Below are 62,559 nucleotides of genomic sequence, written 5' to 3'. Positions count from 1 at the left end.
AAAGTACGAGGGATGTCCCACACAGTCAACCAGTGGATGATGGATGTCCCACACACAGTCAACCAGAGGATGAGGGATGTCCCATACAAGAGTCAACCAGAGGATGAGGGATGTCCCACACAAGAGTCAACCAGAGGATGAGGGATGTCCCACACAAGAGTCAACCAGAGGATGAGGGATGTCCCACACAAGAGTCAACCAGAGGATGAGGGATGTCCCACACAAGAGTCAACCAGAGGACGAGGGATGTCCCACACAAGAGTCAACCAGAGGATGAGGGATGTCCCACACAAGAGTCAACCAGAGGATGAGGGATGTCCCACACACAGTCAGCCAATGGATGAGGGATGTCCCACACAAGAGACAACCAGAGGACGAGGGATGTCCCACACACAGTCAGCCAATGGATGAGGGATGTCCCACACAAGAGACAACCAGAGGACGAGGGATGTCCCACACACAGTCAGCCAATGGATGAGGGATGTCCCACACAAGAGTCAACCAAAGTACGAGGGATGTCCCACACAGTCAACCAGTGGATGATGGATGTCCCACACACAGTCAACCAGAGGATGAGGGATGTCCCATACAAGAGTCAACCAGAGGATGAGGGATGTCCCACACAAGAGTCAACCAGAGGATGAGGGATGTCCCACACAAGAGTCAACCAGAGGATGAGGGATGTCCCACACAAGAGTCAACCAGAGGATGAGGGATGTCCCACACAAGAGTCAACCAAAGGACGAGGGATGTCCCACACAGATTCAACCAGAGGACGAGGAAGGTCCCACATAGTCAACCAGAAGACGAGGGATGTCCCACACAAGAGTCAACCAAAGGACGAGGGATGTCCCACACACAGTCAACCAGAGAACGAGGATGTCCCACACACAGTCAACCAGAGGATGAGGGATATCCCACACAAGAGTCAATCAGAGGGCGAGGGAAAGAGTCAACCAGAGGACGAGGGATATCCCACACAAGAGTCAACCAGAGGACGAGGGATATCCCACACAAGAGTCAACCAGAGGACGAGGGATATCCCACACAAGAGTCAACCAGAAGACGAGGGATGTCCCACACAAGAGTCAACCAGAGGATGAGGGATGTCCCATACAAGAGTCAACCAGAGGACGAGGGATGTCTCACACAAGAGTCAAGCAAAGGGCGAGGGACCCAGGTCCTTTTAAAACCCAACCCTGCCAGCATTTAAGCCCACCACGTGTGCACGGGAGGTAAAGAGCACGTGGTGCACGGTGTCGAAACGTGAGATAATACTGGGGATTGATAATGTAGGGGAAAAAAGGATAAATTATCGATCGCGTGAACCTGATTCAAACTAAAACACTGTGTTGTGATTGACGTAAACATAGGTATATTTAAAGCCTACCGATGTATATTTAAAAAGCCTACCGATTCATTTGATTGATTTATCCAATTTATGGCTTTGCTCTGAATTTTTTTTTAAAGATTATGTTGCCAAAGACTGATTTCATGTGGAGTTTGTTCGTCATATGATTCCATTGACATTCTAAAGTATATATTTAAAGACCAATGAGAGTATGAAAAGTTGGTATTTTCGTGTCTTTGGTAGTCAAATTATTTTTTTTTAGTGTTTATGAACAGACTGATGGATAGTATTCCAATATAACTACACATATATTTGTCAAAATAGCTATTATTGAACTATTGAAATGAATTTGGGGACTTGCACCATGTTTTGTTGATGCTTGTTTACATAGCAGTTGTAAGACGAAATTCCCGCCATGAGCAGTGGAATGGAGCCTGCGCGCGTCGCCCTCCCTCACAGCCAATGAGGAGAAGAGAAGGTAGGTGACGTATGGCTCACCCAACCAATAGCAGAGTTTTGAATATATGACGTCACAATCAACCAACCAATGAAAAAGAGCGGACCAGCTATATAGAAGTTACATCTCGTGAACTCAGTCCTTTCCGTCGTGGCCAGTCGACGCAGGCCTGTTGCTAAGGTAAGGGTATGTGAACGTTACCCTTTTTGGAGAGAAATTCTGCCGAAATTTCCAGTGAATATCCTGAATTGTTGTGCTAAAATGTTTCCCAGAGGTGGCTGTATGTTGAAAAGGCGGTTGTATTGGTTCTCGAGTGATAAAAAGAGTGGAAAAATCGAGTTGGCGAGGTGCCGGCTGTCAGGAGCACGCATGGCAGCCGTAGCACATGTTGACGGGTCATGTTTGATGAACTAGTGTCAAACTGACCCCATGCATGAGCTGTATTGCACTAACACGGTAAACTGTATGGCAAGAGCGAGGAGCCACGAAGGTTTTTTTGAAATAGTCGCCCTTAGGATATGATAGGTAGAGGGAATGGGTGCGGCTGGCCAGGAATTGCCGCACACGAGGCGCCGCCATTACATCAAATGGGTCAGCCCGGCTTTTTGAAGTTTCGTCTTTTCCAGCGTTCCATTGTACAAGTAGTCTAACTTGGGTATGTTAAATCGAATGGAGTTGGTAGGTTTTGTAATATGGTTTAGGAACGGATTGGCTGGTAGTCGTACTTTCGCAAATTTGACGAACAATATGGGATAATGGAAATGGGGGTGACGGGTGTTATATAATGGATAGTATAGGGAATTAATAGTCTAGGTATTAAGAACTAGGATGTAGGTCCACCATTTATATGTAGCCATAATTTGTGGGAACATATTGGGTATCTTAGATTTTAACTTTGGATATGTTAGGTTGGTAAGCCTGTTTTGCTGCAGCAGCAGCAGCAGTCACGCGAGATGCTGAAAAGATGGTATAGTCTTTCATGTTTTAATGTTCCTTTATTTTTCTCTCAGAAAAGGAGGTTTAGGGAAGTTTGACGTGGTATGGGGATGGTAGGCGAGATGAGTCATGGTAAAGCAGGTGGTCGCCGCCATTTTGTGAAGTTCTGGGACCCCACGCGTTTTACCGTATGGACTGGTTGGGAAGCCACGTTACCTTTATGTATCTTATGTGAAAAGGTTTGTGAATGTGAAGAAATGGTCAGGTGAATATAAGCTGGTAGTCTGGACGGTGGTTGAATTAATATTGTAGGTTAAATCTTCCCTTGTGCATGAATGGTAGATATAACAGCGATTCTTTATTATACTGTCTTGGAACCGGTTTATTCCTTTTGGGTTTGGTACAGGGAAAATGAACATTATGAAACCATTTAGGCCATTTGGGTGATATAGATGATTACTAAGGAACTTTTCTTCAAGATGTAAGACTTGTGGGGAGTATTTATGAAAACAAGTATTACTTAGTCGTTAGTCCAATGTTGTCACTTTAGTCTTTTAAGTTGGTTTTTGAAGGTGTATAACGTGCTGTGAGCGGGTATCTTTCATGCCTTTAAATGTACTTGTTTTCAAGTGATTATCATTTTAATGTAGCCACTTAGTTTTGTATGACCTTGAGCGGACTCGTTTGTGCAGATAACTATTATCTAAACCTTTAATTTTTTGATATATGTAGATATGGCATAGTTTTTGGAGCATTATAAAATCCAGATGGTAGTTGTGAATTTAATATAAAGCCACTTTAAATAATCCTATTGACGTTGGTAATTATGTACGTTTTGATAGAATCTGTATAGTTTTTGTTTGCTAGCCACTTTAAGTAATCTATTGACGTAGTTAATTATGTACGTTGATAGAATCTATAATTTTTGTGCATTCTACCTAATTACACATGACTTGTGTACTGCATTTGGTTTATTTTTGCTTTTAGAAGTGTCTTGAGCTATGTTTCGAACATTTAATTACAATATCGGCAGGTGCATTGAATTGGTAGTAGTATGAAGACCTTGTCTTTCTATACCAGAACTAGTAGTACAAGCGTGTGGTTTTGTCAGACAATTGCCAGTAAGGTAGTCAGTTGCTCCGAACATAATAAACATTTTAACCTGGGGTCTTTCTCCACAGAACGAGTTCCCGGTGTAACACACGAAAATGGGCAAGGAGAAGATTCATATTTCCATCGTGGTGGTGGGCCACGTAGACTCTGGCAAATCCACCACCACGGGTCACCTCATCTACAAGTGCGGTGGTATTGACAAGCGTACCATTGAGAAGTTCGAGAAAGAGTCCACGGAAATGGGCAAGGGTTCCTTCAAGTACGCCTGGGTGTTGGACAAGCTGAAGGCTGAAAGGGAGCGTGGTATTACTATCGACATCGCCCTCTGGAAGTTCGAGACCAACAAGTTCTATATCACCATCATTGATGCCCCCGGCCATCGTGATTTCATCAAGAACATGATCACGGGAACGTCCCAGGCCGACTGTGCTGTCTTGATTGTGGCCGCCGGTACGGGAGAGTTCGAAGCTGGTATCTCTAAGAACGGACAGACCCGTGAGCACGTTCTCTTGTGCTTCACACTGGGTGTCAAACAGCTCATTATCGCCGTTAACAAGATGGACAGTACAGAGCCCAAGTACTCGAAGGATCGTTTCGAAGAAATCAAAAAGGAATTGGTCGCTTACGTTAAGAAGGTTGGCTACAACCCTGTTACAGTGCCTATCATCCCAATCTCTGGCTTCAATGGTGACAACATGATTGAAAAGTCTGAAAACATGTCTTGGTGGAGCCAGGAATCAATCGACTTCAAGAACAGGTCCTACAAGTATTCTACGTTGTTTGATGCTTTGGATAACATCGACCCCCCAGCCCGACCTGTAGACAAACCTCTGCGTCTTCCTTTGCAGGTGAGTTATGAGCGTGGTTGGGGTTTAATTCAGATTTTTTGGGTAATATTGACCCAAATTGTGGAGCGTGTAATGTTAGAGACTGTTGGGATTAAAGTACTGTTTAGTTTTGTTCAGGTTTGGTAATTTGGAAACCAGAATACTTGTAAGTCACTTCATATGTCGGTGTATCTCTTAAAAGCTTTTGAATTAAAATGTATTGTGGACCGTCCAGTATAAAGTAACTGATAATGCAAGAGTTGTAAATGTATATAGTTAATATATTTCTAAAGTAAATGTAGATTTTGCTGTATTTTTGTGGATGCATGACACGTCCAGTCACATGAATGGGGAGGGGGTGATAGTCGTTAGAAGGTAGTAGATAGAAAAGAAAGTTTAAGTAGCATGGTAAGCATTAAAAGCCCAAATGCAAATGATTTGGTTCTGGTATGTATTGGAGTTTCATGTGAAGCTGAGGCAAATGATTACCTGAAATAGGGAAGGGTGGGTGTGAACTTGAGGTTTAGTATGTAACCAGAGCTTTTAATATATGTAGAAGCAGAATGTAGGTAGGATTGCTGTGCTATTTACTGTGGCATGAAAATGGATTTTGGAAATGCTGGTAAATTTGTGGTATAGATTTGTTTTGGGCTGCACATAAATGTAGGGGTCCTATTATTTCTAAGTTGATTTTTTTAGTTTTTAATTCAAGATTAGGTGAGCATGAATTTGAAAAATTTATAGACGAACAGGACAGTTTGAGGAAAGGGGCTCAGTACTGTTAAAGTAGGTAATCTTTTTTAAATCTTAGGTAATTTCTAATTCCATGATCCTAGTTGCTTTCATACCTAAGGTAATGCGACAAACTAACTGGCCTCGGTTTCTTACATCCTTTCTCTAACTTTCATTTACAGTGCATCTGAACCAGGTCACCCCTTCACAAGCAAGCTCCACATACTTTGCTTAGGCTTTCATTCAATATTTAAAGAAATGGTTGTTAAGTTTTTCATTTGAATATTCTCAACACTAATTCTGTTCAACATTGTTGGGAGTTTTATATGCAGCAAGTCAAAGCAATCTTTGCCTATACTGTTACCTTTTTCTATATACTTCTGGGTGTTGGTCCTTTGTCTCCACATGAACATAACCATCTCTGGGTTGCTCTAGGTCCCATTGTTCCATCTAAGTTTTAAAATTTTGTAGTGCCAGTAGTAGAAACTCGTTTACTAATCTATAGTATTTGGTAATATTGCCCTAAAATCATGCTTTGCCATTTTTTCACACATTGAAATTAGCTTGTGCATTTCGTCCGAGTATTTCACCAGAGGTCACATCAAATTATTTCCACTCATTGCCAGCCCCCTACCCAAATACTGTTGGCCTGTGCACCTTGTACACCTTCCTCCACCACATCCATGAGCTGCTGAAACAGCCTTTATTTTGCACTGCTGCTGCAAACCAAACTTCAGCTGGAACCAATTTCCGTAGTATATTCTTCAGATGTCATGCCTTAATGACAACAGTTAACATGCTCTAGCAACTTCACTCACACCATATATTAGTGTATTCATCCTTGTAAACTTTGCAGATTGAGAAATGCCACATAAAAATCCTTTTGATTCTTCGGTGCTCATACCCGATTCTTGCATGCCATTCCTGAAGCCTCATAAACCAAGTCCAATCTGATGCAAAGTGCATGTAACATTTTTTCTAATTATTGTTTTCTCCATGTAACTTGCAAGTTGTGCACTTGTTCCCCATGCTTTAGATAATCTACAGGCATTCTGCTTATCCTTACACTGTAAGGAATACACAAACCAGTAACAAATTTGTAACTGAAATTCACCTGAAATCCCATCCATTCAAGCTTTGCCATGTGAGATTTATATGGAAGGCATTTTTAACCCATTTCACATACCCACTTTCCCAAACAATATCATGGTGTACCTTTACATCCACAAAGCAATTGTCAAATGCCAATATCCTACTTTACCAATCACACACGCCTTCCTTTAAATGTTTGATTGTAATCCCATCCATTTAGAGCTTTTCCAAACAATGTATTTGATGAGGCAGACCACATTTCATGCCATGATATTTTCATTACTATTCTTCCCTGGCAGGAGATAATTTGATGCTCCTTTTCTGCCTCCAAACTGGCTTTAGAACTTTAGTCATCCCTTGTTTTTAGTATAACTCCAGTTCATGGTCTGGAACTTTTGTATTTAATTCTGTATATACTGAGAAAACCCCTAAGGTATCCATGACCCAAGGCTCACCTGTGTATCGTTAAACATAATAGTGTACAGTAGAGGAAGCGGAATCCCTTGGACCGGGATCTGCATTGTGTACATGCTGCAGGCTGTGGCTTCCAACTGCTTTTTTGGCTGGTGGATTATCCTTTGCCCACCTAGGCTGAATTGGTTAAAGATGCCAGAAAATTACCATAGGGTTACACTTGTATTGCAGAAAAAATTCAGTCTCCTAAGCTAGTAAAGTTTGGGAAATGAATAGTTGGTGTGAATTTTTTCTGCAATACAAGTGTAAGTGTATGGTAATTTTCTGGCATCTGTCTACCTTTGTCACGTGACTAGTCATTTTCAGTAACTAGATTTTCATGTGCTGAGCGCTATGTGCTTGCCCTGCCATTAGATATGTTAGCAGTAAATGTAAATAGTGATAAGGGATGTTAAGACAGGAGCATTAGGTAATTGGTAGGAACATGTGTAAGGCTGAAAATGCTGCACTAGTTGCCATCTGCCAGTGGCCTATAAAGGGGTGAGGCATTACAGGGTAGGAAGCAGGACTAGTTCAATAGTTATGGACATGCTTGCTATGGCCAACCCCTAGTGGGGAAATCCTAAAGGGACTGGGCCTTGAGATACAGTAGGTTATCCTGTTAGCCATTTGTAGGAACTTGTAAGTTCGTATATTGGATGGATAAGGGAGATTGTCATGCTTCCTTAAGTGCTGGATAGTTCATGTAGGACAGTGTTGTAAGGTATTTGCATTTTAATTTGTATTGGTGTCATTTTTGGTAGATTTCATGAATTTATGGAATGCATTGTGGTTTTTAATGTAATTTGGGTGTATCACAGCATTGTGTATGAGGGTTGATAGATGTTGGGTCTGCTCTACTTTACAATTGGTGGATGTACTGAGGAACCTCAAAACTATGGTAAGGCATGGTAATTTGGTTAGTTTGCATTTATACATTGGTAAATCTTTTACAGGATGTATACAAGATTGGTGGTATTGGTACAGTGCCAGTGGGCCGTGTTGAGACTGGCATCTTGAAGCCAGGTATGGTTGTAAACTTTGCCCCAACTGGACCCACCACTGAAGTAAAGTCAGTGGAGATGCATCACGAAGCTTTAGATGAAGCTGTACCAGGCGACAACGTTGGCTTCAACGTAAAGAACGTGTCCGTCAAGGATCTGAAGCGCGGTTTCGTTGCCTCAGACACCAAGAATGACCCTGCCAAAGAGGCTGCCGATTTCACTGCTCAGGTGATTGTCTTGAACCATCCAGGTCAGATCCAGGCTGGATACTCTCCTGTGCTCGACTGCCACACTGCCCATATTGCTTGCAAGTTCTCAGAGCTGGTGACTAAGATTGATAGGCGTACTGGTAAGGAAATTGAGGCAAATCCCAAATACATTAAGTCTGGAGATTCGTGTATTATCAAGATGTTGCCCAGCAAGGCTATGTGCGTCGAGACCTTCCAGAAATATGCTCCTCTTGGTCGCTTTGCTGTGCGTGATATGAAGCAGACGGTTGCTGTTGGTGTCATTAAAGAGGTCAACAAGAAGGAAACTAGCGGGAAGACCACAAAGGCAGCAGAGAAGGCACTCAAGAAGAAATAACCTACATCTTGAAGACATCATAGGTTTACTGTGTTATCTAGTCTTTAAGATGTATGGTTTTTATAAGAATAAATATGAGTGAAGGAGCGATAGATTTATTATCAACTGTCAGATTGAGGAGGAATAAAAACTTTTTGTTTATTAAAATATCTTTATTTCACATGTGGATAGGATTGAAAGTATGATTGTGGGTAACTAACTGCAGGCATTGAAATAATTTTGGATGAATGAAAATGTGTGGTTGGTGGTTTTCCCGTAAGTTGCAGATATTCATTATAAAATGCAGCTGGTTTGCATCTAGCAGTAATAACAAAACAAATGAACCAGGCCCAATGGAATTAATGCTTTTATGTATTGATTTGGGACTATCAAAATTTGGTTGATCATGCTCAAATGAAAGCGATTTGTTTTGGCAATTGGCACGCTATACATTTTAACCGAACAAGTCTTCGTTACTTGGAAGGAAAATTGGAATTTAATTATCAGGACTGGTAAGCTTCGTGCTAGTTAAATTGCATTATCCTCGTAACAGAATTCTGAATGTACATTAATTGCTGATACAGAATTCTTGTTTCCTTTTTCAAATTGGGAAAGGGGGGGAAAATGTTAACTAATAGATCAAATAGACTGGGAAGGGAGCAGGTACATGTGTAAATATGCGGCAAATGGCTTGTAAAAGAAGGGAGCAGGTACATGTGTAAATATGCGGCAAATGGCTTGTAAAAGATCAAGTGAAAACGAGGTAGTAACCAATTTACTGGTGTGAACACTGAGATGTATGAAGTATCTTTTAAAGTAGGAAGGCATGAAAGCAGTGTCTTAAGAACAATGCTCTTTGTTTAAGGACTAGGTCATTTGCTTGAGTGTTAGTGATTTTTGGCTGAAAGGAAATTTGAGTATCGGTATTTAACATCCAGGTTGGAGCAGTTCATTATATATCCTACTTCTGGTGTTCCGGATATTCTTTGTGAATCCTGTATCCTCTTGATGCTTAAACCTACTGTTTGTGCTTTCATGTTATGGTATATGTACGCAAGATTACCAGTATTTGATCTGCTTAATTGAATGTGAAGACAATTTCATGGAAGTATACTTATTTTTTAATGTACATTTTCGTTAGTGTTGAAGGGGGCAATTCTGTGTATTGACTTAAAATCTTGGTTGGACAAATGTACTGCAAATCGAGTAATGCAGAAAAATTGTATAAAAGATTTCGAGGCATTGCCTTTAAAAAAAATTTAGAAGTTTCATTCTTCAAACAATGCCCACGTTTTCTCAAGTGTTGGGGTTACTGGGATATCCTAGTAATTGTCTCCAGCACCGATAATGGGTGTAAATGTATATATATCGCCTATTTTAGTACTGAGATTCCTATTGTCAGTATGGAGCATTTGCTTGTTGGAAGAATGCTCTTCCTAAAATATTACCAAATATGGCTTTATTGTAAGCTTAGTATTCATTGTGTAACTGTGCCCCTTTTCTAGACTGTTCAAGCATGTCTAGTCCTGTTCCCAATATGGACACCAGTTTTACCACAAACTAGTGTGTTCTTGTGCAACTCTGAAATTAGAAGTTTTGAATATAACTTGATAATGCACATGGCATGTGAAAAGCCTGCAGGAAGGGCCTTATTTTTTTTTCTTGAATGTTATGATATGAGTATTAGAAAATACTGGGCACGCCCAAGGATAAGAACAAAGTGCATTAGTAGGTTGACTTATCTCAGATAGGTACCATGTTTAGGGTAGAAATGCTAGGTAACATGGTTGAAGGGAGTTTATTTAAAAGAATGTGAATAATTAAAAGAATGTTGTGAAGAGGATGAATGTAAAAGTTTTAAGGTGACTGAAAGGAGAGGTGGTCTCTGCTTGTAGTAAATCCAAAAATGTTACCCTAAGAAATCGTGTATTATTGCCAGCAGATGGAAAATAGCAGGTATCGATGACCTTGCCAATAGGAGCCCACCATACACCTGCAGTGAAGCTTGAAAGCTCGAGGAGTTGTAGGGTTACATGTGATGGAATATGAAAGTTGCCTGAAAACTGTAAGGACAGGTACAGATACATGTGTATTTTGTGTTTTTTTTATGGAATTTATCCCATGTATTAAAAGGTTCTTTATATAGATACATGTCAAGACAAGTAGGCAAATATAAAGATATTTAACTGTATATATAATCCATAACACTTTTACCTGTCATAATTCTCATACATTAATTTGTAAACATTTTGCCATCTTACACTGCTGTACCATCTTGTACAATACAAACTTTACCCCTGAGCAAGTCTTTGACCAACAAAATTTTTACTTAAATTCCCTTTTCCACTATTGGGTGTATATAGCCTCCAAATCTTGCCCCTTTTCTCTTGCCTAGTTCCATTAAAACCTGTATACCTTGATACTAAAAAGTCCTTGCTTTAACTGTGTAACTGGCCTACATTTGAGAAAATTGCTTTGTGTAACTGTATATTGACCCTGGCTGGTCGTATCCCACTGTCTTATAACATGCAGGGCACTCTATTTTGGTCAGGCTTGCAGGAAAACTAAGAAGCCCATGACAAAGGTCTCTACGAAACTAATGTTCCCCCCCAGACTGGGTGTTTTGTACAGCAAACTAAATTGATATGCTTTGTGACTGGATGAATGTGAAATATCCTGTCTCAAGAACAGAAACTTGGAAAACTTGATAGTTTTAATGCTAAAAACTGCGTTCTTCATTCTCGCCATCCAGAATACATTTTCTTTTGCATCCGTTTTCAACCATATTCTTCTCTGTATGTAAGAAGTTTACTTAAGATGCTTTAGCACAACACCTCTAAAGTCTGGTCAAGTTACACATTGCATAACCAACTAGAACACTAATTGTGTAAACTTTACATGGTGAGGTAAAGATGACATTTGTAATGGAAGACAATTGATTTTCAAATTTCATGTGCACAACTGACCACTGATATTGAAATAACTATCAGTTGATGTTGCATGGTGGTCATGTTCATATTGGTAGCAGCAACCACAAGGGCTGAATGAATGGCTTACACAACCTGATTCTTCACTGTTGAGAGGTAATGGGCATATTTTTGCACAACAGGGGGTGTGGATATTGAACACTGGGTGTAAGAATGCAAGGCTTTCATCCAACCCTTGATCATATATCGATTGCTATTCTCTATGGGTGAGAATATTTTAGGTGTTACCAATTCCAGATGACCAAAATTTTTGCCAAATCTACTTATTCTGTATCTAAATTCCTATGTCTAGTGTAATCAACTTCAACCCCATTTCTATGATGTGCGTACACTTGGTACATGCATCGGTTAATTTGCAGTGTAGGTGTAAGGATAGGTAAAGTCGGGAACAAACGGCAACCTCTTGCCCATATCCACTCAGTTTGTATGATGTACTGAAACTAGTCATCCATTCACAAGCAAGCCCCAAACTTTAAATGGTTTACAGACTCCATATTCCCTGGTTCAGCTCTGTGACAGCACATTTCCCTTCGTAAGTATTACCGATCAAATCATTTGATCTCTCTCGCATTGGTTTGATCTTTGAACTCTCTAAGATTTTCCGATGGTAAGCACTTTGTGCTAGCCCTGCCTTTTAGCAAAAAGATAGCAATCCATGTAGTAGGTAAGAGCTTTAAGCAGCAGCAGTAGGTTGGAACATAAAGCAGGAATATTTGGTTAAAGTAGCTGGTAGGAGCCTCTGAAACCACTATGCATGAATTACCTCTCTACTGTTGTCCATTAAGGGTGAGGCACAAAAAGTTAAAAGAATAATCTTGCTGGGCCAAAAAAAAAAAAGTTAAAAGAATAATCTTGCCTGGGCCACCCCTTTAAGGAATTACCAAAGTGATAGGACAGATATATGGATACACCCCATTGGTTCTCTGTCAGGCTTGCAGGAAGACAGTTTGAAGCCCACGACAAAAGATCTGTACTAAAAGATAATTTCTCTCCCCACCTCCCCCAGACTGTGGGTCTATATCTTGCAGCAAGACTGTACATGGACGTGCTTTATATAATTATATGATCAAGGGTTGGATGAAGATTTGTGAAATATTCAGATATGTCTAACAAATAGAAATTGGGAAAATAATATATTTCATAAACTTACCATTCTTCATTATCTCCATCCTTAATGCATTATCAGGTTTTTGTTTTCCATCAATTTTCAACCATCCCTATATCTGTATGTAATTGGTTTACTTTTAAGATGCTTTGGCACAACACTAAAGTTTGGGTAAAGTTATGCATATCAACCAACTAGAACACTGTAAACTTTACATGATGGTGAGGTAAAGATACATTTGCACTGAAAGACAGTTTCATTAATTTAAAATCTCATGACATGCACAACTGACAACAATGATAGAGGCAATAACTATTTATGCTAAACTTATCAGTTGCTGCTGTCCATAGTTGACATTGCCGTGGTATTCATGCTCATACTGGTAGCAGCATCCACAAGGGCAGTATGAATGTCTTTTGCATACACAACCTGATTCTTCACTGTTGAGAGGTAATGGGCATATTTTTGCACATCAACAGGTGGTGTGGATATTGAGCACTGGGTGTAAGAATGCGAGGCTTTGCCTTGTAGCTGGCTATCAATTGCTGTTCTCTGTGGGGGAAGAATGTTTTAGGTAAGTGGCTAATTCCTGATGACCAAAATTTAAGCCAAATCTACTTATTCTGAATCTTGTGTAAATCCATATATCAAACATAATCGGCTTCATCCTCATTTCTGTGATGGGGATACACTTGGTACATGTACCGGTTTATCTGCAGTGTAGGTGTACTTATAGGTAAAGTCAAGAACAGACAAACTGCATATCATATGGACTCCATATCTCCTGGTTCAGCCCAATGACAGCACATTTCCCCTCATAATTATTAGTGATCCAAATTTGATTACACACATCTGAGTGTTGAGGATCCTAAACCCAAATCCACCTGTGCTCCATCCCTTGCATTTTTTCATCGTCTCTCTACCCCCTTACTGGCATTGTGTCTGCAAACATAAAGTCCCCTTGACACTTGACACTACTTACGCGGCTTGATCTTTGCAACTCTAGATTTTCCGGTGGTAAGTACTTTGTGCTAGCCCTGCCTTTTGGCAAAAAGGCAGGAGCATTACATATAGCAGGTAGGAGCTTTAGCTAGAAGCTGTAAGTTAGGAGCTTTAGCTAGAAGCAGTAAGTTGGAACATTAAACAGGAATATTAGGTTGAAGTAGCTGCTAGGAGCCTCTTAAAACATGGCTGGAGTTGCCTCCCATCAGTGGCCTTAACAGGTGTAAAAACTAGCAGTGCAGTTCAAAAAGAAAGGATACTCTTAATGGGATCACCCCTTTTTAAGTATTTACCAAAAGGAGAGGGCAATACATAGATACACCCCATTGGTCCTTCCACTTGAGATGCATTTCCTCTTGTTCCTGTGTATAAACCATGTAAGCACTTCCTAGTTGGCATTAACAAACCACTCGTTACAATTCTTATCAGTCAACCAGACTCGTACCAAAGGTCATCTTCCGTTATTCCAATATCGATGCTGCCATCCTCTTCCTTGTGCATTCAAGGCCCAAGAAATGCATACATTACAACACTTGGATCTACTGTACCTTCAAAAACACCCATTTTAGCCACATGTTCCATGATGCACCTGTGCCCCTCTCTCACCCACTGACTCAGCCTCCATGGTTCCAACCACGCACATTCCTGGTTACCGAAGGGATTCCACTTTCTCCAGGTCTTCCCCATTCAAAAATGCTCTCAAACCATCCTGTCCTACTTCCCAACTTGCAACGTTACCTTATTTATGTTCACACACTCTTCACTACCTCCTTTCACACAGTCCCACATCAGCATCTGGTATCTGCAATCAGAGATGTTATTTGCAAATAGCAAATGAGTCATCTTCATTGCCTTACCCCCAGCATACCACAGATCCAACTCAATAACCTTCCTCAAAACCCTAAACAAAATTAAATTTAATTAACCAAGGTGACAGCACTCAACTTCGTAACTTTCCATTTATCCCATATATCTGATAACTTTCCCGTTTGAGAAACTAAGACAAGGTGAAAATGCATTTTTTAAGATGACTTACAAACAATGCTGGGAGTTGAAATCTTAAACACTAAAATGTATAGGTCTAATGGGGATAGCTGATGCCAAAACTTAGCATCTCCACCACAGACAATATCTCCTAAAGCATGTAACTGATACTTCCATTCATAACTTCACTGGAATACCAGTGTCACACTTGTCACCAATTTATTTTTTTTTTCAATGGATAGAAATAGACTTTAAGAAATACTTTTAAACATGCACCTACAGTAAACATATGTAATGACAGAAGTGCAAGTAATGTTATAGTGAAATGAGTCTTTTCCAAGTGTATTCTAAAATGTATCTGTGGCATTGCTTTCAGCTGTGAAGTATTTTCAAAGTCTGTTCTAAAACGTATCAGTGGTGTTGCTTTCAACTAATCTAACAGTTAAATAATTTTATAAATTAATCCTGTTGAAGAAAAAGATGAGCAATATAACCACTTTATCCTGTGTTAAATGACAAAATCTTTCCTTTTCTCACAAGAACTAAGTTTTGTACGATGAAAAACATAACCTAGGCATAGCCCTTTGAGCGTGAGAGGGTAATTGCTTGGTATGGGTAAAAGTGCTGTTCTACCCATACAAGAGTGGTGTATCCATAATGATTCACCTCTTCTTAAAAGATGCTTCCTTGCAGGAACAAATACCCATGCAGTAACTTACTCAGTAGCTGCTTTCCAAAACAGCTAATCCAAGTTTTACTGAGGGTTGATTCATCCAAGATCTTGGTATCATGCTCTTAAACAAACCTATATTGGGGACCAACAGGGAAAGCAGAAGTTGCTTTCTATCTATTTCCCAAAATGATCTAAAGCACCCCTTAAATTGGTTTTATCAGAGGAGGACTTCTAGCTGGTGTGATGGTGTTATCTTGTGTCTCTAAGTCTTTCTCGTAATATATTGGAGGTGTTGAATGCCTTTAGTGCAGGTCCCTTTCCAAGGCTGCAGATCACATTCCAGCAAGTCTTCTGAGTGATTTATGAACCTTTTTTTGCTGACCTGGTAAACCATTTGCCATCATGGAGTGGGCCATATAAGATTTGATTAGACAGGCAGTATTCAGTCTTAAAAGTTACATGTCTGAGCCAGTGGAGTTGCTACCATGTTAAGACTGGCTCATTTGTGGTGCTTTGGGTGTTGCAGAGTATTTCGCTGTTGGTCAAACAGTCCTCCAGTGATAGTCTGAGTACTTGTTGCAAGCACCTGATGTGGAAGGCCTCCAGAATCTTTATGGGCATCTATATGGAGTTCAAGTCTCGGAACCATATAATGTAGAAACACACACTGCATGGTTCATAACAGCCTTAGCAACAGTCTTGAGGTTCTTGTCCAGAAACACCCACAAGTGAAGGTGTCTGAAGGCAGAAGCAAGATTATGAGTGCAGTTTGGTGAAACGACTCTGCCAAGGTCATAAAATGCAGTTTGGTGAAACGACTCTGCCAAGGTCGTAAAATGCTGCAATATTTTAGACGGTGTGACAAAAATTACATGAAATGCTGCAAAATGATTTCAGTCTTCTGGGTGTTGATTTGGAAACCTGTGGCCACATTTAACTCAGTTCATACAGCATTTATTCAAGTTAACAGTGCATCTGCTCCAAAGAGAACATAATCATTTCTGAAAACAGAAGGCCTGAAATGAAAGTGAAGACACCACAAGCTGAGTTAAGTTACAGACAACCAGATTGCACTGCAGAGGTGTGAGCAAGTGATATAATGATGGTTGCTAGAGGGTTAGTGTCACCTCCTCCCTGAACAGTAATGTCACAGATATAGGTATGTGACTATGTTCATTAATTCCAAACAAAGAAGCCATATCAAGGTCAGGCCTCAGCTGAAATGCTGAAAATGTTATTAGTCGTGAAGTGGAATAACCATCAAGGGAAAGAGGAAAGTTGCAAGGGATTTTCGATAGAAAGAGAGAAACTGGGTCTTGGAGGCACTAAAACAACCAGATTTCATCTGCTTCACTAAGAAATCCTTTATTTAAGGAAGTTGTGTTGAGACAGGATGCAGATTATGTGATGAAGAGAAAGAGTGGAATTGAAGGATGTGGAGGAACGCAGGTTTGAGTTGTCAGCATGAGTGCACTTAGCGATTTGTGGAAGAATGGAAATTATTGAAAAAAAAGGAGTAAAAGTGTAGGGGACAGGACAGATCCTTGAGAGACACCACTGTTGATGCAAGTAAGGGGGAGAGGTTGATCCATCACAACCACAAAAACAGATCTGCCAAAGAGGAAGCTAAATATGAGGGATGAAAGCCAAAAGAAGGGATCTTAAAGATGAGACCCCAATGCCAAACCCTGTCAATAACTTCGATTGGATATATCAAGGGCAACTACAAAGGATTCCCCAAAATGTTTCTGGAGTGATGACCAAACATTGATTAGAAAATATAATCCATGGATCTCGCAAGTGATCTGAGAGAAGGCATGAAATTCAAAGTATCTTACATGGGAGTTAAGGGATTCAGATACTTTGGAAATGGTAGATGGAAAGCAACAGGACAATAGTTTGAGCGGTTAGAATGGTCACGTTTCTTGGGGTGTACCAAAGCATGCTTCTTAGAAGGAAAAATTGTGGTTTTTAAACAAAAATGGATGAGATGAGCAAGCACAGGTGCAACTTCAGAGACACTCTTGGAACACAGTGATGGATACCATCAGACCATAAAGTTTGCTTGTGTTCATAGAGAAAAGTGCTTTTCGGACAGCCTGCCAGCTTGAAATATAAGTTTATGATGAAGGTGAAGCCTCATGGTTACACTTAATTTTTGGGATCAAACAAGGTTTTAAACTCCCAATCAAGGAAATGCTCCCTCATGTACTCAAAGGGCTCTGTCTGCAGTTGAGACACTGAGTTATAATGCTCTAATTCAAGGTAATATACTCACCAAGTTCAATTCCATTTGATCACAGAGCGTGTAGAACTTTTCAATGCTTTCTTCAAATTTTGCATGCTGTGCTTCTCCAGCATTTCTGTTGAAGATATTTACAGTAATATGCCATGTTACACAAAAATAATTTCTGGATTGAGTTCTTTAGGGGTGAAACAGTGAATCTGATCTACACAGATTTTACTGTATACTAAGTGGGGCATAAACTACTACCTTCCATAGTAAACGTTGCTGCCTTGGTTATAGGGTATATGACATAAAGCTTTAAGCTGTTAATCATCAATGAATCAATAAGTGTTTAAAAACAAGGAATGGCTAACAAATGATAGAGAGAAAAGTAGAAAAAGAAGTGAATGATTCATCAGCTGATGCTATAATTTTTCTGTGCATTGAGGACACTAAAAATATTATGTTAAGGATAACAACTGGAAAGAATAGCAGAAAAGGCATTAATACATTACTGGATTCAAATTTTATAAAATCACTGACTTCATATACAGTCATCAGCCCTCCATATAAAATGTAATGCAGAATTAACACCAGCTTATTCTTCAGATCCAAAACCTTATGGGTACTGCTGGTGTGGTTTTATGCTTATGCACTGAGTGTTTGAATCCTTGAAAAACATGTGAAGGAAAAAATTAACATAAGAAGCTCAATCAGCTGCTGTACCAGACCTTGTGAGCTGAATAACTGTTTGGAGAGAAGAGTTGGCTCAATAAAAGCTCTGTATGATACAAATTGGCAGATGATAGGCCATAGCTGCAGGCTGAGTGGTTGATCCACTAAGTGCATCTACATTAATGAACTGTCATCATTTCAAAAAAATGAATTAATATAATGGGTAGGTAGTACAGCATTATGTGATGTAAGGAAGAAACTTTGCATGTTATCCTCAGAATAAGAAAAACAAAACTGAAGGAACATAAACAGATGCTGACTGTGTAATTCATAAAGTAAGGAACCTCTGTAAATACAAAACAACACCTTTTGATTGTCATGACATTTTCTTTTCAAATAAGTTTGCCCTTTCCTGCACAAGCGAGGTGTTTATGCAAATTCAGATATGAAAAGTACCTGCTGCCTAAGTCGACTTGGTTGTTGCTTCCCAAGTTATTGGCAGCACACCCAAGGGCCTCCTGTGGACCAAAAATGTATTAGCATCCCTTGCCATATGAATAGCCAATTTTCAGCTGTAAAATTACAAATACTGTTTTCACTTTATTCCTAACATTGTGGTATATGTTCAGCAGCATGAAATTACAAGTGTTACAATGGTATATGTTCAGCAGCATGAAATTACAAGTGTTACAATAAAGCTACCAATAAATGACAATAGCTGTTCAAAATATCACCATTTTGAAAAGTTTCATAAACACAGTGTCATCTTTTTAGAGGAGTACAATAAAGGCAACAAACACACACAAAAAAGGGACAGGGAAAAAAAGGTTAGAATAATTCCAGGATTTGAAGAAATGGTGGATGAAGAAGAAAGAAAAGAAAGACAAGGAAGTTGAAGGGAAGAAGGTTCAAAGATGATAAGTACTTAACCAATGCTTGGATACACATGCTCATACAAAGGCAAACTGAAATTGGGATGAGGAAGAATTTTGAAAAAATATATATCTTGGTGAGCTGGGAAGCAGAGGCTTGAGAGATTCATGGGAAATGTGAATGCAACATTTGAGTGGGAGAGTGTTTGCGTGCATGATCCGAATGTTTGGATTTGCTTTAACAATAGTTATTTTGCCATGTGCTAGGTAAGAGTAAAGCAGTTAAAATTTTTTTGTGTGTGTGGACAACTGGGAAAAGAGGCTGAAGAGAGGTAGTGTGGAAACAAAATAGTTTAAGAATATTAATGCAAACATATGGTTGAGCTTACTTAAATGTGAGAGTAGCCTGCTAGATCCCAGTGTATTTTGGGTACACTACCTTGTTTACATACCACTTTGCATACCAAGGGTTTGTGTTGAAGCGATACTCTGAATTAGTATAGAAGGTAGTGTTTAATCTATTCAAAGAAATGTTTCATGCTCATCCCTTAAAAGTGTGATGATTAGTTTTAAGCAAAGTTGTATTATATATGTTCTTCAATATTTTGAGTGTTTTGGTCCTATTTTATTAGTGTAGTGACAAATCTTATTGTCCTATTTTGTAGTCCCTGCAGCATAAGCATACATGATTTGGAGGCCAGTAGCTTGGGAGTAGCACAGTATGGGAAGGAATGCTGGAATCTATATGTTTGTTAAAGCAGCTTTCCCATGTACCATTCTTGTTTAGATGGTCCACTACAAACCCAGTAAAGTCCATGTGTGGCCAAGTCCTGAACAGTTCTTTCTGCTTTTATGCTGTGCATGTTTCCTTTCAATGTGTGATTAGGTTTCTTTTTCTAATACATTAACTTTTTTTTTTTCTTTTTACTGTACTCCAATATATTTCAAATGGTGAGCTTAGGTGCATCCTTAAAACAATTTTGAATTGACATCTCTTTTTGTGGTCACTGGTAAAGACAGAGAGGAAAGGAATTTAAGCTGGGAGTCACAAAATACTCCCTGAAAGAGAAAACACTGACAAGTAAAATCAGAGCACCTTAGTTTTCAAAATTCCATCATTTGCATTTTGCAAGTAGCCTACATGTCACTCACCATGAGGGCTTCTTTCACCTGTCCATAATGGTTTTTAACGCGGCTTATGCTATCCAACTTATATTCTTGCTGTTGACTGGACTGATGTTGCTGCTGCTGCTGCTGTGATTGCTGTTGTTGTTGTTGTTGCTGTTGCTGCTGCTGTTGTTGCTGCTGATCCTGAGCCTGCTGACTCTGTTGAAGGTTCTGTTGTGACCCTGATGATGGTATGCAAAATCAATCAATCAATTGCTTGATAGATCATAAACGTTTCCTTCACAGGGAATACATCTGAGGTGATTTGCAAGTGCAAGACATCTGACCCAGTGACCTTCAATGAGAGTTAACATCAAAGCAAAATGGAATCTGAATTTCCTTGATCATATAATTCTGTTTGCAGCTGTCTAGTAACAACTACCAATGCTCTGGTTTTGAGGCCTGAGTATTTGTTGTGTGATAAATCCTGTGTGGATATGAGGTGCTCCACACACGATCTTGTACCTGCTAATAAGTGGCTGTCACATGTCTTAGAACTGCCACTCTTACCCCTTGTCATGAGGAATGCATTCCACAAACAATCTTGTACCTGGTATTAATAAGTAGGTGTCACATGTCTTGGAGCTCCACTCTTACCTACTGTCATGAGAAATGTGTCTGATTAATTTAATCAGTTTTGGTAGAAAATACATGTTTGTAAAACTGATAGTTGCATCTCTCAGGTTCTGTATATAGAAATAACTTATGGTTCTGGAAGATACACACATCAATGATCTCTTCTTACATGAATAAAGTAATTAATGCTGAAAGAGCATGAATTGAAGCATAATTCATAATGACTGTAGGGAGGGCTATGAGCTAGAAAATGTGGGACATTACCAAATATCATTCTATAAAAATTATGGCACCAAATCATGCTCCACGGGTATTTCTGTAATCACAACACACTGTATAAAACATAGCTTTATTAACTGGCTTAGAAATAGTCACCACAATCGGCCAATGGGTTGATAAACAAACTTTTCATATTTGGTTTGAAAAACGTTTCATATTGCTCTATATATTTGTTACTAATGAATTCAACTAATATCAGGACACGACCGTAGTTCTTACCCATGCCAGGCATCCCACCATGTTGACTTTGCTGCATTAAAGCTTGCTGCTGCTGCTGAGCCTGTGCCTGAGACATCTGAGTGTTCATCATTTGAGAATTCATTTTTCTTGCGATAAAATTCAAATCAATATTACTATACCGATAGACCGGCCAAGACCACAACTGTCTATACCTGGTTTGCCAGGAGCTCCCGAAAAACGTTGAAGAGACAGCTTAGGTCTTTAGGATGAGCACGCAAATGTGTCAGTGATAACAAGGATTCACGGCAGCTCAAACCTGCGTTGTTTTGAAGGCAGCTAACACTGGGCCAGCGATCATTTTGCTGGCGTAGATTTTATCAACGTATACTCGTGCAGCGCTCACTCATACTGCTAACACTCCGGCAATGAACATAGAATAAGTACACATTTAACCCATGGGAATTAGACTAACAGACTCATAGTTAATATAAACTTATCCAGAGTATATTTAGGATGCACATAATCAGCCAGCATATTCATATACCAGACTACGTAAATAGGCCTCGCTCATAAGTTTGCTAGCGCACATTTGCAAGGGTACCTAACCAGAGCAGACTCTGTCAGCGCATAATCAGCCGGCATACTACCAGCCAGCGCATTTTATCTAGATAGGCTGTTACTACGGTATACAAACCAAGGTATCTATCTATCTATCTATATCTATCTATCTATATATATATATATATATATATATATATATATATATATATATATATATATATATATATATACACACACGTCTCTAACGTGGGTCACTCATTCTTTCTATATGTTCAAACCATTTTAGCATACCCATGTAAATATGTAGCTCCTAATTCACCATCACACGGTATGAAAATAGATATTTTTTTACGAAAAAAAATAACGATATTATGAAATCTAGGGAGTTTCAATTGATAATTGTGAGTATCTGTAAGACGATGTTTTTACCGCCAGCTTGACGTCGGCCCAGCCACAGGTGAACGGGTCTAGTGTAAGATTGCAGATTTCCTTCTCATCGATATGATCGACCTGCCATAATTTTGAGATCGAGGTGGGAAAAAAATGGCATTTAATCGGTGCTTGACATCTCTTCGGTACGTGGGCCGGACCCGTCTAGGGTTAGGAACACTATTACGAGACACGAACCTTGGAAGTGGTAGAGCCTCGGTGCCTGGGCCCAGGATTCTCCACACCACTGGGGTTGTCCCCCATGGAATCCAAGGATTACCCCGGGGTCGACATACCATTCCCGAAACGCGTGAACAGGTAAGTTTTAAAAGATTTATTACCCCCTCTTTCCCCCCCATAAGCTGGAGTTTTACCTGAGTGTGTTCATCCATCCCCCCCCCCCCCCCTCATAATGGCTTGCTAATGAAACCTTAACAAACTTAAGGAATTCATGATCAAAACAACTGTAATAAATCTCCGCCGCTTAGGTGAGATTTCAATAGGTTCTTATGATTTCTGATGGGTGTTTCTTTCACCTGCTTGTACGTCAACCCCCAGCATTTCCCTGTTGAATGTTTGATGACGTTGATTGATACAAGATACTCCAGTGCAGTCTCCATCTTATGTATTTTGTTCATTAACGGAATATCCAAAGCTGATTTTATTTTTTAGAGTGTACTATTTTTAGGATAAATCACCAGTTATGAAACTTGAGTTTGACTAAGTTAGTAGTGGTGATCAAAACTTGATGGTCATACCCATGATTGAGCATTGCGCAACTACTTGCAAATGTCACCAAGCAGGCAAGAGACTGAACGTCCATTTAATCCCTAGCAAAGGTTGAATATACTGTAGGAATATATTTACCATGTATTTCACCCAGTGGTTGAGGTTTTCGTATTGTAATTTATCAGTTTAGCTTCATATGAGAAAGGGCTATGGGGTATGGCTGATTATGTTTTATATGCTTTATATTCTTTAGTATGATTTCAGAAATACCTGCACAGTTTGACTTGCAGCATTATACTTCATTGAATGATGCTGATAAAAAACTACGATAGTTTTTCGGGAAAGTAGGGATTAGAAAGAAATCAATTAATGCACTTATAAAAACTCAACAAAACCCATGAAAACCTCACCTTAGTTCCCTAGTAAAGATATATTTTAGTATACAGTATTCATATCGAAATATACCGATCACGCCATGAAAATGTATTGACATCATGGTGCCAGATTTAAATGAATAGTTGACACCGTGCCTCCAAGCAGCAGATAAAGCTGGTGTAATTCTGTCATTTTGGCGTAGGGGAGTTTGTTAATGTTTTATAATGGCAGTATTAACATTTCCATTAATTAACCTTTTATTTACCCTTATCATTTTATCTAATATTCATTGAAATATGATGCTTTAGATCATGCGCTGCAAGTATTTCTCTAATCACAATAAGACATACAAAACATCAAAAACATAAATAGCTATTTTCCAAAGCCAATTTTGATGTGAAACTTAACTGAAACTTGTAAATATATATGATATTTCTAAATGTATTGGGAAATGTTTAGTTTATTTTGGTATCGAAAGTTGCTTTTGATGCTGAGTGATTATGTTCTGTAATGCTCTATATAGTAGCAATTGTGGTCTGTGATTTACAGAATTGTATTATATTGAACATTATTAGGTAGGTGATTGTGGAGGGTTTGTATAAAAAAGATGGTATTGGGTTAATGTAAGGGTTGCAAAGTGCTTGTAAAACATCAACAGAACTTCACCTGATGTTCTCATGTATCTGAAATGGTTTGTTGAAATATACTAACATTTAAATGATCTGGCAAAGGGGATCAGATAGGTTATTGGTGGGGAGGTTGGATAGTGACATGCAGGGCTGCTTGGCCAGATGTCTGTTTGTTCTCATTCGTTTGCAGTTGCACGGTGCTGAATCATGGTTGTGAGTGGTATAGTTAGAATAGAATATTAAACATCAAGATAGATCATCATAAAGAATCAGGTGGGTGTATGTTGTCGGCCATCTGCGAGACCCTTAATTTGCAAATAGCAGTCCATTTGAGTGTAATCTATCTGTATCTATATACTTAACCTTACATACCTCCAGTACTCTTCCACTTTATTTCAATATTTCACAGGCAGCCTTCCTCTCACATACACTTTCCTTGTAAACTTTTCCTCTTGCATTCTTTCTATATTTATTATACATAATCTCTCTTTCCTACATCAACATTGTAGTCCCAGGAAACAGACAAAGACTAGCCCATCCACTCATATATATATATTTTCCAAAAGAAGGAACAGAGAAGGGGGCCATATGAGGATATTCCCTCAAAGGCCCAGTCCTCTGTTCTTAACGCTACCTCGCTAATGCGGGAAATGGCGAATAGTATGAAAAAAAAAAAATATATATATATGCGGCGAGGTGGCGATGGGAATGAATAAAGGCAGACAGTGTGAGTTGTGTGCATGGGTATGTATGTATGTGTCTGTGTGTGTATATATATGTGTACATTGAGATGTATAGGTATGTATATTTGCGTGTGTGGACGTGTAGTGTGTGTACATTGTGTATGGGGGTGGGTTGTGCCTTTCTTCGTCTGTTTCCTTGCGCTACACCTCGCCAACGCGGGAGACAGCGACAAAGCAAAATAAAGTAAATAAATATATATAATATAGATATATATATAGATATATATATATATATATTATATATATATATATAATAAATATATATATATATATATTTTTTTTTTTTTTTTTTTTTTTGCTTTGTCGCTGTCTCCCGCGTTTGTGAGGTAGCGCAAGGAAACAGACGAAAGAAATGGCCCAACCCACCCCCATACACATGTATATACATACGTCCACACACGCAAATATACATACCTACACAGCTTTCCATGGTTTACCCTCCAGACGCTTCACATGCCCTGATTCAATCCACTGACAGCACGTCAACCCCGGTATAACCACATCGCTCCAATTCACTCTATTCCTTGCCCTCCTTTCACCCTCCTGCATGTTCAGGCCCCGATCACACAAAATCTTTTTCACTCCATCTTTCCACCTCCAATTTGGTCTCCCTCTTCTCCTCGTTCCCTCCACCTCCGACACATATATCCTCTTGGTCAATCTTTCCTCACTCATTCTCTCCATGTGCCCAAACCATTTCAAAACAACCCTCTTCTGCTCTCTCAACCACGCTCTTTTTATTTCCACACATCTCTCTTACCCTGACGTTACTTACTCCCATATATGCACAGAGTACATATACATACACACACAGACATAGACATATATATGCATGCACATATTCATGCTGCCTTCATCCATTCCTGGCCCCGCCACACATGAAATGGCAACCCCCTCCCCCCGCACATGCACGAGGTAGTGCTAGGAAGAGACAACAAAGGCCACATTCATTCACACTTAGTCTCAAGCTGTCATGTTTAATGCACTAAAACCACAGCTCCCTTACAACATCCAGGCCCCACAAAACTTTCCTTGGTTTACCCCAGATGCTTCACATACTCTGGTTCAGTCCATTGACAGCATATCAACCCCGGTATACTACATCGTTCCAATTCACTCTATTCCTTGCCCTCCTTTCACCCTCCTGCATGTTCAGGCCCCGATCACACAAAATCTTTTTCACTGTACCATCAGTGAATAACAACTGACTCACTCCCCAAGCCCTCTCATCCTCAACAGACTGCATACTTGCCCCTCTCTCCAAAATGTGAAATATAAACCATCTTTTACAGTGGATTTACTATAGTTTTTCCTGAATTTGCTCATACTGGGCTTTTTGTAGGAAGATAACCCTTGCCATAAATTAGGGACATCAGTAAAGCTGCGCATATGCCAACCCTGCTTTTATACACCTTCACCAATCTCTGTTGCTTTCTCAGAATGACAGCTTTAAGTTGCATGAAGACACCTTTTTATGGCATTTTTCTGGTTCAAGCCACACTAGTTCATATTCTATTAATGAAGTTGTGGATTAGGGTTTACATAAAGCAATTCTATTGAGTTACATGTTAATGTGTAAGTACTGTATTTTGATACTGCTCCTCATTTTGGCAGGTGGAAGTGTCCACTGCAGAATGGTCATATGTAGAGCGTCTGATGCATCCAACTGCCATACCAAAAACCATGTGCAATGCCAGGTATTTAGTGCACTTTTTATTATCCTAACACGTGAGCTGAAGGTACTGAAGCTCCAATGTCTTGCCCAACCATTGCTTGGGACTCTATAAAGTGTATAGTACCACAGATCACTGTAATTTTGGGTATCGATTAGGTAGCTGCTGATCTCATTACATTAACTTTATCAAAAATTTCCCTCAGCTTTAAAACTCTTCTACTTTTGATATTATTTATTTATTATACTTTGTCGCTGTCTCCCGCGTTAGCGAGGTAGCGCAAGGAAACAGACGAAAGAATGGCCCAACCCACTCACATACACATATACATACATACATGTCTGCACACGCTTGTGTACATACCTTTACATCTCAACGTATACATATATATATACACACAGACATATACATATATATACACATGTACACAATTCATACTGTCTGCCCTTATTCATTCCCGTCGCCACCCCACCACACATGAAATATCCCCCTCCCCCCGCATGTGCGTCAGGTAGCGCTAGGAAAAGACAACAAAGGCCACATTCATTCACACTTAGTCTCAAGCTGTCATGTTTAATGCACTAAAACCACAGCTCCCTTTTCCACATTCAGGCCCCACAGAACTTTCCATGGTTTACCCCAGACGCTTCACATGCCCTAGTTCAATCCCTTGACAGCACATCGACCCCAGTATACCACATCGTTCCAATTCGCTCTATTCCTTACACGCCTTTCATCCTCCTCTTATGTTCAGGCCCCGATTACTCAAAATCTTTTTCACTCCATCCTTCCACCTCTAATTTGGTCTCCCACGTCTCCTCGTTCCCTCCACCTCTGATACATATTTGTCCTCAAACATTAAATTTCCAACACATCCACCCTCCTCTGCATAATCCTATCTACAGCCCATACCTCGCAACCATATAACGTTGTTGGAACAACTGTTCCCTCAAACATACCCATTTTTGCTCTCCGAGATAATGTTCTCGCCTTCCACACATTCTTCAATGCTCCCAGAAGCTTCGCCCCCTCCCCCACCCTGAGACTCACTTCCGCTTCCATAGTTCCACCCGCTGCTAAGTCCACTCCCAGATATCTAAAACACTTCACTTCCTCCAATTTTTCTCCATTCAAACTTACCTCCCAGTTAACTTGTCCCTCAATCCTACTGAACCTAATTACCTTGCTTTTATTCATGTTTACTCTCAGCTTTCTTCTTTCACACACTTTATGAAACTCAGTTACCAAATTCTGCAGTTTCTCACCCAAATCAGCCACCAGTGCTGTTTCATTAGCCTGCAACAACTGACTCACTCCCCAAGCCCTCTCATCCTCAACAGACTGCATACTTGCCCCTCTCTCCAAAATGTGAAATATAAACCATCTTTTACAGTGGATTTACTATAGTTTTTCCTGAATTTGCTCATACTGGGCTTTTTGTAGGAAGATAACCCTTGCCATAAATTAGGGACATCAGTATAGCTGCGCATATGCCAACCCTGCTTTTATACACCTTCACCAATCTCTGTTGCTTTCTCAGAATGACAGCTTTTAGTTGCATGAAGACACCTTTTTATGGCATTTTTCTGGTTCAAGCCACACTACTTCATATTCTATTAATGAAGTTGTGGATTAGGGTTTACATAAAGCAATTCCATTGAGTTACATGTTAATGTGTAAGTACTGTATTTTGATACTGCTCCTCATTTTGGCAGGTGGAAGTGTCCACTGCAGAATGGTCATATGTAGAGCGTCTGATGCATCCAACTGCCATACCAAAACCATGTGCAATGCCAGGTATTTAGTGCACTTTTTATTATCCTAACACGTGAGCTGAAGGTACTGAAGCTCCAATGTCTTGCCCAACCATTGCTTGGGACTCTATAAAGTGTATAGTACCACAGATCACTGTAATTTTGGGTATCGATTAGGTAGGTGCTGATCTCATTACATTAACTTTATCAAAAATTTCCCTCAGCTTTAAAACTCTTCTACTTTTGATATTATTTATTTATTATACTTTGTCGCTGTCTCCCGCGTTAGCGAGGTAGCGCAAGGAAACAGACGAAAGAATGGCCCAACCCACTCACATACACATATACATACATACATGTCTGCACACGCATGTGTACATACCTATACATCTCAACGTATACATATATATACACACACAGACATATACATATATACACATGTACACAATTCATACTGTCTGCCCTTATTCATTCCCGTCGCCACCCCACCACACATGAAATATCCCCCTCCCCCCGCATGTGCGTCAGGTAGCGCTAGGAAAAGACAACAAAGGCCATATTCGTTCACACTCAGTCTCTAGCTGTCATGTATAATGCACTGAAACCACAGCTCCCTTTCCACATTCAGGCCCCACAGAACTTTCCATGGTTTACCCCAGACACTTCACATGCCCTGGTTCAATCCATTGACAGCACGTCAACCCTGGTACATCACATCGTTCCAATTTACTCTATTCCTTGCATGCCTTTCACCCTCCTGCATGTTCAGACCCTGATCACTCAAAATCTTTTTCACTCCATCTTTCCACCTCCAATGTGCTCTCCCACTTTTCGTCGTTCCCTCCACCTCTGATACATATATCCTCTTTGTCAATCTTTCCTCACTCATTCTCCCCATGTGACCAAACCATTGCAAAACACCCTCTTCTGCTCTCTCAACCACACTTTTTATTACCACACATCTCCCTTACCCTTTCATCACTTACTCGATCAAACCACCTCACACCACATATTGTCCTCAAACATCTCATTTCCAGCACATCCACCCTCCTTCGCACAACTCTATCTTTAGCCCAAGCCTCGCAACCATATAACATTGTTGGAACCACCATTCCTTCAAACATACCCATTTTTGCTTTCCAAGATAATGTTCTCGACTTCCACACAATCTTCAACGCTCCCAGAACTTTCACCCCCTCCCCCACCCTGTGATTGACTTCCGCTTCCATGGTTCCATCCTCTGCCAAATCCACTCCCAGATATCTAAACCACTTCACTTCCTCCAGTTTTTCTCCATTCGAACTTACCTCCCAATTGACTTGTCCCTCAACCCTACTGTACCTAATAACCTTGCTCTTATTCACATTTGCTCTCAGCTTTCTTCTTTCACACATTTTACCAAACTCAGTCACCAGTTTCTGCAGTTTTCACCCGAATCAGCCAAAAGTGCTGCATCATCAGCAGACAACAACTGACTGACTTCCCAAGCTCTCTCATCCACAACAGACTGCATACTTGCCCCTCTTTCCAAAACTCTTACATTCACCTCCCTAACAACCCCATCCATGGAGACATCACGCACCCCTGCCGTAAACCAACATTCACTGAGAACCAATCACTTTCCTCTCTTCCTACATGTACACATGCCTTACATCCTCGATAAAAACTTTTCACTGCTTTTAACAACTTACCTCCCACACCATATATTCTTAATACCTTCCACAGAGCATCTCTATCATTTCTATCATATGCCTTCTCCAGATCCATAAATGCTACATACAAATCCATTTGCTTTTCTAAGTATTTCTCACATACATTCTTCAAAGCTAACACCTGATCCACACACCCTTTACCACCTCTGAAACCACACTGCTCTTCCCCAATCTGATGCTCTGTACATGCCTTCACACTCTCAATCACTACCTTCCCATATAATTTCCCAGGAATACTCAACAAACTTATACCTCCATAATTTGAGCACTCACTCTTATCCCCTTTGCTTTTGCACAATGGCACTATGCAAGCATTCTGCCAATCCTCAGGCACCTCACCATGAGTCATACATACATTAGATAACCTTAACAACCAGTCAACAGTGGTCACCCCCTTTTTAAATATTCCACTGCAATACTATCCAAACCCGCTGCCTTGCCGGCTTTCATCTTCCACAAAGCTTTTACTACCTCTTCTCTGTTTACCAAATCATTCTCCCTAACCCTTTCACTTTGCACACCACCTCGACCAAAACACCCTATATCTGCCACTCTATCATCAAACACATTCAACAAACCTTCAAAATACTCACTCCATCTCCTCACATCACCACTACTTGTTATCACCTCCCCATTAGCCCCCTTCACTGATGTTCCCATTTGTTCCCTTGTTTTACGCACTTCATTTACCTCCTTCTAAAACATCTTTTTATTCTCCCTAAAATTTAATGATACTCTCTCACTCCAACTCTCATTTGCCCTCTTTTTTGCCTCTTGTACCTTTCTCTTGACCTCCTGCCTCTTTCTTTTATACATCTCCCACTCATTTGCATTATTTCCCTGCAAAAATTGTCCAAATACCTCTCTCTTAATTTTCACTAATAATCTTACTTCTTAATCCCACCACTCACTACCCTTTCTAATCTGCCCACCTCCCACACTTCTCATGCCACAAGCATCTTTTGCACAAGCCATCACTGCTTCCCTAAATACCTCCCATTCCTCCCCCACTCTCCTTATGTCCTTTGTTCTCACCTTTTTCCATTCTGTACTCCGTCTCTCCTGGTACTTCCTCACACATGTCTCCTTTCCAAGCTCACTTATTCTCACCACTCTCTTCACCATAACATTCTCTCTTCTTTTCTGAAAACCTCTACAAATCTTCACCTTTGCCCCCTTAAGATAATGATCAGACATCCCTCCAGTTGCACCTCTCAGCACATTAACATCCAAAAGTCTCTCTTTTGTGTGCCTGTCAATTAACATGTAATCCAATAATGCTCTCTGGCCATCTCTCCTACTTACATACGTATCCTTATGTATATCTCTCTTTTTAAACCAGGTATTCCCAATCACCAGTCCGTTTTCAGCACATAAATCTACAAGCTCTTAACCATTTCCATTTACAACACTGAACACCCCATGTACACCAATTATTCCCTCAACTGCCACATTACTCTTCTTTGCATTCAAATCTCCCATCACTATAACCCGGTCTCGTGCATCAAAACTACTAACACACTCACTCAGCTGCTCCCAAAACACTTGCCTCTCATCATCTTTCTTCTCATGCCCAGGTGCATATGCACCAATAATCACCCATTTCTCTCCATCCACTTTCAGTTTTACCCATATCAATCTAGAGTTTACATTCTTACACTATCACATACTCCCACCACTCCTGTTTCAGGAGTAGTGCTACTCCTTCCCTTGCTCTTGTCCTCTCACTAACCCCTGACTTTACTCCCAAGACATTCCCAAACCACTCTTCCCCTTTACCCTTGAACTTTGTTTCACTCAGAGCCAAAACATCCAGGTTCCTTTCCTCAAACATACTACCTATCCCTCCTTTTTTCTCATCTTGGTTACATCCACACACATTTAGACACCCCAATCTGAGCCTTTGAGGAAGATGAGCATTACCCGCATGACTCCTTCTTCTGTTTCCCCGTTTAGAAAGTTAAAATACCAGGAGAGAAGGGTTTCTAGCCTTCCACTCCCGTCCCCTTTAGTCGCCTTCTACGACACATGAGGAATGCTTGGGAAGTATTCTTTCACCCCTATCCCCAGGGATATTAGATTGATATAAAAATGCGATGGCCAAACTTAACCAAACAAAACATTATTGTGGCAGTAAATATGCCTTCTTTACCATTGCTTTTACTTTGATATCAAACCAGTGAAGATATTCACATAACATCTCACTCTGCCCACTTCTCTGTGGAGTCCCATGTCAATGAATTTGCTTCATTTTTTTATTTATAAACTGATTGTAAGCCAGGTGTTCCAGTACTCTTGTTTGTCTTCTTTTCCCTATCCAGTTGCTATAGCAGATTTCTCTTCATGGATGCAAGGAATGGTGTTCAGTTTATCATTTTCTGCTGTTCCTGAAACTTATTGGAAAGGGAAAGTGATTGTATTTGCTTCTCATTTCAATCACTTTCTGGTTTCACTGTATCGTTCATAAGGGTTAAGAAGGTTACTGGCATTTAGAACAACTATCAGTTGTAAATCCTCAGATGAATGAAGATGGGGTGGTTTTCCATGTGCCACAAGCTTTAACACTTCTCATATTATTTTTTTGTTTGTTTACAAGTGTTTGGGAGAACAAAATAGAACAGTTGAAGGTGAAGGGTGTGAGTGCTGATTTTTTTTTAATTAGTGATGGAGAGTGTTGGTAAAAAGAGAGGAGGTAGTGAATGTTTTGCATGGAAGAAAGTGTGACAGCATCAGCAGTGGATGGGATTGCTGGGTAATTTCTCAAGAGAGTTGTTGATGTTTTTTCTTTGGTGTTATTATCCTATATGTGTGTATGCTCCTTTATATTAATATGGTTTACTCATGAGTTTAGCCTATACATTTCCCCTAAGCAACATAACATTCTTCCCAACTCCCAGTATGCTTCAGTAAATGGAAAAGCATTGTCTATTTTAACTGTGATAGCTTCCATTCTTTTCTATCAGAGTTGTACATTACAGGAAAATGAACGATACCAGTTGACTAGTGCCATGGGAGAAACTAATCACTTTAATGTTGATATCTGGTTTATCCCTGGGGATAGGGGAGAAAGAATACTTCCCACGTATTCCCTGCGTGTCGTAGAAGGCGACTAAAAGGGGAGGGAGCGGGTGGCTGAAAATCCTCCCCTTTCTTGTTTTTTTTTTTAATTTTCCAAAAGAAGGAACAGAGAAGGGGGTCAGATGAGGATATTCCCTCTAAGGCCCAGTTCTCTGTTCTTAACGCTACCTCGCTAACGCGGGAAATGGCAAATAGTATGAAAAAAAAAAAAAAAAAAATGATTTTTAGGAATATAGTACCTCCTATTTCTCACATGAGTTATGAGTTAGATATTATTCTGGCTACTCAGGAGTGTCATGTGGTCATCAGTGGTTACATTAACTCAGTATGAAAAGGCAGCACTACCTGAATCACAACATAGTTCCTGGTTTTTTTTCAATAAGAGTAGAAGTCCTTTTTTATATGAAAAACACTAATTAAAATATTTAAGATAGCCGCTGATTCTCTCATATGACACTCATGATCAAACCATTAATCAGTACTTAGACAAGCAGTTATACTTGTATATATTTTGAACTTTATTAAATGTATCATTGTTGTCAGTCTGCAGTAAAATAGATGAAAATAGACTTGCTTTCTGTGATATTAAGAATATTTATTGTCCAGTGATTTAGATTAAAAAGGCTAATTAAGAATCTTGATAATTTTGACAAGGAAGGATAGTAAATCTCTTTGCTTATATACAGGTGAAGTGATGCCATCAGGTTGGGTTGCACCATCTGCAAAAATAGGAGATTACCCATACTTTGTCCCCAGATCTACAAATCATATGATACCTGTGTATTTGAAGCATGTGCAAATTTTGCAAAGGTAAGTTGACATATAAAACATTTACTCTAATAAAAAACTAAATGTTGTAGTGAATTAGAATCACATGACCATTTATGTAGCTGGTTAAGAGTTTTGGGATTAAACTACTTTCTAGAACAGCATATGATTTTTCTCTCTGATGTGATATAAGTAGCTGCAGTAATATGTTTGAAAAGGTCATTCTAATGCACTCTAGAATGATAGATGATAAACACTTTTAAAAAAGTGGCACAGTATATTAGCTCTTAGGAGAATATAGTGAGGGTCTTAATACATTGATGACATATATAGATTTCATATTTGCTTTGGATTAGGATTTCCAGGCCTGTGAAGAATCTATTTATATAAGGACTTCCCTAAAAGGCTCAGTCCTCTGTTCTTAACGCTACCTCGCTGAGGTGGGAAATGGCGAATAGCATGAAAAGAATAAAAAAATATATATATTATTATTATTTTTCCTTGGGGATAGGGGAGAAAGAATACTTCCCATGTATTCCCTGTGTGTCGTAGAAGGTGACTAAAAGGGAAGGGAGCAGGGGATTGGAAATCCTACCTTCTCGTTTTTAGTTTTCTTAAAGAAGGAACAGAGGAGGGGTCCAGGTGAGGATGTTCCCTCAGGGGCTCAGTCCTCTGTTCTTAGTGCTACCTCACTGATGCGGGAAATGGCGAATAGTATTCATATGTTTTTATATATTTTGCTTTGTAGCTGTTCTCCCATGTTAGCGAGGTAGCGCAAGGAAACAGATGAAAGAATGGCCCAACCCACCCACATACACATGTATATACATACACGTCCACACACACAAATATGCATACCTATACATCTCAACGTATACATATATATCCACACACACAGACATATACATATATACACATGTACATAATTCATACTGTCTGCCTTTATTCATTCCCATCGCCACCTCACCACACTTGAAATAACAACTCCCTCCCCCCTCATGTGTGCGAGGTAGCGCTAAAAAAGACCCCATTCGTTCACACTCAGCCTCTAGCTGTCATGTAATAATGCACTGAAACCACAGCTCCCTTTCCACATCCAGGCCCCACAGAACTTTCCATGGTTTACCCCAGACGCTTCACATGCCCTGGTTCAATCCATTGACAGCACGTTGACCCCGTTATACCCCATCGTTCGAATTCACTCTATTCCTTGCACTCCTTTCACCCTCCTGCATGTTCAGGCCCCGATCACTCAAAATCTTTTTCACTCCATCTTTCCACCTCCAATTTGGTCTCCCTCTTCTCCTCGTTCCCTTCACTTCTGACACATAAATCCTCTTGGTCAATCTTTCCTCATACATTCTCTCCATGTGACCAAACCATTTCAAAACACCCTCTTCTGCTCTCTCAACCACACTCTTTTTATTACCACACATCTCTCTTACCCTATTATTACTTACTCGATCAAACCACCTCACACCACGTATTGTCCTCAAACATCTCATTTCCAGCACATCCACCCTCCTTCGCACAACTCTATCCATAGCCTACGCCTCGCAACCATACAACATTGTTGGAACCACTATGCCTTCAAACATACCCATTTTTGCTTTCCGAGATAATGTTCTCAACTTCCACACATTCTTCAAGGCTCCCAGAATTTTCGCCCCCTCCCCCACCCTATGATTCACTTCCGCTTCCATGGTTCCATCCACTGCCAAATCCACTCCCAGATATCTAAAACACTTCACTTCCTCCAGTTTTTCTTCATTCAAACTTACCTCCCAATTGACTTGACCCTCAACCCTACTGTCCCTAATAACCTTGCTCTTATTCACATTTACTCTCAGCTTTCTTCTTTCACACACTTTACCAAACTCAGTCACCAGCTTCTGCAGTTCCTCACATGAATCAGCCACCAGCGCTGTATCATCAGCGAATAACAACTGACTCACTTCCCAAGCTCTCTCATCCACAACAGATTACATACTTGTCCCTCTTCCCAAAACTCTTGCATTCACCTCCCTAACAATGCCATCCATAAACAAATTAAACAACCATGGAGACATCACACATCCCTGCCGCAAACCTACATTCACTGAGAACCAATCACTTTCCTCTCTTCCTACACATACACATCCCGTACATCCTCAATAAAAACTTTTCACTGCTTCTAACAACTTGCCTCCCACACCATATATTCTTAATACCTTCCACAGAGCATCTCTATCAACTCTATCATATGCCTTCTCCAGATCCATAAATGCTACATACAAATCCATTTGCTTTTCTAAGTATTTCTCACATACATTCTTCAAAGCAAACACCTGATCCACACATCCTCTACCACTTCTGAAACCACACTGCTCTTCCTCAATCTGATACTCTGTACATGCCTTCACCTTCTCAATCAATACCCTCCCATATAATTTCCCAGGAGTACTCAACAAACTTATACCTCTGTAATTTGAGCACTCACCTTTGTCCCCTTTGCCTTTGTACAATGGCACTATGCAAGCATTCCATCCAATCCTCAGGCACCTCACCAGTCAACAATACAGTCACCCGCTTTTTTAATAAATTCCACTGCAATACCATCCAAACCTGCTGCCTTGCCGGCTTTCATCTTCCACAAAGCTTTTACTACCTCTTCTCTGTTTACTAAATCATTCCCCCTAACCCTCTCACTTTGCACACCACCTCGACCTAAACACCCTATATCTGCCACTCTATCATCAAACACATTCAACAAACCTTCAAAATACTCACTCCACTTCCTTCTCAGATCACCACTACTTGTCATCACCTCCTCATTAGCCCCCTTCACTGAAGTTCCCATTTGTTCCCTTGTCTTACGCACTTTATTTACCTCCTTCCAAAACATCTTTTTATTCTCCCTGAAATTTAATGATACTCTCTTACCCCAACTCTCATTTGCCCTCTTTTTCACCTCTTGTACCTTTCTCTTGACCTCCTGCCTCTTTCTTTTATACATCTCCCACTCATTTGCATTATTTCCCTGCAAAAATCATCCAAATGCCTCTCTCTTCTCTTTCACTATTAATCTTACTTCTTCATCCCACCACTCACTACCCTTTCTAATCTGCCCACCTCCCACACTTCGCATGCCACAAGCATCTTTTGCACAAGCCATCACTACTTCCCTAAATGCATCCCATTCCTCCCCCACTCCCCTTACCTCCTTTTTTCTCATTTTGGTTACATCCACACATGTTTAGACACCCCAGTCTGAGCCCTCGAGGAGGATGAGCACTCCCCGCGTGACTCCTTCTGTTTCCCCTTTTAGAAACCTAAAATATAAGGAGGGGAGGGTTTCTAGCCCCCCGCTCCCGTCCCCTTTAGTCGCCTTCTACGACATGTGAGGAATGCGTGGGAAGTATTCTTTCTCCCCTATCCCCAGGGATAGATTTGAGGTAAATGCATTTTTTTTTTTATATACCATTGATTTTATTATTGTAATTCAGGACTTATTTGCATGAATAGCCTCTGATTAAATAGATTTTAGACACCTTAGATACCTTTTTGTAACAGCTTGTCAGAACTCTACCCTAGGGTTTAATTTTTCTTTCTTTTATTTTATAGATTTATAACGTCGGTGAAACATGTTGAAGGCGATATTTTTGCTTTGGGTGAAGAATTGCAAGACTACTTACAGCAGCGCATCCCTAAGAAGTACATTATTGTACGTGTTCATGAGCCTCATCAAGTGATACAGATCAAAGGAAATTTCGTGGCTGAAGTGAAAGAATTCCTCTTAGAGAAAGGATTTTAGAAGTTCAGTTAATGTCATATGGGATGTGATGATTTAAGACTCATTTTCTCCAACTGAACTACAGAAGTTATGGTAATGGTTGTCTCATTCATAAGTAGTTCATTGTGGTATTAAAGTAGTCATCAAGTGCTAAGAATCTTTTGAGTAATCTTCAACTGTAGTGTTGATGGTAAGCACTTATAGTATTTATTTATTTCATATAAATTTGATTGATGGGAATTCACAAGGTGAAGAGGTGAAGTGTACCGATTTACTTTTAACGTATTCTTAACCCTAAGATTGGTGCCATTTTGTAATCAGCATTAAGAAGAGTTAGTCAAGAATAGTGTTGTATGAACCATAGTAGACCATTAAGTATTTAGTACAAATCCTTTTTGTTGAGATTAATCCCTAATTGGGTGCACTAGACTACTCTTGTAGTTATCTCATCGTTTAAAGATGAAGTAAGAAGGTAGGTATTTTGTTTATAGGATTTCTAGAAAGTTTTGTTAATAAAAGTATATATGATAGTTCTTTGTTTTCTTGTACTAACCTATTATTCGTAAGGTATGCTGTATTATGGTAGCATTTTAAGCGTAGATTCTTTGGTCTTATTTATCAACGGTGATTGGTAGTAGTATTGTCATATTTGCCGTTAATTGATCATTCTTGTACCCATATTTGCACTTATACCCATTTTAGTGGTCTACCGCACATGCTTAAGCTCTAACCTAACCATTTTATTCATGTTGCCCTCTTATCAATCTTTTCATGCTTTTTCTTTACCCCAGTCTTCCCCTTGTACTCAAGAATGTATGCCATTTCCTGGTGTGGTAATGGCCTCATTTGCTCACATCCACTCTATAGCTGTCATATATGATGCACTGAAACCGAAGCTCATGTCCATGATTAGGCCCACAGATCTCTCCATGGTTTCTCCTGACCACTTCATATTTCCTGATTTTATGTATACTTACTTTATGAGGCTTCAGTGAGGATGAGCACTCATTTCTTCACTCTTTAGTCTGTTCTGACAAAAATGGGTATGTTTGAAGGAATGGTAGTTCCAACCATATTACATGGTTGTGAGGCATGGACTATAGATAAGGTTGTATGGATGAGGGTGGATGTGTTGGAAATGAAATATTTGAGGACAATATGTGGTGTGAGGTTGTTTGATCAAGTAAGTAACGAAAGAGTAAGAGAGATGTGTGGTAATAAAAAGTGTGGTTGAGAGAGCAGAAGAGGGTGTGCTGAAGTGGTTTGGACATATGGAGAGAATGAGTGAGGAAAGATTGACAAAGGATATATGTGTCAGAGGTGAAGGGAACAAGGAGAAATGGGACACCAAATTGGAGATGGAAGGATGGAGTTAAAAATATTTTGAGCGATCAGGGCCTGAATATACAGGAAGGTGAGAGGCATGCGGGGAATAGAGTGAATTGGAACGATGTTGTATACAGGGGTCAACGTGTTGTCAGTGGACTGAACCAGAGCATGTGAAACGTCTGGGGTAAACCATGAAAAGGTCTGTGGGGCCTGGATGTGGATAGGGAGCTGTGGTTTCGGTGCATTACAAATGACAGCTAGAGAATGTGTGTGAACGAATGTGGCCTTTTTGTCTCTTTTCCTGGAGCATCCTCGCTGAAGTGAGTAGTAGCAGTGCTGTTTCCTGTGGGTGGGGTAGCGCCAGGAATTGATGAAGGCAAGCAAGTATGAATATGTGCAGGTGTATATATGTATATGTGAATGTGTGTGTGTGTGTGTGTTTCTACTTTCCCTTGTCTTTTCTTTTTCCGTTTCATAATTCTCTCTATATTTCAATTAAAACTTGGCCTTGCTGTGGACATTTGTCTGTGACTGAAGCCTTCAACATCAAAGAAGTATATGTGAATTAGTGGGAAAGATGGTCAGTGGGCATTATTGGGTAACATACCAAGTGATAGGTGCAAAAGACTCTTGGATGTGATTGTGCTCTACTTATTGTCATAATGTGGACAAAGATAGTGATAAGAATATTTACCTTTACAACAAAAGCTTTATTAAAAATAGATGATCTAAGATAAATACTGTTTAACATTTTAGAATACTTCAGCAATATCACAAAGTGCATTATTCTGTATGTCACGTAGAACACATCAACCTGAATAGTCTAATTATCACAATTTGTATGGATGTAGAATTATTAGCTTAGGTTTAGTTATCCAAAATATGTCCAAGTCTTGAATAGTTTTGACTACTAGAGTATGAAAAAGTTGAATTCCATAAGTTACTGAAAGAATGTAAACAAAAAGTCTTGGTCATTGTTTGTATTGGATAACATAAACTGTGGAATGCATTTGTGAGCCATAAATAATGATGAGTAAGATTATAAGTACTATCACTCATGATAACAGCATCACCAGTATAAACATAAAATTTCAGTGTGTAGGAAAGTGGATGGTGGGATTGCTGTTGAATTTATCAGTATGCTTTTCGTGGTTAACTGAAAGCAATCCACCATAAATTGCAAGTGTTAGTCTTCCTCCATATGATAAGATGTGAATATGGTTGCAGATATGCATTTTCTTTGCTCCAGTAGATTATTATCCAGGTACTTCTGTATCGTAGAATTGTCATCATGAGTAGTTAGACACCTTTCATAGTTTAATTCTGCATTACTAATGCATAACTTCATCTAGAATGTTAATAAAAAGAAGAATGTGCTTCAGAAAATGCCACCTGCCTCATTATGGGTAGTCATTTTAATGCCCGTTGATGTTATTGTCATCTCAATTCATTTTCCTTGAACACCTTTTTCCTTAAAGTTTCTTTTTTCATTTAGTGGTTCTCCTACTGTAATGGCATATTTATTTATACGTCAGGAAATTTATGTTGTTAACCTAAAGGTAATTATACCACATTCACCATTTTCTTCTGAATAAGTGGGCTGTCTATATGGGACTTGGCATATTGAGCATGGGTATTTATACCATATCAGTATTTGGATTAGATTTTTGTGTTGGAGTTTAACCATGGTTGTCATTTAGATAACCTTCCACTTCTCAGACTGTGAAATTGAAAACTGTAGTGCATATATTACATTATATAGTAATGCTAATTATATAATTATAATTATAATAATGCTAATTATAATAATGCTAATTAATAATGCTAATTAATGCTACATTATATAGTAATGCTAATTATCCCTGGGGATAGGGGAGAAAGAATACTTCCCACGTATTCCCCGCGTGTCGTAGAAGGCGACTAAAAGGGGAGGGAGCGGGGGCTGGAAATCCTCCCCTCTCGTTTTTTTTTTTTTTTTTTAATTTTCCAAGAGAGGGAACAGAGAATTGGGCCAGGTGAGGGTATTCCCTCAAGGCCCAGTCCTCTGTTCTTAACGCTACCTCGCTAATGCGGGAAATGGCGAATAGTTTGAAAGAAAGAAAGAAAAGAAAGTAATGCTAATGATTTTAACATAAATGTCAATGACTTGGGATGTCAAGTTGGGTTTTTGAAGGTACAGGTTTTATCCTGGCCTATGAAGTATTGTTTTTAGTTGTTATCTTGTGGTTACACATGAACTACGTTGATCGTGAGCGGAGAGTGCCACCTTAGTCAAGGGTAATAAGGGGATATGCTTAACTATTAAACTCTGATAACACAAATTTCCAAGGCAAGTAATTTTGGCTTTATCTTACTTTAAGACACAAAAAAATATATGGTGTCAGGTTTAGCATTATTTTGTGTCAATTTTTTATGCTTTTAGAAATATCTTTCAGGAACTTATTATATGAATTGAAACTTTTTCAGTACAGAGATACCCTGTTGAAAGCTGATCACTGTAAAGCTCTTTTTTTTTTTGTAATAAGGTGATTTGCTATAGAGCTCTTTGTGATTTTATGATTTAATCAAAAATTACTAATTCACATGAACCAGTTGCATCATCATCTTTGTTTACATTTACTCAACCACTGACAAGTGTCATGCATAGTGTTGTTGGCCAATCAGCTTTTAAATTCATTTTAAACATTTATGTGAATGTTCAATTTCTCATTCGCTTTATTTATCATTTTAAAGTGCAGGTGATTGTGCTGAAAATTCATTAGAGATGAGGATAAATAGCTTTTATGAGGTAAAAATATGAAAGTACTTAAAGGTAAAAAATAATTCAGGGATGTATCTCCATATCACATGTTACAGTGACCCAGTTGAAAGCTCGTTCTTGAGTGTTCTGCAGGATATCCCACTAATCAGTGGCAAAGCAAATATAACAAAGTGTGACAAGTCATTCGATTTAATGTTATAATTATTGAGATAAAGTCAAGTGTCACATAAAAACATGCCAGAGTTTGATTTTGTTTATGCTGTTTTGAATATGTATACAAACAAATTATGTGTTATACTGTTTCACCTTAGGTCATCAAATTTTCAGAGAACTATATTTTCTCAAATGGCTTACCAATGAAATTTTAGACTTTGCATTAAATGAACTTTAACTCTGAGATGACATCAATACCTATATTTATTTATTTATTATTTATTTTATTATACTTTGTCACTGTTTCCCGCATTAGTGAGGTAGTGCAAGGAAATAGATGAAAGAATTGCCCAACCCACCCTCATACACATGTATGTACATAAATGCCCACGCATGCACATATACATACCTATACATTTCTACTTATACATACATATACATACACAGACATATACTTATTTACACATGTACATATTCATACATGCTGCCGCCACCCCACCACACATGAAATGACACCCCCCACCCCCTGTGTGCACGCAAGATAGCACTAGGAAAAGACAACAAAGACCACATTCGTTCACACTCAGTCTCTAGCTGTCATGTGTAATGCACCAAAACCACAGCTCCGTTTCCACATCCAGGCCCCACAAAACTTTCCATGGTTTACCCCAGAAGCTTCACATGCCCTGGTTCAATCCATTGACAGTACGTCGACCCCAGTATACCACATCGTTTCAATTCACTCTATTCCTTGCACACCTTTCACCCGCCTGTATGTTCAGGCCCTGATCGCTCAAAATCTTTTTTACTCCTTCCTTCTACTGCCAATTTGGACTCCCACTTCTCATTCCCTCCACCTCTAACACATATATCCTTTTTGTCAATCTTTCCTCACTCATTCTCTCCAAATGAATAAACCATTTCAATACATCCACTTCTGCTCTCTCAACCACACATTTTATTACCACACATCCCTCTTACCCTTTCATTACTTGATCAAACCACCTCACACCACATATTGTCCTCAAACATCTCATTTCCAACACATCCACCCTCCTCCACACAACCCTATCTGTAGCCCATGCCTCACAACTATATAACATTGTTGGAACCACTATTCCTTCAAACATACCCATTTTTTGCTCTCTGAGATAACATTCTCGCCTTCCACACATTCTTCAATGCTCCCAGAAACTTCACCCCTTCCTCCACCCTGTGACTCACGTCCACTTCCATGGTTCCTTCTGCATTAATACCTACATTATATGAATTCAGAGGCCACCTAGTTGTGACAGCTGGTCTCTAGGTAACTTAGCTGTTCATCTTCCCCTAGGGGCTGGTCGATAGAATAGGTAACTGTTCTGGGCAAGGGTATATATATGTATAGATATATTATCCCTGGGGATAGGGGAGAAAGAATACTTCCCACGTATTCCCCGCGTGTCGTAGAAGGTAACTAAAGGGGGAGGGAGTGGGGGGCTGGAAATTCTACCCTCCCATTTTTAATTTTCCAAAAGAAGGAACAGAGAGTGGGGCTAAGTGAGGATATTCTCTCTAAGGCTCAGTCCTCTGCTCTTAACGCTACCTCGTTAATGAGGGAAATGGCGAATGTGTACGAAAGAAATTTATATATATTTTTTTTTATACTTGATTGCCATTTCCCACGTTAGTGAGGAAATGCCAGGAAGAGGGGAAGAAAGGCTGTCATTTGAGTTAATGAAATGGCCTTGATTAGAGCATTCAGTTAGTTGCCCATGCCATTTTGGCTAAAATAGAAAAAAAGAAAGAAAAAATCCCATTCACTTAAAAGATGTAACACATGAAGAGGATGATTAATATGATTCTTAGAAAGTATTAAAAATAAACATCCACTGTAGCCAAAATATCTACAGTTTATTCATCTTAGTTATTTTCAGTGACTTTTCCAACAGTCTCACATGACTTTGTATATCTACTCACATTAGCTTAATAAAAAAATGCATTTACTCTCAATATTGTGATTAATTTACACTGTTAGTTTAATGATTCTAAAATATATACAATATGAAATGATACTGATATGTGACATGTTACATGTAAGTATCACAGTGTTAGTGTAATGAAACTCTTATCACATACAAAAGTAAATAATGCACTCAATATTACTTTCTTTTACATTATTATAACTAAGCAAGCATGAGATAAGATTTTCCTAGCAATAAAGAATGAATTCAGCTTCATTTGATCATCTTCAGAGATAGGAAAGAAAATTCTGATTTTAATAATTGATTTGTACAAATAAGGAGATTTAGATGTTCCATGCAAATGTTCTTGTCTTTCTTCATTTCTAGTACGTGTTGAGTCAAATATTGAAATGTAGGTTAAAGCGTATATTAGGTGTGCACTTATATTTATTGACTTACATTGATATAATTGTATCGAATAATGTTTCTCTCAGCAGAACATATTTATTTTGAAAGGCACATTTGAAATTTGGAGAATTTTTTACTTGGGTTATGTTTAAGTATAGAATAATCCCAACATTATTGTATGTATGAATTGTATTAGGCCTTGAATACAAAGAAAAGGAGGGTGGATGTGCTGGAAATCAATTGCTTGAGGATAATGTGTGGCATGAGTTGGGATGTGTGAGAGCTGTGGATGTGAACATAATCTGATTTAGAAGTCTGGAAAGAGTGTCCTGAATTCATTTGGGCCTATGGAGTTGGTGAGTGAAGAGGGAATGGTAAAAGAATCTGGTTTTGGAAGCAAGGGAGAGGTGGAATGATAAGTAATGGAGGCTTTGAGGCATGGGCTTCTGAACATCAGGAAAGCAAGAGATCAGGTAGAAAAAATTAGAGGAATGTGGTGTTTGAGGGAGGAACCAAGGACAAGAAAGTGGTTGAGTTGAACCTTGGAGTAATCAATAAGGCCAGGCTGTCAGTGAAAGGCTGGATTCTACATATTATATATGGTAGGTTGGGTCTTTTGTGTCAAAAAATAGTATAGTACTGTACTCCAAATTTAGATGTGCAATCCAGAAGGTATTCTTCCATGTGAAATAAATCACCCGAAACAATTTTTGTCAATATAAGTCAGTAAATATGGTACTCCTTGAAATACACTACTATAGATATGAGAGTTTTGACAAGTTTTGGGAATGGAAGTTTGACTAGTCATTGGCATAATATAATGGACTTTGAGATGCTTCCTATCTCCTTTGCTCCCTTTGAGATTCCCTTTTTTTCAGCAAAATATACAGGGCATTTTCAGAGGGGTGGCATGGATTTATATACCCAAGAGAAATAGAAGTTTTCTACAGAAACAACCAAGAATTGTTACAGTGAGGGTAGATCTCTGCAGTTGGCTCATTAACTGTGCTTATTACTTGTATTATGCAAAGTAGGATTTACCAGTAGATGTCAAGTGAAATCTAGTTGAAAATGGTCTGAATGATAATGATCAGTCACCTGAGTCTGTTCCATTTGATTATGTTTTGAATATGAAATTGTTGCTGATCTAATGCACTACCAAATGTAATCAGCTGTGTTTTCTCATGTGCCTGTACAACCACCTTATAATACTTCTTTTGCATTTTTACAGTAATCCTCATATTTCATGTCATAAATCACAGGAAAAAAAGTCAGCTGATAGTACATAGCAGAAGATATCTAGAAATGATATCTAATTTTGTTATGCACTCTTATAGTTGTCTTGCTTATTTAAATAGGCAATGATACTGCATTTAAACATATTGAAAATAATTTCATGGTTTAGGCTGCTCCTTATAGTTTTTTTAAGGAATTCTATGAAAATAGAAAAAAAATAGGCAGCTTGAATTTTGCATGACAGTAGTCTTTAAGAAAAATAAAATTTTGCCACTTTTCAAAAGTTTTCTACACTGTAGATAACATAACCTTTTCTGATTGCTGTTAGAGTACTGAAAGCTGAAATTAGCATAATTTACATTGAAAATGGTGAGATCTTAGGAGCTACTGACATTAACATGTGACAAGCAATACAGATACCCAAGTTGATTATCCCACCTAACTTTGGGTTTAAATGGTCACCTACTAAGTTTATTTAAGATTATGAAAATAGACGTGACTGGAAAACTCATACTTCCTCTTTAAACCTGTCAAGCTTTCCAAATTCTTTGGAGTATCAAGGTAATGCAAAAACAGTCAACTGATTGGGGTAGTGTTTGAAATTTCTTCATTTTGAATGGAAACCATGCAGAAGTTTAGTACTTATCTTTTTTGATGTGGCAGTTTTTCATACTATGTCCGTTTTGTTCGTTTTGTTATACTGTACCACTTCATCATATGATCTATATCTGATGGGAAAGTCCCAATTTCAGATATTAAACTGTTATAAACAGAAAATTTCTTTTTTCTTTTTCTTTCAAACTATTCGCCATTTCCCGCGTTAGCGAGGTAGCGTTAAGAACAGAGGACTGGGCCTTTGAGGGAATATCCTCACCTGGAACCCTTCTCTGTTCCTGCTTTTGGAAAATTAGAAAAAAAAAAATGATGAGAGGGGAGGATTTCCAGCCCCCCGCTCCCTGTTTGATATATTTGTGGTGAATATACATTAGATAAATAATACTGTAAGGAGGTAATTGCATGCATCAGCAGTATAAGCTACTACCACTAGAAGTCTGTCAGTCACACTGTCATAATTTAATGGTAGTGATTCATAGTTCAGTTTCAGTTTATTCTTCTTGAAATTCTGGATAATAGGCATGCAAAATAATTTGGTTGCGAGGAATGATAACTGAAGTTTGCTGGCAAAGTGAGTTTGAACATCACATATAGTATGTCATTTTTTTGCTAATTGAAAAGTTTTAATGAAAAGGTTCAAAAGAGCTACCCTCTAAACACTGTCAGCATTTGATATGTAGTGGTACATTTCCTACTGACAGTTTCACAAGCTGTTATCAATACTACAGATCTAAAAATTACTGTACTTTTGTCAATATTCTATGGTCATACATTAGCTTAGTGTGTAAGCAATAATATGAGAACTATTTGACTTCTTGGACATTACTGCAAGTTAGGATTTAAATGGGATTAGCTATTTCACCATGTTAATGGTGGTAGACCCACTGTCAAATTGAGATGAGTACACCCTGCAAGCAGCACATTTGTTAGTGGAGGAGAACTTTTTAATGCACGGGACCAAAGTTTTGCTGTCTGCTCAGATCATGCTTAAACCTAGAAAAGGAAAGAAAATTCATTAAACATATGTTTTCAGAAGGTTGTAATTCATTGAATCAGATGAAATAAAAAACATAAATAAAGATTATTTCATACTATTGAAGCGCTGTTCATCATCAAGGAGTAGGAGGTTGAATTCTGGTGAAAGGCTATAATAATAAAGCACAGTGGTAAACCATGTTTATTTTCCTATGGCTCATGGACAATCATTGTAAGACATGCTCTGTGCTGTGCTGTGCTGTTGTACTATATATGTAACCCATTAAGTGTTTCTGATGGTTACCATTTGACACCCAGGATAATTTTTGGAGCTAGTTTGTTGCACTTGATGTTCTGACTTCAAATGAACATAATGAGCAGTAGTTTTATGATAAATGAAATCATTTTAATCAGTTGTTATCCAGGGCATGAAATTTTCATAAATTGCACAGTGAAAACTTCCATAGACTTAATGATAAAATTTTTTCTTTAATTTCTTGTGACAGAAATCTTGAGGTAGATGAGGAAGCCTATTTGGTAAAAAAGTAATGTAGTTACATGGCAAAGTTAACTCATGAATGTTGATTGAAATAATATCAGACATCAACACCAATGTAGTTTATTTTGAAGTTTAATGATTCTATGGGAAGTTTCCTGAAAGTGGGAAGGGCCTTGAGAATGAGGTACAGGATGGGTTAAGACAACATGAATGAAAATGAAAAGAACCTGTGAATATCTCACCTACCTTTCCGTATGGACAGAATGATACATAATTTTCATGTTTATTCAGAAATACATTAGTGTTCTTACTCACTTTAACCATTTGATGCAATGAAATAAAAAAGTGGAGCATACACACAAGTAAACAAGTGTGGAGCATTTTCATCTGAATTTCTTAGAAATATTCTTTTATAGTTTTTGTCTCATTTCTGGCCTTATGAATAATGAAAAACATTATTTGATTTCCTTTCAGATGAGAATGATCATAACATCTTCCGTTATGTGTGTACTTGTATACATATGCCTACGTAGAGTGGATGGAAGCAGCCAACAATAAGTAACATTTTTAAAGTATATTGGAAATGTGGTAAATGGCAGTCCCGAGATGAAAAATTAACACTGAATATAAGGTAAATTTCAGTCCTTGGAGGAAGTTATGAGATGTTTTCATAATCTCTGTTCATCTTTAAAAATGTTTTATTATGTTTTATGTTATTTGAAGCTACTTTTCCCCAATGCCTAGTTTGGTTACTTATCGTAGGATTGGAAAATGGAGTACAAATTTAAACATGACGATGATGATGTCAATGTATTGTACTTATTGTATACCAGAATTCCTATTGAGATTTAGCTTGCATATCACCAATCGGTTTTTAAAAAGAAAAAGTACTAGTAGCTGTGAAATAGGTTCTCATCCATAAAGTGGAAATAGGTTCATGTATCTGCAAAACTGTACTGTGATTGCTCTGTGTACCTTAGTCCCATATTGCTGTTAAGTGGAAAAGATTTTGAGTGATTGGGGCTTCAACATGCAGGAGGGTGAAGGGCGTACAAGGAATAGAGTGAATTGGAACGATGTGGTATACCGGGGTTGATGTGCTGTCAATGGATTGAACCAGGGTATGTGAAGCATGTGGGTTAGACCATGGAAAGATTTGTGAGGCCTGCATTTGGAAAGAGAGCTGTGGTATCGGTGCATTATACATGAAAGCTAGAGACAGTGTGAATGAATGTGGCCTTTCTTGCCTTTTCCTAGGCACACATGTTGGGGGAGGGGGTTGTCATTTCATGTGTGGTGGGATGGCGATAGGACTGAATAAAGGCAGCAAGTATGAATTATGTACATGTGTATATATGTATATATTTGTGTATGTATATATATATGTATACGTTGAAGTGTATAGGTATGTATATGTACGTGTGTGGATGTGTATGTATATACATGTGTGTGTGGGTGGGTTGAGCCATTCTTTCGTCTGTTTCCTTGTGCTACCTCACTAACACGGGAGACTGCGACAAAGTATAATAAAAAAATATGAAAAATAATCGGTTTCCTGCGTCAGCAAGGTAGTGCCAGGAAACTGACGGAGAGATGGCTCACCCACCCAGATACACATATATATACATAAATGCCCATATGTGCACATATACATACATATACATACAAACTCACATACATATACATATATACACACGTACATATTCACACTTGCTTGCCTTCATCTATTCCTGACGCTACCCTGCCCCACAGAAAACAGCATTGCTATTATTGTATGGATGAACTCACTCTATTTCTTGCATGCCTCTCACCCTCCTGTATGTTCAGGCCCTGATCGCTTAAAATCTTTTTCATTCCATCCTTCCACCTCCAATTTGGTCTCCTGCTTCTCTTGTTCCCTCCACCTCTGACACATATCCTCTTTGCCAATCTTTCCTCACTCATTCTCTCCATATGTCCAAACCATTTCAACACCCTATTCTGCTCTCTCAACCACACACTTTTTATTTCCACACATCTCTCTTACCTTTTCATTACCTACTTGATCAAACCTCCTTACACCACATATTGTTCTCAAACATTTCATTTCCAACACATCCACTCTATACAACCCTATCTATAGCCCATGCCTCGCAACCATATAACAGTGTTGGAACTACTGTTCCTTCAATCATACCCATTTTTGCTCTCCAAGATAATGTTCTCTCCTTTCACACATTCTTCATTGCTCCCAGAACCTTCACCCCCTCCCCCACCCTGTGACTCATTCCTGATTCCATGGTTTCATCCGCTGCTAAGTCCACTCCCAGATATCTAAAACACATCACTTTCAATTTTTCTCCAAACTTACATTCCAATTAATTTGTCCTTTAACCCTACTGAACCAAATAACCTTGCTCTCATTGACATTACCTCTCAACTCTCTTCCTTCACACACTTTTCCAAAATCAGTCACTAACTTCTGCAGTATCTCACATGAATCAGCCACTAGAGCTGTATCATCAGAGAACAACCGACTCACTTCCCAGGCCCTCTCATCCCCAACAGACTGCATACTTGCCCCTCTCTCCAAAACTTTTGCATTTACCTCCCTAACCAATCCATCCATAAACAAATTAAACAACCATGGGGACATCACACACCCCTGCTGCAGACCGACATTCACTGGGAATCAATCACTCTCCTCTCTTCCTATTCGTACACATGCCTTAAATCCTTTGTAAAACTTTCCACTGCTTCTAGCAAGTTCCCTCCCACACCATATACTCTTGAAACCTTCCACAAAGCATCTCTATCATCCTTATCATAGGACTCTTCCAGATCCATAGATGTTACAAACAAATCCATTTGTTTTTCTAAGTATTTTTCACATACATTCTGTAAAACAAACACCTGATCCACACATCCTCTACTACTTCTGAAACCACACTGCTCTTTCCCAATCTGATGCTCTGTACATGCCTTCACCTTCTCAATCAATTCCCTTCCATATAATTTCCCAGGAATACTCAACAAACTTATGCTTCTGTAGTTTGAACACACCTTTATCCACTGTGCCTTTGTACAATGGCACTATGCTTGCATTCCGCCAATCCTCAGGCACTTCACCATGATCCATACATACATAGAATATCTTTACTAACCAATCAACAACACAGTCACCCCTGTGTCTGCAAGGTAGTGCCAGGAAACAGACGAAGAACGGCCCATTCACATATATATACCCATGTATGTTTATACATAAATGCCTGTACACGCACATATACATATATATACAGACATATACATATATTCACATACACTGAGATATACATTTATACACATGTACATATTCATACTTGCTTATCTTCATCCATTCCTGGCACTACCCTACCCCACAGAAAACAGCATTGCTATCCCCTGCTTCAGCAAGGTAGTGCCAGGAAAACAAGCAAAAAAGGCCACATTCATTCACATTCAGTCTCTAGCTGTCATGTGTAATGCACTAAACCACAGCTCCCTATCCACATCCAGGCCCCACAGATCTTTCCATGGTTTACTCAAGACGTTTCACATGTATGTATGTATGTACGTATGTATGCATGTATGTATGTATGTATGTACATTGTATTAACACCCCTAACTTGAGGTAGGTACCCATTTTATTGACCAACTTCTTAGCATTGAATGAATACCTGGGTTGCCTGTGGACCAACTGCCACAAGCAGGATTTGAACCTATGTGCTCAACCCAGGGCAGCCCATGAATGCGTCATGGTCAGGAACACTAATGCTACACCAAGGAGTCTTACAATTTTTTTTATTTCCATTTCTTTGTATGTGATTTTTCTATGACATTATGTACTGTAACTGGTATGTATAACACCATCACCATTATGTGGTGCCAGAACTTAAATGCTTACAGTAGTAAAGCAATCTGTGTCATAGTTTTTAGTCTTACACTGTTTCTTACATGCAATTGTCCATGAATGACTGCTCCATAACATTGGATATAAAAATTAGTAAATAGTATAACAACTTCACTATTATGAAGTAAGTTGCGTGCAAATGACAGTGCATTTATGATATGATAAATATCAATTTGTGATGCTGTTTTTGGTCTTGGAGTTTCTTTTTTTTTTTTTTACATGCGTTTGTTTGAAATTAATGCTCTGTAAAATTGTGTACACCAAATACAAAATGTATTGTACTGTAATACCATTACCATTATGATTTTGTTGTAGAGTGTGTTACTCAGTATGTACTCAGTGATTATCAATATCTACTGCTGTTATTGATTATACTCCTTTTCTTTTTAGACATGCATTTGTTTATGCATGCTTACTGCATGATATTTACACACCCTACCTAGTATCCATTGCGAAGCAGTTTTGTTGAAATGTGTACTACCAGTAGTGCACAGATGATTATGAAAACACTTCTCAATTTGAAATGCTTTTTTTTTATATCTTGTTTTTTTGACTAGCAAGAGGCCACTATACATTAGTTGTGGCATGTGGGAAATTTACTTAATGCATCAATATTTGATGCATCAGTACATTTGTAGTTTTACACAAACACAGAATCTGTTTTCCTTATTCTTTTTTTTCTGCTCTGTTTTTTGCATATGATGCTAATATTCTTATAATTTTTTCCTCCAGTCCACTGCTAAAACCGTATTTTGGATCCTTAAAGTTCAAGATGCCCAAGTGTTTGGTTGTGGTTTCAGTGCATTACACATGACAGCTAGAGAATGGATGAGTGAATAAGGCCTCTTCTTCATTGTTTATGGTATTAAATTGGTAATGCAGGAAACAGTGTCAGATACAAAAGAAAGAAAGAAGTCTGAATAACAAAATGTGTTCGAGAGTGAAATGTGGAAGCAGGTAAAGAGAAAGGCTGAGGGTATGCTGGAAAGGTAGAGTGAGGAGTAAATGTGTGAGAAGAGTGCTTTGATTGATTCAAGTGCTGTCATATATTCAGCAGAATAAGGCCGAGTAGTGTTATATGTAATGGGTAAATTTCAGTTGTATTTGAATTGATCCTTTGTATTGAAATTTAGGAATAAAAGGACCAGAGTTATTGCGGTAATATAAAGTGAATGGTATATAATGGACAAAAACCTTATTACCAATTCATGCTTTAGTTAACATCTCCAAGATATACCACCAGTTACTATGGTTATCAGTTTAACTGTTTGCTGTATGCCACAAACATATGTTAATGTATAGTTTAACATTCAGCCATACGTAAGCCCCCACAAAGAAATTTTGCATCATCAGATGGGATGGATATGTACATTAAACTGGTTAAGTGCTTAAACTGTACAAGAAGCAGTATTCCATTGATTATTAAGTATTGACACAATAGTGATATGAATTACTTTTGTTAGAAATATCACTGCTTTCTTTACTACAGTATTTGTGAGGTGTAAAATGACACTCAAAGCGGTGCATTATTATCCAGACACACCATTAAAACATAGTCTTGCTTTCCATTTTTGTCCAGAAAACTTATCATTCATTCAAAGCTAGCTGACTCCTGCCTCACCATTTGAGCCTTTTTTGGACATCTGACTACCTGGGGATGGTCTCGCTGGGGTATGTTAACAGGGAATCCAAGTTGCTTCTTAATGTAGCGAGACACCAATAATTGAGGGTATTCCTGCCACTTGTTCAGGGTTTCCTTTGGTGTTGAAACCTGTATGGAGTATAAAGATGTATAAGGATATCTAGTCAATATGGTGACAATAGATAACTTTGTAGGTTTTATGAGGCTGCAGAAATCTATCTGCTATGCAGCAGGATCATTTAAACAAAATTGCCATCACACAAATGGTTCAAGAGCAACAGTCGTCCATCAGTGCACTGTTTACACGTTTTCCATAATTCTATCCTCGTACTTTACCTATAATCTGTCTTTAATATATATTATATAATTAACTTGATTCAACTGCACTTGCTCAGTCACTGTATATCCATTCTCTTCACTTATGCACATCACTTCTGAACTTTATCATTTACCTTTTATGTTAAAACAATCCCCTAACAACTTTTTTCATGATTGTTGTTTCCCTTGTCAGCTAGGTGGTGCCAGGAACAGACGAAGAAATGAAGCATTCACTCAATCAATTATCTAGGTGTCATATTTAATGTTCCAAAACCACAGCTCCCTATCCTCAACCAGACGCCACAAACCTTTCCATGGTTTATCCTAGCCACTTCACATGCCCTGGATCAGTCCAGTTACAGCATGTTGTCCTCTGTATACTGAATAGTTCCAGTTCATTCTATCCCATGAATGTCTTTCACCTTCCTGCATGTTCAGGCCCTAATCACTTAAAATCTTTTTCATTCCATCCTTCCATCTCCAATTGGGTCTTCCCCTTTTCCTTGCTTCCTCCACCTCTGACACATATCATCTTTGCCAACCTCTCCTCACTCATGCTCTCCATCTGTACACCCACTTCATCTCTCTCAACCGCACATTTTTTCCTTTATTACCACACCTCTCTCTAACCCTTTTATTACTTACTCACTCAAACTACCACAAACATTATATTTCCAACACCTCAACTCTCCTCTGCACATGCCTTGCATCCATCCATCGCATCCCATAATAACTACATCACTTAATTTCCTCATCCTTCATTCTGTCTCTGGAAATCTAGTAAATCTTACAATAACTGTGAACATACATTAGAGTTTTATGATTAATATATCAGTAATATATACACACCTTCAAAGGACTGTTCTACTACCCCTTTACTAAGGACTGTACATGAAAACAATATTCAGAAAAGATTTAGGTAGACTATAGAATCTGGAATAGAAAAATTAATAATTCTGAAAAACTTGAAAATATGAAAAAAAGGGAAGATATAGTATTGTGCTGCATTACATTAACATTTACTAATATTGCTGACCACAGTGAATGTGGGTCCAGAGTGATAAAGTAGACGTACTGTACAGGGCAGTGTTTGAGGCTTTGTAGATGTAATGTGATTATGAAAAATAAGATAAAATCATTCAATCCTTATATAGATATTTTCATCAAGAATTTGTTATTGATGAATACTTTATGTAGGTCAGGATGATATCAGTTGTGAAATAACTTACAAAATCCATAATGTCAAACAGGTCTCACCATCATATAGTGCTTGATTACCTATTTGTTCAGTATAGGGAGAAGTATCTTCCTTATTATGAACAGAATCATCATAAACTGCCTTATATGAAGTGTACATGCATGTACTCTGGATACAACAGGCAGGACCATAAAAACCAACACTAGACAAAATGTTGCAAAGTATTGTAAAAATGCATTACCTGGTCTCCATGAAGGCGATTAAGAAGTGTAACACAGATGACAGCACCTTTAATGCCTGCATGGTGGCACAATGCAGCAAAGCATAGAGACTCCATCTCCATGTTAACAACATTAGCATCATGAATTTTCTTCAAGAATGCTAGCTTATCTTCTTCCTTATAGTTGCAGAAAGCCCCATCTAATCTTCCCTGACCTAAGAAATACAGAATTTCATGCTTGAGAGTCTGGTTATGTAAAAAATGAATTTGGTCTGTGCATTGGGACAAGAATCAGCTTAATTTAATCAGATATGTCTAGAAATAGTTGATGAAATGTCATAAAAAATATTTATTATATTTATTACACCTAATCACTGTTTCCTGCGTTAGCAAGGTAGTGCCAGAAAACGGATGAAGAATGGCCCACCCACTCATATACACATATATACACATAATCGCCCATACACGTACAAATACATACACATACATATCAACATGTACATACACAGACATATACATATATACACTATATATTCATACTTGCTTGCCTTCATCCATTCCTGTTGCTACCCTGCCACACAGGAAATAGTGTTGCTACCCCTGCTTCAGTGAGGTAATGCCAGGAAAAGATACAAAAAAGGCCTCATTCATTCACATTCAGTCTCTAGTTGTCATGTCTAATTCAATGAAACCACAGCTCCCTACCCACATCCAGGTCCACAGACCTTTCCATCATTTACTCCAGATGCTTCACATGACCTGGTTCAGTCCATTGACACCATGTCGACCCTGGTATACCAAATTGTTCCTATTCAATCTATTCCATGCATGCCTCTCACCCTCAACCACATAACATTGTTAGAACTACTATTCCTTCAAACATACCCATTTTTGCTTTCCGAGATAACGTTCTCTCCTTTCACACATTTCTCATCACTCCCAGAACCTTTGCCCCTTCCCCCACCCTGTGACCCACTTCAACTTCCATGGTTGCATCCACTGCCAAGTCCACTCCCAGATATCTAAAACACTTCACTTCCTCCATTTTTTCTCCATTCAAATTTACACCCTAATTAACTTGTCCCTCAACCCTACTGAACCTAATAGCTTTGCTCTTATACACATTTACTCTCAACTTTCTCCTTTCACAGAGTTTTCCAAACTCAGTCACCAACCTCTGCAGTTTCTCACACAAATCAGCCACTAAGCTGTATCATCAGCAAACAACAACTGACTCATTTCCCAGGCCCTCTCATCCACAACAGACTGCATACTTGCCCTCTTCCAAAACTCTGGCATTTACCTCCCTAACCAACCCATCCTTAAACAAATTAAACAACCATGGGGACATCACACACCCCAGCCACAAATCGACATTCTCTGGGAACCAATCACTCTCCTATCTTCCTATTCCTACACATGCCTTACATCCTTGGTAAAAACTTTTCACTGCTTCTAGCAACTTACCTCCCACACCATATACTTTTAAAACTTTCCACAAACTAACTCTATCAACCCTATCTTATGCCTTCTCCAGATCCATAAATAAATAAATGAATAGATAAATAAATCAGTCTGTTTTTCTAAGTATTTTTCACATACAGTCTTCATAGCAAACCTGATCCACACATCGTCTTCCACTTCGGAAACCACACTGCTCTTCCCCAATCTGATGCTCTGTACATGCCTTCACTCTCTCAATCAATACCCTCCCATATAATTTCCCAAGAATACTCAACAAACTTATGCCTCAGTAGTTTGAACACACACCTTTATCCCCTTTGCCTTTGTACAATGGCACTATGCATGCATTCTGCCAATCCTCAGGCACTTCATGGTCCATACATACACATACATTGAGTATCTTTACCAACCAGTCAACAACATAGTCACATCCATTTTTAGTAGATTTCACTGCAGTACCATCCAAACCAACCACCTTGCTGGCTTTCGTTTTCCACAAAGCTTTCACTACCTCTTCTCTGCTTACTAAACCATTCCTCCTGACCCCTGTCACTTTGCACACCACTCTGACCAAAACACCCTATATCAAACACATTTAACAAACCTTCAAAATACTCTTCATCTCCGTCTAACTACTTCATCACTACCTGTTATTACCCCCCCACATGCCCCCTTCACCGATGTTCCCATTTGTTCTCTTGTCTTATGCACGTTATATACCTCCTTCCAGAACATCTTTTTATCCTCCCTAAAATTCAATGATACTCTCTCACCCCAACTCTCATTTGCCCTCCTTTTCAACTCTTGACCTCTTGCCACTTTCTTTTATACATCTCCCATTCATTTGCATTACTTCCCTGTAAGTATCATCCAAACACCTCTCTTTTTTCTGTCACTGATAATATTACTTCTTCGTCCCAGCACTCACTACCCTTTCTAATCTGCCCACCTTTCTCATGCCACATGCAGCTTTTGCACAAGCCATCACTGCTTCCCTAAAAACATCCCATTTCTCACCCACTCCCCTCATTTCATTTGCTCTCACCTTTTGCCACTGTACATTCATTTTCTCCTGATACTTCCTCACACAAGTCTCCTTTCCAAGCTCACTTACTCTCACCACTCTCTTCTCTCCAACATCTCTCTTCTTTTCTGAAAACCTCTATGAATTTTCACCTTTGCTTCCACATGCTAGTGATCAAACATCCTCCAGCTTCCCCTCTCAGCACAGGTAACATCCAAAAATCTCTCTTTTACACACCTATCAATTAACACGTAATTCAATAATGCCCTTTGACCATCTCTTCTACTCACATACGTGTACTTAAATATATCTCTCTTGATCCAGATATTCCCAATCACCAGTCTTTTTTCAGGACACAAATCTACAAGCTCTTCACCATTTCCATTTACATCACTGAACACCCCATGTACACCAATTATACCCTCAACTTCACAGTTAAATCACCCATCACTATAACCCGGTCTCGTGCATCAAAGCTGCTAACACACTCACTCAGCTGCTCCCAAAATGCTTACCTCTCATGATCTTTCATCTCATGACCAGATGCATCTTTATCCATCCACTTTCAGTTTTACCCACAACAATCTAGAATTTACTTTCTTACTCTATCACATACTCCCACAACTCCTGCTCCAGGAGTATTGCTACTCCTTCCTTATCTCTTTTCTTCTCACCAACCTCTGACTTTACTCTCAGGACTTTCCCAAACCAATCTTCCCCTTTGCCCTTGAGCTTCGTTCACTAAGAGCCAGAACATCCAGGTTTCTTTCCTTAAACATACTACCTATCTCTCCTTTCTTCTCACCTTGGTTACATCCACACACATTCAGACACCCCAATCTGAGCCTTCCAGATGGATGAGCACTCCCCTTTTGACTCCTTCTGTTTCCCTTTTTAGAAATTTAGATACAAGGAGGAGGGTTTCCAGCCCCTGCTCCCACTCCCCTTTAGTCGCCTTCTATGACACATAGGGAATACATGGGAAGTATTCTTTCTCCCCCTTCCCCAGATATGAATTATGATAATACCAACCTTCATAGAAGTCATAAGTGCACATTGTCTTTCCAACAGTTACAGTAAATGGATCATCACCACCCCGAAGGTTTTTAAGCTCGTTAGCAAGTTGTTTGTCTAAGATGGCTGGCCGACGCTGCATCTTTCCTAGTACAGGCTGTGGGAATGGATAGAAAAATAGCAAACCACACTGATAATAGGACATACATGATAGCTTATTATATACTTGTAGGATATATATGCAATAGATATGGGGGAAATATTTTTCACAGCTGCAGTTAAAGATGGAAAGAGAATAAAGTTTATAGGTAGGAAGACAGGACCAGCAATGGTGGGATGAAGCAAGATTGCTAGTGAAAGAGAAAAGAGGTGTTTGGACAATATTGGCAGGTAAGTAGTGCAAATGACTGGGAGATGTACAAAAGAAAGCAACAAGAGGTCAAGAGAAAGGTGCAAGAGTTGAAAAAGAGGGCAAATGAGAGTTGGGGAGAGAGAGAGTATCATTAAATTTTTGGGAGAATGAAAAGATGTTTTGGAAGGAGGTGAATAATGTGCGCAAGATGAGAACAAATGGGAACACCTTTGAAGGGAGCAAGTGGGGAAGTGATAACAGATAGTGATGGAGTGAGAAGGAGATGGAATGAGTATTTTCAAGGTTTGGTGAATGTGTTTGATGATAAGAAGTGGCAGATATAGTCTTTTGGTCAGGGTGGTGTACGAAATGAGAGGTCAGGAAAAGTGATTTGGTGAAGAAAGAAGAGGAAATGAAAGCTTTGTGGAAGATGAAAGCCAGCATGGCAGTGGGTTTTGATGGTATTGCAGTGGAATTTATTGCAAAAGGGGGTGAAAGTGTTGTTGATTTGTTGGTAAGGATATCCAGCAGTGTATGTATGGACCATGGTGAAGTGCCTGAGGATTGGCGGAATGCATGCATAGTGACATTGCACAAAGGCAGAGAGGATAAAGGTGAGTGTACAAACTACAGAGGCATATGTTTGTTGAGTATTCCTGGGAAATTATATGGGAGGGTATTGACCGAGAGGGTGAAGGCATGTGCAGAGCATCAGATTGGGCAGGAGCAGTGTGGTTTCTGAAGTGGTAGAGGATGTGTGGATCAGGTGTTTGCTTTGAAGAATGTATGTGAGAAATATTTAGAAGAATATGTATGTAGTATTTATGGATCTGGAGAAGGCATATGCCAGGGTTAATAGAGATGCTTTATGGAAGGTTTTAAGAGTATATGGTATGGGAGGGAAGTTGCTAGAAGCAGTGAAAAGTTTATACCAAGGATGTAAGGCATGTGGAGGAGTAGGAAGAGAGGAGAGTAATTGGTTCCCAGTGAATGTCGGTCTGCGGCAGGGGTGTTCGATGTCTCCATGGTTGTTTAATTTGTTCGTGGATGGAGTGGTTAGGGAGGTAAATGCAAGAGTATTGGAGAGAGGGGCGAGTATGCAGTTGTTGTGGATAAGAGGGTCTGGGAAGTGAGTCAGTTGTTGTTTGAAGATGATGCAACTTTAGTGGCTGATTTGTGTGAGAAACTGCAGAAGTTGGTGACTGGAAAACTGTGTGAAAGGAGAAAGTTGAGAGTGAATGTGAATAAGAGCAAGGTTATTAGGTTCAATATCTTTTTCATAATATCTTTTGGTCTCCCACTTCTCCTCATTCCCTCCACCTCTGACACATAGATCCTCTTTGTCAATCTTTCCTCACTCATTCTCTCCATTTGACCAAACCATTTCAAAACACCCTCTTCTGCTCTCTCAACCACACTCTTTTTATTACCACACATCTCTCTTACCCTATTATTACGTACTCGATCAAACCACCTCACACCACATATTGTCCTCAAACATCTCATTTCCAGCACATCCACCCTCCTCCGCACAACTCTTTCTATAGCCCACGCCTTGCAACCATGTAACATTGTTGGAACCACTATTCCTTGCTTTCCAAGATAACGCTCTCGCCTTCCACTCATTTTTCAACGCTCCCAGAACCTTCGCTCCCTCCCAAACCCTGTGACTCACTTCCGCTTCCATGGTTCCATCCTCTGCTAAATCCACTCCCACATATCTAAAACACTTCACTTCCTCCAGTTTTTCTCCATTCAAACTTACCTCCCAATTTACTTGTCCCTCAACCCTACTGAATCTAATAACCCTGCTGTTATTCACATTTACTCTCAGCTTTCTTCTTTCACACACTTTACCAAACTCAGTCACCAACTTTTTCAGTTTCTCACTCAAATCAGCCACCAGCGCTGTATCATCAGCGAACAACAACTGACACTTCCCAAGCCCTCACATCCACAACAGATTGCATACTTGCCCCTCTCCAAAACTCTTGCATTCACCTCCCTAACAACCCTATCCATAAACAAATTAAAGAACCATGGAGACATCACGAACCTCTGCCGCAAACAGACATTTACTGGGAACCAATCACTTTCCTCTCTTCCTACTCGTACACATGCCTTACATTCTCACTGCTTCTAGCAACTCACCTACCACACCATATACTCGTAATACCTTCCACAGAGGATCTCTATCAACTGTATCATATGCCTTCTCCAGATCCATAAAGGCTACACACAAATCCATTTGCTTTTCCAAGTATTTCTCACATACATTTTTTAAAGCAAGCACCTGATCCACACATCCTCTACCATTTCTGAAATCACATTGCTCATCCCCAATCTGATGCTATGTATATGCCTTTACCCTCTCAATCAACACCCTCCCATATAATTTCCCAGGAATTCTCAACAAACTTATACCTCTGTAATTTGAACACTCACCTTTATCCCCTTTGCCTTTGTACAGTGGCACTATGCATGCACTCTGCCAATCCTCAGGCACTTCACCATGAATATCCTTACCAACCAGTCAACAACACAGTCAACCCCTTTTTTAATAAATTCCACTGCAATACCATCCAAACCTGCCGCCTTGCCAGCTTTCATCTTCTGCAAAGCTTTCACTAGCTCTCTGTTTACCAAATCGTTCTCCCTAACCCTTTCACTTCGCACACCACCTCCACCAAAACATCCTATATCTGCCACTCTATCATCACACACATTCAACAAACTTTCAAAATACTCACTCCATCTCCTCACTTCACCACCACTTGTTATTACCTCCCCATTAGCCCCCTTTACCAATGTTCCCGTTTGTTCTCTCGTCTTATACACATTATTTACCTCCTTCCAAAACATCTTTTTATCCTCCCTAAAGTTTAATGATACTCTCTCACCCCAACTCTCATTTGCCCTCTTTTCACTTCTTACACCTTTCTCTTGACCTTCTGCCTCTTTCTTTAATACATCTCCTAGTCACTTGCACTACTTCCCTGCAAAAATCGTCCAAATGCCTCTTTCTTCTCTTTCACTAACAATCTTCCTTCTTCATCCCACCACTCACTACCCTTTCTAATCTGCCCACCTCCCACCTTTCTCATGCCACAGGCATCTTTCGCACAAGCCATCACTGCTTCCCTAAATACATCGCATTCCTCCCCCACTCCCCTTACATCATTTGCTCTCACTTTTTTCCATTCTGCACTCAGTCTTTCCTGGTACTTCCTCACACAAGTCTCCTGTTTCCTGCGTCAGTGATGTAGCACAAGGAAAACAGATGAAGAATGGCCCAACCACCCACATACACATACATAAATGCTCATACATGCACATATACATACATACACATTTCAACGTATACTTAAATATACACAGGCATATACCTATATACACCTGTATACCTATATACACCTGTACATATTCACACCTGCTGCCTTCACTCATTCCCATTGCCACCTTGCCACACAGGAAACATCATTCCCCCCCACTCCAGCAAGGTAGTGCCAGGAAAAGACAAAAAGGCCACATTCACTTACTTTGAGTCTCTGCCTGTCATGTGTAAAGCACTGAAACTACAGCTCCCTTTCCACATCCAGGCCCCACAGACCTTTCCATGGTTTACCCCAGACACTTCACATGCCTTGGTTAAATCCATTGACAGCATGTTGACCCTGGTATACCACATCGTTCCAATTTACTCTATTCCTTGCACGCCTTTCACCCTCCTGTATGTTCATGCCCCAATTTCTCAAAATCTTTTTCACTCCATCCTTCCACCTCCAGTTTGGTCTCCTGCTTCTCCTCCTTCCCTCCACCTCTGACACATATATCCTCTTTGTCAATCTTTTTTCACTCATTCTCCAAACCATTTCAACACACCCTCTTCTGCTCTCTCAGCCAAACTCTTTTTATTTCTCTGCATCCCTGTTACCCATTCATTACTTAATCAAACCACCTCACACCACTTATTGTCCTCTAACATTTTATTTCCAACACATCCACCCTCCTCCGCACAACCC

At 39.3% G+C, this 62,559-nt stretch overlaps 4 protein-coding genes across 10 annotated transcripts in view; 2 read left to right on the top strand and 2 right to left on the bottom strand.

Annotated features, from left to right (window-relative positions):
- Positions 1-1,831: 1,831 nt before the first annotated feature.
- Positions 1,832-8,636, top strand: LOC139758400 (elongation factor 1-alpha-like). The gene is made up of 3 exons (XM_071679762.1): positions 1,832-1,988; positions 3,926-4,705; positions 7,918-8,636. Exons 2-3 carry the CDS (start codon positions 3,953-3,955, stop codon positions 8,548-8,550), a joined length of 1,386 nt encoding a protein of 461 aa, XP_071535863.1. The 5' UTR covers positions 1,832-1,988; positions 3,926-3,952; the 3' UTR covers positions 8,551-8,636.
- Positions 8,637-9,439: 803 nt separating this feature from the next.
- LOC139758402 (mediator of RNA polymerase II transcription subunit 29-like) lies at positions 9,440-21,595 on the bottom strand. Its single transcript, XM_071679770.1, has 5 exons — positions 21,296-21,595; positions 20,207-20,403; positions 18,639-18,700; positions 17,559-17,643; positions 9,440-13,173 (listed from the first exon to the last, which is right to left on the bottom strand). Exons 1-5 carry the CDS (start codon positions 21,396-21,398, stop codon positions 12,952-12,954), a joined length of 669 nt encoding a protein of 222 aa, XP_071535871.1. The 5' UTR covers positions 21,399-21,595; the 3' UTR covers positions 9,440-12,951.
- mRpL49 (mitochondrial ribosomal protein L49) lies at positions 13,173-38,009 on the top strand. Of its 2 annotated transcripts, none has more exons than XM_071679772.1 (5): positions 13,173-13,195; positions 22,253-22,564; positions 28,111-28,192; positions 33,626-33,749; positions 37,311-38,009. In XM_071679772.1, the coding sequence occupies exons 2-5, from the start codon at positions 22,361-22,363 to the stop codon at positions 37,498-37,500; spliced, it is 600 nt and encodes a 199-aa protein (XP_071535873.1). In that variant the 5' UTR covers positions 13,173-13,195; positions 22,253-22,360; the 3' UTR covers positions 37,501-38,009. The 2 variants fall into 2 exon arrangements, with proteins under 2 accessions (XP_071535873.1, XP_071535872.1); XM_071679771.1 differs by lacking the exon at positions 13,173-13,195 and adding an exon at positions 21,802-21,954.
- A 5,587-nt stretch (positions 38,010-43,596) lies between these two features.
- LOC139758401 (uridine phosphorylase 1-like) overlaps positions 43,597-62,559 on the bottom strand; it is an 87,255-nt gene continuing 68,292 nt past the window's right edge. For 3 of the 6 annotated variants that reach the window (XM_071679764.1, XM_071679765.1, XM_071679763.1), the window contains 3 exons: positions 58,204-58,342; positions 54,705-54,898; positions 47,088-53,076 (listed from right to left, as the gene is read on the bottom strand). In XM_071679764.1, the coding sequence (XP_071535865.1) occupies positions 52,897-53,076; positions 54,705-54,898; positions 58,204-58,342 (513 nt within the window). In that variant the 3' untranslated portion in view covers positions 47,088-52,896. Of the gene's footprint in view, positions 46,918-47,087; positions 53,077-54,704; positions 54,899-58,203; positions 58,343-62,559 lie in introns of those variants that run through there. The other 3 variants (XM_071679767.1, XM_071679766.1, XM_071679769.1) reach the window with 2 other exon arrangements.

This window comes from Panulirus ornatus, chromosome 30 (assembly GCF_036320965.1).
Source record: "Panulirus ornatus isolate Po-2019 chromosome 30, ASM3632096v1, whole genome shotgun sequence".
Taxonomy (NCBI): domain Eukaryota; kingdom Metazoa; phylum Arthropoda; class Malacostraca; order Decapoda; family Palinuridae; genus Panulirus; species Panulirus ornatus.
This window is presented reverse-complemented; position numbering and strand designations above follow the sequence as displayed.

Coding starts and splice junctions, on each gene's coding strand:
- LOC139758400 (XM_071679762.1), top strand. CDS start 3,953: ATGGGCAAGGAGAAGATTCATATTTCCATCGTGGTGGTGGGCCACGTA. Junction 4,706..7,917: donor CTCTGCGTCTTCCTTTGCAG/GTGAGTTATGAG, acceptor AATCTTTTACAG/GATGTATACAAGATTGGTGG.
- LOC139758402 (XM_071679770.1), bottom strand. CDS start 21,398: ATGAATTCTCAAATGATGAACACTCAGATGTCTCAGGCACAGGCTCAG. Junction 20,404..21,295: donor TGGTGGGATGCCTGGCATGG/GTAAGAACTACG, acceptor TACCATCATCAG/GGTCACAACAGAACCTTCAA. Junction 18,701..20,206: donor AGGTGAAAGAAGCCCTCATG/GTGAGTGACATG, acceptor TTTGGTCCACAG/GAGGCCCTTGGGTGTGCTGC.
- mRpL49 (XM_071679772.1), top strand. CDS start 22,361: ATGGCATTTAATCGGTGCTTGACATCTCTTCGGTACGTGGGCCGGACC. Junction 22,565..28,110: donor TTCCCGAAACGCGTGAACAG/GTAAGTTTTAAA, acceptor TCATTTTGGCAG/GTGGAAGTGTCCACTGCAGA. Junction 33,750..37,310: donor CATGTGCAAATTTTGCAAAG/GTAAGTTGACAT, acceptor TTTATTTTATAG/ATTTATAACGTCGGTGAAAC.